This window comes from Hyla sarda, unplaced genomic scaffold (assembly GCF_029499605.1).
Source record: "Hyla sarda isolate aHylSar1 unplaced genomic scaffold, aHylSar1.hap1 scaffold_326, whole genome shotgun sequence".
NCBI lineage: Eukaryota > Metazoa > Chordata > Amphibia > Anura > Hylidae > Hyla > Hyla sarda.
This window is the reverse complement of record NW_026609999.1, coordinates 61,256-112,389: the sequence shown is the minus strand read 5'-3', so window position 1 is coordinate 112,389 and position 51,134 is coordinate 61,256. Positions and strand designations below refer to the sequence as shown.

Here is a 51,134-nt window from a genome sequence, read left to right as displayed (position 1 = left end):
GGGGCAGGAGATATATATGATGTGTGATATACAGTACATGTATCCGGGGGCAGGAGACATATGTGATGTGTGATATATAGTACATGTATCCGGGGGCAGGAGACATATATGATGTGTGATATACAGTACATGTATCCGGGGGCAGGAGATATATATGATGTGTGATATACAGTACATGTATCCGGGGGGCAGGAGACATATATGATGTGTGATATACAGTACATGTATCCGGGGCAGGAGATATATATGATGTGTGATATACAGTACATGTATCCGGGGGCAGGAGACATATATGATGTGTGATATACAGTACATGTATCCGGGGGCAGGAGACATATATGATGTGTGATATACAGTACATGTATCCGGGGGCAGGAGACATATATGACGTGTGATATACAGTACATGTATCCGGGGGCAGGAGACATATATGACGTGTGATATACAGTACATGTATCCGGGGGCAGGAGACATATATGACGTGTGATATACAGTACATGTATCCGGGGGCAGGAGACATATATGACGTGTGATATACAGTACATGTATCCGGGGGCAGGAGACATATATGATGTGTGATATACAGTACATGTATCCGGGGGCAGGAGACATATATGAGTGTGATATACAGTACATGTGTCCGGGGGCAGGAGACATATATGATGTGTGATATACAGTACATGTATCCGGGGGCAGGAGATATATATGATGTGTGATATACAGTACATGTATCCGGGGGCAGGAGACATATATGACGTGTGATATACAGTACATGTATCCGGGGGCAGGAGACATATATGATGTGTGATATACAGTACATGTATCCGGGGGCAGGAGATATATATGAATGTGTGATATACAGTACATGTATCCAGGGGGCAGGAGACATATATGATGTGTGATATACAGTACATGTATCCAGGGGCAGGAGACATATATGATGTGTGATATACAGTACATGTATCCGGGGGCAGGAGACATATATGATGTGTGATATACAGTACATGTATCCGGGGGCAGGAGACATATATGATGTGTGATATACAGTACATGTATCCGGGGGCAGGAGACATATATGATGTGTGATATACAGTACATGTATCCGGGGGCAGGAGACATATATGATGTGTGATATACAGTACATGTATCCGGGGGCAGGAGATATATATGATGTGTGATATACAGTACATGTATCCGGGGGCAGGAGACATATATGACGTGTGATATACAGTACATGTATCCGGGGGCAGGAGACATATATGACGTGTGATATACAGTACATGTATCCGGGGGCAGGAGACATATATGAGGTGTGATATACAGTACATGTATCCGGGGGCAGGAGACATATATGACGTGTGATATACAGTACATGTATCCGGGGGCAGGAGACATATATGACGTGTGATATACAGTACATGTATCCGGGGGCAGGAGACATATATGACGTGTGATATACAGTACATGTATCCGGGGGCAGGAGACATATATGACGTGTGATATACAGTACATGTATCCGGGGGCAGGAGACATATATGACGTGTGATATACAGTACATGTATCCGGGGGCAGGAGACATATATGACGTGTGATATACAGTACATGTATCCGGGGGCAGGAGACATATATGATGTGTGATATACAGTACATGTATCCGGCGGCAGGAGATATATATGATGTGTGATATACAGTACATGTATCCGGGGGCAGGAGACATATATGATGTGTGATATACAGTACATGTATCCGGGGGCAGGAGACATATATGACGTGTGATATACAGTACATGTATCCGGGGGGCAGGAGATATATATGATGTGTGATATACAATAGATGTATCCGGGGGCAGGAGACATATATGATGTGTGATATACAGTACATGTATCCGGGGGCAGGAGATATATATGATGTGTGATATACAGTACATGTATCCGGGGGCAGGAGACATATATGATGTGTGATATACAGTACATGTATCCGGGGGCAGGAGACATATATGATGTGTGATATACAGTACATGTATCCGGGGGCAGGAGATATATATGATGTGTGATATACAGTACATGTATCCGGGGGCAGGAGACATATATGACGTGTGATATACAGTACATGTATCCGGGGGCAGGAGACATATATGACGTGTGATATACAGTACATGTATCCGGGGGCAGGAGACATATATGAGGTGTGATATACAGTACATGTATCCGGGGGCAGGAGACATATATGACGTGTGATATACAGTACATGTATCCGGGGGCAGGAGACATATATGACGTGTGATATACAGTACATGTATCCGGGGGCAGGAGACATATATGACGTGTGATATACAGTACATGTATCCGGGGGCAGGAGACATATATGACGTGTGATATACAGTACATGTATCCGGGGGCAGGAGATATATATGATGTGTGATATACAGTACATGTATCCGGGGGCAGGAGACATATATGATGTGTGATATACAGTACATGTATCCGGGGGCAGGAGATATATATGATGTGTGATATACAGTACATGTATCCGGGGGCAGGAGACATATATGATGTGTGATATACAGTACATGTATCCGGGGGCAGGAGACATATATGACGTGTGATATACAGTACATGTATCCGGGGGGCAGGAGATATATATGATGTGTGATATACAATAGATGTATCCGGGGGCAGGAGACATATATGATGTGTGATATACAGTACATGTATCCGGGGGCAGGAGATATATATGATGTGTGATATACAGTACATGTATCCGGGGCAGGAGACATATATGACGTGTGATATACAGTACATGTATCCGGGGGCAGGAGACATATATGATGTGTGATATACAGTACGTGTATCCGGGGGCAGGAGATATATATGATGTGTGATATACAGTACATGTATCCGGGGGCAGGAGACATATATGATGTGTGATATACAGTACATGTATCCGGGGGCAGGAGACATATATGACGTGTGATATACAGTACATGTATCCGGGGGCAGGAGATATATATGACGTGTGATATACAGTACATGTATCCGGGGGCAGGAGACATATATGACGTGTGATATACAGTACATGTATCCGGGGGCAGGAGATATATATGATGTGTGATATACAGTACATGTATCCGGGGGCAGGAGACATATATGATGTGTGATATACAGTACATGTATCCGGGGGCAGGAGACACATATATGACGTGTGATATACAGTACATGTATCCGGGGGCAGGAGACATATATGACGTGTGATATACAGTACATGTATCCGGGGGCAGGAGATATATATGATGTGTGATATACAGTACATGTATCCGGGGGCAGGAGACATATATGATGTGTGATATACAGTACATGTATCCGGGGGCAGGAGACACATATGACGTGTGATATACAGTACATGTATCCGGGGGCAGGAGATATATATGACGTGTGATATACAGTACATGTATCCGGGGGCAGGAGACATATATGATGTGTGATATACAGTACATGTATCCGGGGGCAGGAGACATATATGATGTGTGATATACAGTACATGTATCCGGGGGCAGGAGACATATATGACGTGTGATATACAGTACATGTATCCGGGGGCAGGAGACATATATGACGTGTGATATACAGTACATGTATCCGGGGGCAGGAGACATATGTGAGGTGTGATATACAGTACATGTATCCGGGGGCAGGAGATATATATGACGTGTGATATACAGTACATGTATCCGGGGGCAGGAGATATATATGATGTGTGATATACAGTACATGTATCCGGGGGCAGGAGATATATATGATGTGTGATATACAGTACATGTATCCGGGGGCAGGAGACATATATGATGTGTGATATACAGTACATGTATCCGGGGGCAGGAGATATATATGATGTGTGATATACAGTACATGTATCCGGGGGCAGGAGACATATATGATGTGTGATATACAGTACATGTATCCGGGGGCAGGAGATATATATGATGTGTGATATACAGTACATGTATACGGGGGCAGGAGACATATATGAGGTGTGATATACAGTACATGTATCCGGGAGCAGGAGATATATATGATGTGTGATATACAGTACATGTATCCGGGGGCAGGAGACATATGTGATGTGTGATATATAGTACATGTATCCGGGGGCAGGAGACATATATGATGTGTGATATACAGTACATGTATCCGGGGGCAGGAGATATATATGATGTGTGATATACAGTACATGTATCCGGGGGCAGGAGACATATATGATGTGTGATATACAGTACATGTATCCGGGGGCAGGAGATATATATGATGTGTGATATACAGTACATGTATCCGGGGGCAGGAGACATATATGACGTGTGATATACAGTACATGTATCCGGGGGCAGGAGACATATATGATGTGTGATATACAGTACATGTATCCGGGGGCAGGAGACATATATGACGTGTGATATACAGTACATGTATCCGGGGGCAGGAGACACATATGATGTGTGATATACAGTACATGTATCCGGGGGCAGGAGACATATATGACGTGTGATATACAGTACATGTATCCGGGGGCAGGAGACATATATGACGTGTGATATACAGTACATGTATCCGGGGGCAGGAGACATATATGACGTGTGATATACAGTACATGTATCCGGGGGCAGGAGACATATATGATGTGTGATATACAGTACATGTATCCGGGGGCAGGAGACATATATGAGGTGTGATATACAGTACATGTGTCCGGGGGCAGGAGACATATATGATGTGTGATATACAGTACATGTATCCGGGGCAGGAGATATATATGATGTGTGATATACAGTACATGTATCCGGGGGCAGGAGACATATATGACGTGTGATATACAGTACATGTATCCGGGGGCAGGAGACATATATGATGTGTGATATACAGTACATGTATCCGGGGGCAGGAGATATATATAATGTGTGATATACAGTACATGTATCCAGGGGCAGGAGACATATATGATGTGTGATATACAGTACATGTATCCAGGGGCAGGAGACATATATGATGTGTGATATACAGTACATGTATCCGGGGGCAGGAGACATATATGATGTGTGATATACAGTACATGTATCCGGGGGCAGGAGACATATATGATGTGTGATATACAGTACATGTATCCGGGGGCAGGAGACATATATGATGTGTGATATACAGTACATGTATCCGGGGGCAGGAGACATATATGATGTGTGATATACAGTACATGTATCCGGGGGCAGGAGATATATATGATGTGTGATATACAGTACATGTATCCGGGGGCAGGAGACATATATGACGTGTGATATACAGTACATGTATCCGGGGGCAGGAGACATATATGACGTGTGATATACAGTACATGTATCCGGGGGCAGGAGACATATATGAGGTGTGATATACAGTACATGTATCCGGGGGCAGGAGACATATATGACGTGTGATATACAGTACATGTATCCGGGGGCAGGAGACATATATGACGTGTGATATACAGTACATGTATCCGGGGGCAGGAGACATATATGACGTGTGATATACAGTACATGTATCCGGGGCAGGAGACATATATGACGTGTGATATACAGTACATGTATCCGGGGGCAGGAGACATATATGACGTGTGATATACAGTACATGTATCCGGGGGCAGGAGACATATATGACGTGTGATATACAGTACATGTATCCGGGGGCAGGAGACATATATGATGTGTGATATACAGTACATGTATCCGGCGGCAGGAGATATATATGATGTGTGATATACAGTACATGTATCCGGGGGCAGGAGACATATATGATGTGTGATATACAGTACATGTATCCGGGGGCAGGAGACATATATGACGTGTGATATACAGTACATGTATCCGGGGGCAGGAGATATATATGATGTGTGATATACAATAGATGTATCCGGGGGCAGGAGACATATATGATGTGTGATATACAGTACATGTATCCGGGGGCAGGAGATATATATGATGTGTGATATACAGTACATGTATCCGGGGGCAGGAGACATATATGATGTGTGATATACAGTACATGTATCCGGGGGCAGGAGACATATATGACGTGTGATATACAGTACATGTATCCGGGGGCAGGAGATATATATGATGTGTGATATACAGTACATGTATCCGGGGGCAGGAGACATATATGATGTGTGATATACAGTACATGTATCCGGGGGCAGGAGACATATATGACGTGTGATATACAGTACATGTATCCGGGGGCAGGAGATATATATGATGTGTGATATACAGTACATGTATCCGGGGGCAGGAGACATATATGATGTGTGATATACAGTACATGTATCCGGGGGCAGGAGACACATATATGACGTGTGATATACAGTACATGTATCCGGGGGCAGGAGACATATATGACGTGTGATATACAGTACATGTATCCGGGGGCAGGAGATATATATGATGTGTGATATACAGTACATGTATCCGGGGGCAGGAGACATATATGATGTGTGATATACAGTACATGTATCCGGGGGCAGGAGACACATATGACGTGTGATATACAGTACATGTATCCGGGGGCAGGAGATATATATGACGTGTGATATACAGTACATGTATCCGGGGGCAGGAGACATATATGATGTGTGATATACAGTACATGTATCCGGGGGCAGGAGACATATATGATGTGTGATATACAGTACATGTATCCGGGGGCAGGAGACATATATGACGTGTGATATACAGTACATGTATCCGGGGGCAGGAGACATATATGACGTGTGATATACAGTACATGTATCCGGGGGCAGGAGACATATGTGAGGTGTGATATACAGTACATGTATCCGGGGGCAGGAGATATATATGACGTGTGATATACAGTACATGTATCCGGGGGCAGGAGATATATATGATGTGTGATATACAGTACATGTATCCGGGGGCAGGAGACATATATGATGTGTGATATACAGTACATGTATCCGGGGGCAGGAGACATATATGATGTGTGATATACAGTACATGTATCCGGGGGCAGGAGATATATATGATGTGTGATATACAGTACATGTATCCGGGGGCAGGAGACATATATGACGTGTGATATACAGTACATGTATCCGGGGGCAGGAGATATATATGATGTGTGATATACAGTACATGTGTCCGGGGGCAGGAGACATATATGATGTGTGATATACAGTACATGTATCCGGGGCAGGAGATATATATGATGTGTGATATACAGTACATGTATCCGGGGGCAGGAGACATATATGATGTGTGATATACAGTACATGTATCCGGGGGCAGGAGACATATATGATGTGTGATATACAGTACATGTATCCGGGGGCAGGAGACATATATGATGTGTGATATACAGTACATGTATCCGGGGGCAGGAGACATATATGATGTGTGACATACAGTACATGTATCCGGGGGCAGGAGATATATATGATGTGTGATATACAGTACATGTATCCGGGGGCAGGAGACATATATGATGTGTGATATACAGTACATGTATCCGGGGGCAGGAGATATATATAATGTGTGATATACAGTACATGTATCCAGGGGCAGGAGACATATATGATGTGTGATATACAGTACATGTATCCAGGGGCAGGAGACATATATGATGTGTGATATACAGTACATGTATCCGGGGGCAGGAGACATATATGATGTGTGATATACAGTACATGTATCCGGGGGCAGGAGACATATATGATGTGTGATATACAGTACATGTATCCGGGGGCAGGAGACATATATGATGTGTGATATACAGTACATGTATCCGGGGGCAGGAGACATATATGATGTGTGATATACAGTACATGTATCCGGGGGCAGGAGATATATATGATGTGTGATATACAGTACATGTATCCGGGGGGCAGGAGATATATATGATGTGTGATATACAGTACATGTATCCGGGGGCAGGAGACATATATGATGTGTGATATACAGTACATGTATCCGGGGGCAGGAGATATATATGACGTGTGATATACAGTACATGTATCCGGGGGCAGGAGACATATGTGATGTGTGATATACAGTACATGTATCCGGGGGCAGGAGACATATATGATGTGTGATATACAGTACATGTATCCGGGGGCAGGAGACATATATGACGTGTGATATACAGTACATGTATCCGGGGGCAGGAGACATATATGACGTGTGATATACAGTACATGTATCCGGGGGCAGGAGACATATATGAGGTGTGATATACAGTACATGTATCCGGGGGCAGGAGACATATATGACGTGTGATATACAGTACATGTATCCGGGGGCAGGAGACATATATGATGTGTGATATACAGTACATGTATCCGGGGGCAGGAGACATATATGACGTGTGATATACAGTACATGTATCCGGGGGGCAGGAGATATATATGATGTGTGATATACAGTACATGTATCCGGGGGGCAGGAGATATATATGATGTGTGATATACAATAGATGTATCCGGGGGCAGGAGACATATATGATGTGTGATATACAGTACATGTATCCGGGGGCAGGAGACATATATGAGGTGTGATATACAGTATATGTATCCGGGGGCAGGAGATATATATGATGTGTGATATACAGTACATGTATCCGGGGGCAGGAGACATATGTGATGTGTGATATATAGTACATGTATCCGGGGGCAGGAGACATATATAATGTGTGATATACGGTACATGTATCCGGGGGCAGGAGACATATATGATGTGTGATATACAGTACATATATCCGGGGGCAGGAGACACATATGAGGTGTGATATACAGTACATGTATCCGGGGGCAGGAGACATATATGATGTGTGATATACAGTACATGTATCCGGGGGCAGGAGACATATATGATGTGTGATATACAGTACATGTATCCGGGGGCAGGAGACACATATGACGTGTGATATACAGTACATATATCCGGGGGCAGGAGACACATATGAGGTGTGATATACAGTACATGTATCCGGGGGCAGGAGACATATATGATGTGTGATATACAGTACATGTATCTGGGGGCAGGAGACATATATGATGTGTGATATACAGTACATGTATCCGGGGGCAGGAGACACATATATGATGTGTGATATACAGTACATGTATCCGGGGGCAGGAGACACATATATGATGTGTGATATACAGTACATGTATCCGGGGGCAGGAGATATATATGACGTGTGATATACAGTACATGTATCCGGGGGCAGGAGACATATATGATGTGTGATATACAGTACATGTATCCGGGGGCAGGAGATATATATGATGTGTGATATACAGTACATGTATCCGGGGGCAGGAGACATATATGACGTGTGATATACAGTACATGTATCCGGGGGCAGGAGACATATATGATTTGTGATATACAGTACATGTATCCGGGGGCAGGAGACATATATGACGTGTGATATACAGTACATGTATCCGGGGGCAGGAGACATATATGATGTGTGATATACAGTACATGTATCCGGGGGCAGGAGACATATATGATGTGTGATATACAGTACATGTATCCGGGGGCAGGAGACATATATGATGTGTGATATACAGTACATGTATCCGGGGGCAGGAGATATATATGATGTGTGATATACAGTACATGTATCCGAGGGCAGGAGACATATATGACGTGTGATATACAGTACATGTATCCGGGGGCAGGAGATATATATGACGTGTGATATACAGTACATGTATCCGGGGCAGGAGACATATATGATGTGTGATATACAGTACATGTATCCGGGGGCAGGAGACATATATGATGTGTGATATACAGTACATGTATCCGGGGGCAGGAGACATATATGATGTGTGATATACAGTACATGTATCCGGGGGCAGGAGACATATATGATGTGTGATATACAGTACATGTATCCGGGGGCAGGAGACATATATGATGTGTGATATACAGTACATGTATCCGGGGGCAGGAGATATATATGACGTGTGATATACAGTACATGTATCCGGGGGCAGGAGACATATGTGATGTGTGATATACAGTACATGTATCCGGGGGCAGGAGATATATATATGACGTGTGATATACAGTACATGTATCCGGGGGCAGGAGACATATATGAGGTGTGATATACAGTACATGTATCCGGGGGCAGGAGACATGTGATGTGTGATATACAGTACATGTATCCGGGGCAGGAGATATATATGATGTGTGATATACAGTACATGTATCCGGGGGCAGGAGACATATATGATGTGTGATATACAGTACATGTATCCGGGGGCAGGAGACATATATGATGTGTGATATACAGTACATGTATCCGGGGGCAGGAGACATATATGATGTGTGATATACAGTACATGTATCCGGGGGCAGGAGACATATATGATGTGTGATATACAGTACATGTATCCGGGGGCAGTAGACATATATGATGTGTGATATACAGTACATGTATCCGGGGGCAGGAGACATATATGACGTGTGATATACAGTACATGTATCCGGGGGCAGGAGATATATATGACGTGTGATATACAGTACATGTATCCGGGGGCAGGAGATATATATGATGTGTGATATACAGTACATGTATCCGGGGGCAGGAGATATATATGACGTGTGATATACAGTACATGTATCCAGGGGCAGGAGACATATATGAGGTGTGATATACAGTACATGTATCCGGGGGCAGGAGATATATATGATGTGTGATATACAGTACATGTATCCGGGGGCAGGAGACATATATGATGTGTGATATACAGTACATGTATCCGGGGGCAGGAGACATATATGATTTGTGATATACAGTACATGTATCCGGGGGCAGGAGACATATATGATGTGTGATATACAGTACATGTATCCGGGGGCAGGAGACATATATGATTTGTGATATACAGTACATGTATCCGGGGGCAGGAGACATATATGATGTGTGATATACAGTACATGTATCCGGGGGCAGGAGACATATATGATTTGTGATATACAGTACATGTATCCGGGGGCAGGAGACATATATGATGTGTGATATACAGTACATGTATCCGGGGGCAGGAGACATATATGACGTGTGATATACAGTACATGTATCCGGGGGCAGGAGATATATATGACGTGTGATATACAGTACATGTATCCGAGGGCAGGAGACATATATGATGTGTGATATACAGTACATGTATCCGGGGGCAGGAGACATATATGATGTGTGATATACAGTACATGTATCCGGGGCAGGAGACATATATGATGTGTGATATACAGTACATGTATCCGGGGGCAGGAGACATATATGAGGTGTGATATACAGTACATGTATCCGGGGGCAGGAGACATATATGATGTGTGATATACAGTACATGTATCCGGGGGCAGGAGACATATATGACGTGTGATATACAGTACATGTATCCGGGGGCAGGAGACATGTGACGTGTGATATACAGTACATGTATCCGGGGGCAGGAGACACATATATGATGTGTGATATACAGTACATGTATCCGGGGGCAGGAGACATATATGACGTGTGATATACGGTACATGTATCCGGGGGCAGGAGATATATATGATGTGTGATATACAGTACATGTATCCGGGGGCAGGAGACATATATGATTTGTGATATACAGTACATGTATCCAGGGGCAGGAGATATATATGACGTGTGATATACAGTACATGTATCCGGGGGCAGGAGACATATATGACGTGTGATATACAGTACATGTATCCGGGGGCAGGAGACATATATGATGTGTGATATACAGTACATGTATCCAGGGGCAGGAGATATATATGACGTGTGATATACAGTACATGTATCCGGGGGCAGGAGACATATATGACGTGTGATATACAGTACATGTATCCAGGGGCAGGAGACATATATGATGTGTGATATACAGTACATGTATCCGGGGGCAGGAGATATATATGATGTGTGATATACAGTACATGTATCCGGGGGCAGGAGACATATATGATGTGTGATATACAGTACATGTATCCGGGGGCAGGAGACATATATGATGTGTGATATACAGTACATGTATCCGGGGTCAGGAGACATATATGATGTGTGATATACAGTACATGTATCCGGGGGCAGGAGACATATATGACGTGTGATATACAGTACATGTATCCGGGGTCAGGAGACATATATGACGTGTGATATACAGTACATGTATCCGGGGGCAGGAGATATATATGATGTGTGATATACAGTACATGTATCCGGGGGCAGGAGACATATATGATGTGTGATATACAGTACATGTATCCGGGGGCAGGAGACATATATGATTTGTGATATACAGTACATGTATCCGGGGCAGGAGATATATATGATGTGTGATATACAGTACATGTATCCGGGGGCAGGAGACATATATGACGTGTGATATACAGTACATGTATCCGGGGGCAGGAGACATATATGATGTGTGATATACAGTACATGTATCCGGGGGCAGGAGACATATATGATGTGTGATATACAGTACATGTATCCGGGGGCAGGAGACATATATGATGTGTGATATACAGTACATGTATCCGGGGTCAGGAGACATATATGACGTGTGATATACAGTACATGTATCCGGGGGCAGGAGATATATATGATGTGTGATATACAGTACATGTATCCGGGGGCAGGAGACATATATGACGTGTGATATACAGTACATGTATCCGGGGGCAGGAGACATATATGAGGTGTGATATACAGTACATGTATCCGGGGGCAGGAGATATATATGATGTGTGATATACAGTACATGTATCCGGGGGCAGGAGACATATATGATGTGTGATATACAGTACATGTATCCGGGGGCAGGAGACATATATGATTTGTGATATACAGTACATGTATCCGGGGCAGATATCAGATATGTGACTTATATCAGGAGGAATGTCTGGCAGGGGCGCACGGTGTCATGTGACAGGTGTCGGAGGATTTCTGAATGACAAGACCAGGACCCTCTGTCCCGTCCATCAGAGACGCGTCCGGCAGCTGCAGCCAGAGAGAGAGAGAGAGAGAGAGAGAGAGATCGCCGTGAGACCGCCCAGAGAGACCACAGTCATGGAGGAGACCTGGGGAGCGCTCACCCTTACACTGCTGTCTGCCATACTACAAGGTACGAGTGGACATTACACTACGACTCCCATCATCATCTAACTATAGAATAACACTACATAGAGGACTACAACCCCCAACATAACTATAATACAACTCTATTATACTGTATAGATGGAGAACTACAACCCCCAACATGACTATAATACATCTCTATTATACTGTATACATAGAGGACTACAACCCCCAGCATGGCCATAATACATCTCTATTATACTGTATAGATGGAGAACTACAACCCCCAGCATGGCCATAATACATCTCTATTATACTGTATACATAGAGGACTACAACCCCCAACATGACCATAATACATCTCTATTATACTATATACATGGACGACTACACCCCCCAACATGACCATAATACATCTCTATTATACTGTATACATGGAGAACTACAACCCCCAACATGGCCATAATACATCTCTATTATACTGTATACATGGAGAACTACAACCCCCAACATGACCATAATACATCTCTATTATACTGTATACATAGAGGAATACAACCCCCAACATGACCATAATACATCTCTATTATACTGTATACATGGGGAACTACAACCCACAACATGACCATAATACATCTCTATTATACTGTATACATGGAGAACTACAACCCCCAACATGGCCATAATACATCTCTATTATACTGTATAGATGGAGAACTACCCAACATGACCATAATACAACTCTATTATACTGTATACATGGAGGACTACAACCCCCAACATGACCATAATTCAACTTTGTTATACTGTATACATGGAGGACTACAACCCTCAACATGACCATAATACATCTCTATTATACTGTATAGATGGAGAACTACAACCCCCAACATGACCATAATACATCTCTATTATACTGTATACATGGAGAACTACAACCCCCAACATGACCATAATTCAACTTTGTTATACTGTATACATGGAGGAATACAACCCCCAACATGACTATAATACATCTCTATTATACTGTATACATGGAGGAATACAACCCCCAACATGACCATAATACATCTCTATTATACTGTATATATAGAGGACTACAACCCCCAACATGACCATAATACAACTCTATTATACTGCATACATGGAGAACTACAACCCCCAACATGACCATAATTCAACTTTGTTATACTGTATACATGGAGGACTACAACCCTCAACATGACCATAATACAACTCTATTATACTGTATATATAGAGGACTACAACCCCCAACATGACCATAATACATCTCTATTATACTGTATACATGGAGGACTACAACCCCCAAAATGACCATAATACATCTCTATTATACTGTATACATAGAGGACTACAACCCCCAACATGGCCATAATACATCTCTATTATACTGTATACATGGAGGACTACAACCCTCAACATGACCATAATACATCTCTATTATACTGTATACATGGAGAACTACAACCCACAACATGGCCATAATACATCTCTATTATACTGTATACATGGTGGACTACAACCCCCAACATGACTATAATACATCTCTATTATACTGTATACATGGAGGACTACAACCCCCAACATGACCATAATACATCTCTATTATACTGTATACAGGGAAGACTACAACCCCCAACATGACCATAATACAACTCTATTATACTATATACATGGAGGAATACAACCCCCAACATGACCATAATACAACTCTATTATACTGTATACATGGAGGACTACAACCCCCCAACATGACCATAATACAACTTTATTATACTGTATATATAGAGGACTACAACCCCCAACATGACTATAATACATCTCTATTATACTGTATACATAGAGGACTACAACCCCCAACATGACCATAATACATCTCTATTATACTGTATACATGGAGAACTACAACCCCCAACATGACTATAATACATCTCTATTATACTGTATACATAGAGGACTACAACCCCCAACATGGCCATAATAAATCTCTATTATACTGTATAGATGGAGAACTACAACCCCCAACATGACCATAATACATCTCTATTACACCGTATACATGGAGGACTACAACCCCCAACATGACTATAATACATCTCTATTATACTGTATACATGGAGGACTACAACCCCCAACATGACTATAATACATCTCTATTATACTGTATACATGGAGGAATACAACCCCCAACATGACTATAATACATCTCTAATATACTGTATACATGGAGGACTACAACCCCCAACATGACTATAATACATCTCTATTATACACTACACATACAATACTACAACCCCCAACATGACCATAATACATCTCTATTATACTGTATACATGGAGGACTACAACCCTCAACATGACCATAATACATCTCTATTATACTGTATACATGGAGGAATACAACCCCCAACATGACTATAATACATCTCTATTATACTGTATACATGGAGGACTACAACCCCCAACATGACTATAATACATCTCTATTATACTGTATACATGGAGCACTACAACCCCCAACATAACTATAATACAACTCTATTATACTGTATACATGGAGGAATACAACCCCCAACATGACTATAATACATCTCTAATATACTGTATACATGGAGGACTACAACCCCCAACATGACCATAATACATCTCTATTATACTGTATACATGGAGGAATACAACCCCCAACATGACCATAATACATCTCTATTATACTGTATACATAGAGGACTACAACCCCCAACATGACTATAATACATCTCTATTATACTGTATACATAGAGGACTACAACCCCCAACATGACCATAATACATCTCTATTATACTGTATACATAGAGGACTACAACCCCCAACATGACTATAATACATCTCTATTATACTGTATATATAGAGGACTACAACCCCCAACATGACTATAATACATCTCTATTATACTGTATATATAGAGGACTACAACCCCCAACATGACTATAATACACTTCTATTATACTGTATACATAGAGGACTACAACCCCCAACATGACTATAATACATCTCTATTATACTGTATACATGGAGGACTACAACCCCCAACATGACCATAATACATCTCTATTATACTGTATACATGGAGGACTACAACCCCCAACATGACCATAATACATCTCTATTATACTGTATACATAGAGGACTACAACCCCCAACATGACCATAATACATCTCTATTATACTGTATACATGGAGGACTACAACCCCCAACATGACCATAATACATCTCTATTATACTGTATACATGGAGGACTACAACCCCCAACATGACCATAATACATCTCTATTATACTGTATACATAGAGGACTACAACCCCCAACATGACCATAATACATCTCTATTATACTGTATACATAGAGGACTACAACCCCCAACATGACCATAATACATCTCTATTATACTGTATACATGGAGGACTACAACCCCCAACATGACTATAATACATCTCTATTATACTGTATACATGGAGGACTACAACCCCCAACATGACTATAATACATCTCTATTATACTGTATACATGGAGGACTACAACCCCCAACATGACTATAATACATCTCTATTATACTGTATACATGGAGCACTACAACCCCCAACATGACTATAATACAACTCTATTATACTGTATACATAGAGGACTACAACCCCCAACATGACTATAATACATCTCTATTATACATTACACATATAATACTACAACCCCCAACATGACTATAATACATCTCTACTATACTGTATATATAGAGGACTACAACCCCCAACATGACTATAATACATCTTTACTATACTGTATATATAGAGGACTACAACCCCCAACATGACCATAATACATCTCTACTATACTGTATATATAGAGGACTACAACCCCCAACATGACTATAATACACTTCTACTATACTGTATATATAGAGGACTACAACCCCCAACATGACCATAATACATCTCTATTATACTGTATATATGGAGGACTACAACCCCCAACATGACCATAATACATCTCTATTATACTGTATATATGGAGGACTACAACCCCCAACATGACCATAATACATCTCTATTATACTGTATATATGGAGGACTACAACCCCCAACATGACCATAATACATCTCTATTATACTGTATACATAGAGGACTACAACCCCCAACATGACCATAATACATCTCTATTATACTGTATACATAGAGGACTACAACCCCCAACATGACCATAATACATCTCTACTATACTGTATATATAGAGGACTACAACCCCCAACATGACCATAATACATCTCTATTATACTGTATATATGGAGGAATACAACCCCCAACATGACCATAATACATCTCTATTATACTGTATATGTAGAGGACTACAACCCCCAACATGACCATAATACATCTCTATTATACTGTATACATAGAGGACTACAACCCCCAACATGACCATAAAACATCTCTATTATACTGTATACATAGAGGACTACAACCCCCAACATGACCATAATACATCTCTATTATACTGTATACATAGAGGACTACAACCCCCAACATGACCATAATACATCTCTATTATACTGTATACATGGAGGACTACAACCACCAACATGACTATAATACATCTCTATTATACTGTATACATGGAGGACTACAACCACCAACATGACTATAATACATCTCTATTATACTGTATATATAGAGGACTACAACACCCAACATGACTATAATACATCTCTATTATACTGTATACATGGAGGACTACAACCCCCAACATGGCCATAATACATCTCTATTATACTGTATACATGGAGGAATACAACCCCCAACATGGCCATAATACATCTCTATTATACTGTATATATAGAGGACTACAACCCCCAACATGACCATAATACATCTCTATTATACTGTATACATGGAAGACTACAACCCCCAACATGGCCATAATACATCTCTATTATACTGTATACATGGAGGACTACAACCCCCAACATGACCATAATACATCTCTATTATACTGTATACATGGAGGACTACAACCCCCAACATGACCATAATACATCTCTATTATACTGTATACATAGAGGACTACAACCCCCAACATGGCCATAATACATCTCTATTATACTGTATATATAGAGGACTACAACCCCCAACATGACCATAATACATCTCTATTATACTGTATACATGGAGGAATACAACCCCCAACATGACCATAATACATCTCTATTATACTGTATACATGGAGCACTACAACCCCCAACATGACTATAATACATCTCTATTATACTGTATACATGGAGAACTACAACCCCCAACATGACCATAATACATCTCTATTATACACTACACATATAATACTACAACCCCCAACATGACTATAATACATCTCTATTATACTGTATACATAGAGGACTACAACCCCCAACATGACCATAATACATCTCTATTATACACTACACATATAATACTACAACCCCCAACATGGCCATAATACATCTCTATTATACTGTATACATGGAGGAATACAACCCCCAACATGACTATAATACATCTCTATTATACTGTATACATGGAGGAATACAACCCCCAACATGACTATAATACATCTCTATTATACTGTATACATGGAGCACTACAACCCCCAACATGACCATAATACATCTCTATTATACTGTATACATGGAGGACTACAACCCCCAACATGACCATAATACATCTCTATTATACTGTATACATGGAGGAATACAACCCCCAACATGACTATAATACATCTCTATTATACTTTATACATGGAGAACTACAACCCCCAACATGACCATAATACATCTCTATTATACTGTATACATGGAGCACTACAACCCCCAACATGACTATAATACATCTCTATTATACTGTATACATGGAGAACTACAACCCCCAACATGACTATAATACATCTCTATTATACTATATACATGGAGCACTACAACCCCCAACATGACTATAATACATCTCTATTATACTGTATACATGGAGAACTACAACCCCCAACATGACTATAATACATCTCTATTATACTATATACATGGAGCACTACAACCCCCAACATGACTATAATACATCTCTATTATACTGTATACATGGAGCACTACAACCTCCAACATGACTATAATACATCTCTATTATACTGTATACATGGAGGACTACAACCCCCAACATGACTATAATACACTTCTATTATACTGTATACATAGAGGACTACAACCCCCAACATGACCATAATACATCTCTATTATACTGTATACATAGAGGACTACAACCCCCAACATGTCCCGACCATAATACTGTTGAGTGTATAATGTTGTTGTCTCCTTCCCCCATATGGTGATCATGTGACCCATTTATTCCTGTCAGGGGTCGGCGCTGTTAACCCTGAGGGAACCCTGAGGGACAAGTTATTTGAAAACTACAACATCCATGTCCGGCCCACGAGGAGCCCCCAGGAGAAGGTGTCCGTCCAAGTGGGGATGGTTCTGTCCCAAATCATCAGCGTGGTAAATACCCGGCCACTAGAGGGCAGCGCCCTTTCCTATAGTACCGCCCCAGGCCTCGTGTGGTGCCATGATGTGACGACGTGGACCGTACGTGGCCCTGACACTAACATTTCCTTTCTTTCCTGTAGAATGAGAAGGATGAAGAGCTGACCACTAAGGGCTTCATGAACCTGGTACGTGGGGTCGCCACCTTACCGGCCATGCTAATTTACATAATTCATTATGCATGCGTGACATCACAGGGTACATGTGGAGGACATTTTATCCTATTCTGACGCCCGATCTGTAGTTCTTAACACGACCATTTTTGTTTAGATTTTTTGTGACTTTTTGATCGCTTTTTTTTAATCCCAGCATGCCCTGATACCCCAAGCTGCCCCAAACAAAAAACTACAACTCCCAGCATGCCCTGATACCCCAAGCTGCCCCAAACAAAAAACTACAACTCCCAGCATGCCCTGATACCCCAAGCTGCCCCAAACAAAAAACTACAACTCCCAGCATGCCCTGATACCCCAAGCTGCCCCAAACAAAAAACTACAACTCCCAGCATGCCCTGATACCCCAAGCTGCCCCAAACAAAAAACTACAACTCCCAGCATGCCCTGATACCCCAAGCTGCCCCAAACAAAAAACTACAACTCCCAGCATGCCCTGATACCCCAAGCTGCCCCAAACAAAAAACTACAACTCCCAGCATGCCCTGATACCCCAAGCTGCCCCAAACAAAAAGCTACAACTCCCAGCATGCCCTGATACCCCAAGCTGCCCCAAACAAAAAACTACAACTCCCAGCATGCCCTGATACCCCAAGCTGCCCCAAACAAAAAACTACAACTCCCAGCATGCCCTGATACCCCAAGCTGCCCCAAACAAAAAGCTACAACTCCCAGCATGCCCTGATACCCCAAGCTGCCCCAAACAAAAACTACAACTCCCAGCATGCCCTGATACCCCAAGCTGCCCCAAACAAAAAACTACAACTCCCAGCATGCCCTGATACCCCCAAGCTGCCCCAAACAAAAAACTACAACTCCCAGCATGCCCTGATACCCCAAGCTGCCCCAAACAAAAAACTACAACTCCCAGCATGCCCTGATACCCCAAGCTGCCCCAAACAAAAAACTACAACTCCCAGCATGCCCTGATACCCCAAGCTGCCCCAAACAAAAAACTACAACTCCCAGCATGCCCTGATACCCCAAGCTGCCCCAAACAAAAAACTACAACTCCCAGCATGCCCTGATACAGCCTGCGGCTCAGCAGCTGCCCCGAATGAAAAACTACAACTCCCAGCATGCCCTGAGAGCCCGTGGTTCAGCAGCTGCCCCCAAAAGAAAACTACAACTCCCAGCATGTTGGAGTATATAGTAGTATATAGTATAGGTCAATGTTTCCCAACCAGGGGTGTCTCCAGCTGTTGCAAAACTACAACTCCCAGCATGCCCAGACAGCCAACGGCATGCTGGGAGTTGTAGCTTTGCAACAGCTGGAGGCGCTCTGGTTGGGAAACCCTGGTATAGTATATGATGCAACATTTCGGGAGTTTGAGGATTGGTTGGATAAATAGCGGCCATTGCCTATACTAAACCTGCGCAGAGGAAAAGTTGCCCAGTTGCCCATAGCAACCAATCAGATTACTACTTTCATTTTGCAGAGGCCTTGTTTAAAATGAAAGCAGCGATCTGATTGGTTGCTATGGGCAACTGGGCAACTTTTCCTCTGGACAGAATTTGGTAAATCTCCCCGTGTCCTTAGAAAGTTGGGTCCATGGACATACCCCATACGTTCTGTGTCCTTAGGAAGTTGGGTCCATGGACATACCCCATACGTTCTGTGTCCTTAGGAAGTTGGGTCCATGGACATACCCCATATGTTCTGTGTCCTTAGGAAGTTGGGTCCATGGACATACCCCATACATTCTGTGTCCTTAGGAAGTTGGGTCCATGGACATACCCCATACGTTCTGTGTCCTTAGGAAGTTGGGTCCATGGACATACCCCATACGTTCTGTGTCCTTAGGAAGTTGGGTCCATGGACATACCCCATACATTCTGTGTCCTTAGGAAGTTGGGTCCATGGACATACCCCATACGTTCTGTGTCCTTAGGAAGTTGGGTCCATGGACATACCCCATACGTTCTGTGTCCTTAGGAAGTTGGGTCCATGGACATACCCCATACGTTCTGTGTCCTTAGGAAGTTGGGTCCATGGACATACCCCATACGTTCTGTGTCCTTAGAAAGTTGGGTCCATGGACATACCCCATACGTTCTGTGTCCTTAGAAAGTTGGGTCCATGGACATACCCCATACATTCTGTGTCCTTAGGAAGTTGGGTCCATGGACATACCCCATACGTTCTGTGTCCTTAGGAAGCTGGGTCCATGGACATACCCCATACGTTCTGTGTCCTTAGGAAGTTGGGTCCATGGACATACCCCATACGTTCTGTGTCCTTAGAAAGTTGGGTCCATGGACATACCCCATACATTCTGTGTCCTTAGGAAGTTGGGTCCATGGACATACCCCATACATTCTGTGTCCTTAGGAAGTTGGGTCCATGGACATACCCCATATGTTCTGTGTCCTTAGGAAGTTGGGTCCATGGACATACCCCATACGTTCTGTGTCCTTAGGAAGTTGGGTCCATGGACATACCCCATACATTCTGTGTCATTAGGAAGTTGGGTCCATGGACATACCCCATACGTTCTGTGTCCTTAGGAAATTGGGTCCATGGACATACCCCATACGTTCTGTGTCCTTAGGAAGTTGGGTCCATGGACATACCCCATACGTTCTGTGTCCTTAGAAAGTTGGGTCCATGGACATACCCCATACGTTCTGTGTCCTTAGAAAGTTGGGTCCATGGACATACCCCATACGTTCTGTGTCCTTAGGAAGTTGGGTCCATGGACATACCCCATACGTTCTGTGTCCTTAGGAAGTTGGGTCCATGGACATACCCCATACGTTCTGTGTCCTTAGGAAGTTGGGTCCATGGACATACCCCATACATTCTGTGTCCTTAGGAAGTTGGGTCCATGGACATACCCCATACGTTCTGTGTCCTTAGGAAGTTGGGTCCATGGACATACCCCATACATTCTGTGTCCTTAGGAAGTTGGGTCCATGGACATACCCCATACGTTCTGTGTCCTTAGGAAGTTGGGTCCATGGACATACCCCATACATTCTGTGTCCTTAGGAAGTTGGGTCCATGGACATACCCCATACGTTCTGTGTCCTTAGGAAGTTGGGTCCATGGACATACCCCATACGTTCTGTGTCCTTAGGAAGTTGGGTCCATGGACATACCCCATATGTTCTGTGTCCTTAGGAAGTTGGGTCCATGGACATACCCCATACGTTCTGTGTCCTTAGGAAGTTGGGTCCATGGACATACCCCATACGTTCTGTGTCCTTAGGAAGTTGGGTCCATGGACATACCCCATACATTCTGTGTCCTTAGGAAGTTGGGTCCATGGACATACCCCATACGTTCTGTGTCCTTAGGAAGTTGGGTCCATGGACATACCCCATACGTTCTGTGTCCTTAGAAAGTTGGGTCCATGGACATACCCCATACGTTCTGTGTCCTTAGGAAGTTGGGTCCATGGACATACCCCATACGTTCTGTGTCCTTAGGAAGTTGGGTCCATGGACATACCCCATACGTTCTGTGTCATTAGAAAGTTGGGTCCATGGACATACCCCATACATTCTGTGTCCTTAGGAAGTTGGGTCCATGGACATACCCCATACATTCTGTGTCCTTAGGAAGTTGGGTCCATGGACATACCCCATACGTTCTGTGTCCTTAGGAAGTTGGGTCCATGGACATACCCCATATGTTCTGTGTCCTTAGGAAGTTGGGTCCATGGACATACCCCATACGTTCTGTGTCCTTAGGAAGTTGGGTCCATGGACATACCCCATACGTTCTGTGTCCTTAGGAAGTTGGGTCCATGGACATACCCCATACGTTCTGTGTCCTTAGGAAGTTGGGTCCATGGACATACCCCATATGTTCTGTGTCCTTAGGAAGTTGGGTCCATGGACATACCCCATACATTCTGTGTCCTTAGGAAGTTGGGTCCATGGACATACCCCATACGTTCTGTGTCCTTAGAAAGTTGGGTCCATGGACATACCCCATACGTTCTGTGTCCTTAGGAAGTTGGGTCCATGGACATACCCCATATGTTCTGTGTCCTTAGGAAGTTGGGTCCATGGACATACCCCATACGTTCTGTGTCCTTAGAAAGTTGGGTCCATGGACATACCCCATACATTCTGTGTCCTTAGAAAGTTGGGTCCATGGACATACCCCATACATTCTGTGTCCTTAGAAAGTTGGGTCCATGGACATACCCCATACGTTCTGTGTCCTTAGGAAGTTGGGTCCATGGACATACCCCATACGTTCTGTGTCATTAGAAAGTTGGGTCCATGGACATACCCCATACGTTCTGTGTCCTTAGGAAGTTGGGTCCATGGACATACCCCATACGTTCTGTGTCCTTAGAAAGTTGGGTCCATGGACATACCCCATACGTTCTGTGTCCTTAGGAAGTTGGGTCCATGGACATACCCCATACGTTCTGTGTCCTTAGGAAGTTGGGTCCATGGACATACCCCATACGTTCTGTGTCCTTAGAAAGTTGGGTCCATGGACATACCCCATACGTTCTGTGTCCTTAGGAAGTTGGGTCCATGGACATACCCCATACGTTCTGTGTCCTTAGGAAGTTGGGTCCATGGACATACCCCATACGTTCTGTGTCATTAGAAAGTTGGGTCCATGGACATACCCCATACGTTCTGTGTCATTAGAAAGTTGGGTCCATAGACATACCCCATACGTTCTGTGTCCTTAGGAAGTTGGGTCCATAGACATACCCCATACGTTCTGTGTCCTTAGGAAGTTGGGTCCATGGACATACCCCATACGTTCTGTGTCCTTAGGAAGTTGGGTCCATGGACATACCCCATACGTTCTGTGTCCTTAGAAAGTTGGGTCTGATCTGATCTCTTGCTTTGTCCAGGCTTGGAATGATCTCCGACTGACCTGGGACCCCAAACAATACAACGGCATCGAGACCCTGAGGTTCCCCTCCGAGGATGTGTGGAAGCCGGATATTGTCCTAATAAACAAGTGAGTATGTGGGGGGTGTAAAGATGGAGGCACTCTGACCCCCGCACCCTCTTATTGCCTTTTCCTTCTGTTTCGGCAGCAATGACGGAGTATTTGAGGTTGCGTTACAGGTGGAAGTCCTAGTGAACTGGCAAGGCAATGTGACGTGGCACCCGCCGGCCCTATACCACAGCAGCTGCAGCATCGTGGTGAGGACCCACAGGACCCCCACAGGACCCCCGACACCCACAGAACCCCCGGCACCCACAGAACCCTCACAGGACCCCCGACACCCACAGAACCCCCGGCACCCACAGAACCCTCACAGGACCCCCAACACCCACAGAACCCCCGGCACCCACAGGACCCCCACAGGACCCCCGACACCCACAGAACCCCCGGCACCCACAGAACCCTCACAGGACCCCCAATACCCACAGGACCTCCAGCACCCACAGAACCCCCGGCACCCTAGAACCCCCAGCACCCACAGGACCCCCGGCCCCCACAGGAACCCCAACACCCACAGGACCTCCAGCACCCACAGAATCCCCGGCACCCTAGAACCCCCGGCACCCACAGGACCCCCGTCCCCCACAGGAACCCCGACACCCACAGGACCTCCGGCACCCACAGGACCTCCGGCACCCACAGGACCCCTGACACCCACAGGATCTCCAGCACCCACAGAACCCCCGACACCCACAGGACCCCCAGCCCCCACAGGACCCCCGACACCCACAGGACCCCCAGCCCCCACAGGACCCCTGGTACCCACAGAACCCCCGACACCCACAGGACCCCCGGCACCCACACGACCCCTGGCACCCACAGGACCCCTCGCACCAACAGGACCCCCAGCCCCCACAGGAACCCCAGTACCCACAGGAACCCCGGTACCCACAGAACCACCGGCAGCCACAGGACCCCCGGCACCCACAGAAACCCCGGTACCCACAGGGACCCCCAGCCCCCACAGGACCCTCAGCCCCCACAGGACCCCCCCTCCCCCACAGGACCCCCCCGGCCCCCACAGGACCCCCCCCCCGACCCCCACAGGATCCCCGGCACCCCACAGGATGCCCAGGCACCCACAGGACGCCCAGGCACCCACAGGACCCCCGGCACCCACAGAAACCCCAGTACCCACAGGACCCCCCTCCCCCACAGGACCCCCCGACACCTACAGGATCCCCTGGCACCAACAGGATCCCCCGGCCCCCACAGGACCCCCCGACCCCCACAGGACCCCCCGACCCCCACAGGATGCCCCGGCCCCCACAGGACCCCCGGCACCCACAGAAACCCCGGTACCCACAGGACCCCCCTCCCCCACAGGACCCCCCGACACCTACAGGATCCCCTGGCACCAACAGGATCCCCCGGCCCCCACAGGACCCCCCGACCCCCACAGGACCCCCCGACCCCCACAGGATGCCCCGGCCCCCACAGGACCCCTGGCACCCGCCGATAACCATCTATCACATCACTTAGGGTGTGTCCCACATTGAAGTTAGGGGTCGCCACCTTTCTTGCAACAAAAAAAAAAATCCCTGCCATGCTTATTTGCATAATTAATTATATATGCGTCAGATCACAGGTTACACATATGCGGGGGGAGGAATTTTGTCCTATTCTGACCCCTATAACTTTTTTTTTTCTCCGTACACGGGCCTGTGTGAGGGTCATTTTTTGCCCCCCGATCTGTAGTTTTTAACAGGAGCGTTTATGTTTCGATGACTTTTTCATCGCTTTTTTTTTTTATTAAATTAGGGAGCTGCAGTTAGTTACTAACTACAACTCCCAGCATGCCCTGATACAGCCTGTGGCTCAGCAGCTGCCCCCAAATGAAAACTACAACTCCCAGCATGTTGGACTATATAGTAGTATATATTATAGGTCAGTGTTTCCCAACCAGGGGTGCCTCCAGCTGTTGCAAAACTACAACTCCCAGCATGTTGGACTATATAGTAGTATATAGTATAGGTCAGTGTTTCCCAACCAGGGGTGCCTCCAGCTGTTGCAAAACTACAACTCCCAGCATGTTGGACTATATAGTAGTATATAGTATATGTCAATGTTTCCCAACTAGGGGTGCCTTCAGCTGTTGCAAAACATTCAACTCCCAGCATATTGGACTATATAGTAGTATATAGTAAAGGTCGGTGTTTCCCAACCAGGGGTGCCTCCAGCTGTTGCAAAACTACAACTCCTAGCATGTTGGACTATATAGTAGTATATAGTATAGGTCAATGTTTTCCAACTAGGGGTGCCTCCAGCTGTGGCAAAACTACAACTCCCAGCATGTTGGACTATATAGTAGTATATAGTATAGGTCTGTGTTTCCCAACCAGGGGTGCCTCCAGCTGTTGCAAAACTTCAACTCCCAGCATGTTGGACTATATAGTAATATATAGTAAAGGTCAGTGTTTCCCAACCAGGGGTGCCTCCAGCTGTTGCAAAACTACAACTCCCAGCATGCCCGGACAGTCAATGGCTGTCCGTGCATGCTGGGAGTTGTAGTTTTGCAACAGCTGTAGGCGCTCTGGTTGGGAAACACTAGTATAGTATATGGTGCAACATTCCTGGAGTTGGAGGATTGGTTGGATAAATACCATTGCATGGCTGGTACCATCAGGGTGGCCAAAATACCGCCTGTGCCGGTAAAATACCAGCGAGGTGGCAACCCTAATTAAAGTTTTTAGATGGAGTAATTGAGGCCAACGTCAAAGATGGAGGACCGTAACCAAACACTCGAGTGTCTCTTTTTAGTCCAGTCTTTGTATTTAAACATCTAAAAACCTGAATGTGTGAACACGTACGTAGGTCACTTATTACAAGGATAAGTGACCAGACATCAATACAGTCCCATATATGTTAGTCAATGGTCACCGATCATGGTCAATGGTCACCGATCATGGTCAATGGTCACCGATCACGGTCAATGGTCACCAATCATGGTCAATGGTCAACGATCATGGTCAATGGTCAACAATCACGGTCAATGGTCACCGATCACGGTCAATGGTCAACGATCATGGTCAATGGTCACCGATCACGGTCAATGGTCACCGATCACGGTCAATGGTCACCGATCACGGTCAATGGTCACCGGTCAATGGTCACCGATCATCCTGATGTCGCCGTTTAGGTCGAGTACTTTCCTTTCGACTGGCAGAACTGCAGCATGGTGTTCCGCTCTCAGACCTACGACGCCGAGGAGATCACGCTGGAGCATCCCCGAGACCCCAAAGGAAAGGAAATAACTCAAGTGGTCATCTACCCAAACACCTTCACAGGTGAGAAGGTCTTCATTGTGAGCCGAAGTCCGGCGGATCCATAGTCCAAGTCTCACCACACTCTTTTACCTGCAGAGAACGGCCAGTGGGAGATCCGACACCGCTCTTCTCGGAAGAACACTCTACCCACAGACCCGACCTACGAGGACATCACCTTTTATTTGGTGATCCGCCGGAAACCCTTGTTCTATATCGTCAACATCATCGTCCCATGTATCCTCATTACCATCCTGGCCATCTTTGTTTTCTATCTGCCACCGGATGCAGGTAATAATGGTTGATATTTTTGGTTGATTTTTGAGAGGCGTGAACAAGTTGTGTCAATGAGAAGGTGGATCCCCCACATTAAGATCCTCCACATTATGATCACCCACATCCCCCACATTATGATCACCCACATTGCCCACATCCCCCACATTATGATCCCCCACATTACCCACATCCCCCACATTATGATCACCCACATTGCCCACATCCCCCACATTATGATCACCCACATCCCCCACATTATGATAACCCACATTACTCACATCTCTCACATTATGATCCCCCACATCCCCCACATTATGATCACCCACATCCCCCACATTATGATCACCCACATTACCCACATCTCTCACATTATGATCCCCCACATTACCCACATCCCCCACATTATGATCCCCCACATCCCCCACATTATGATAACCCACATTACTCACATCTCTCACATTATGATCCCCCACATCCCCCACATTATGATCACCCACATCCCCCACATTATGATCACCCACATTACCCACATCTCTCACATTATGATCCCCCACATTACCCACATCCCCCACATTATGATCCCCCACATTACTCACATCTCTCACATTATGATCCCCCACATTACCCACATCCCCCACATTATGATCCCCCACATTACTCACATCCCCCACATTATGATCCCCCACATTACTCACATCTCTCACATTATGATCACCCACATTACCCATATCCCCCACATTATGATCACCCACATTACCCACATCCCCCACATTATAATCACCCTCATTACTCACATGCCCCACATTATGATCACCCACATCCCTCACATTATGATCACCCACATTACCCACATCCCCCATATTATGATCACTCACATTACCCACATCCCCCACATTATGATTACCCACATTATGATCACCCACATTACCCACATCCCCCACATTATGATCCCCCACATCCCCCACATTATGATCACCCACTTTATGATCACTCACATTACCCACATACCCCACATTATGATCACCCACATTATGATCCCCCACATTACCCACATCCCCCACATTATGATCACCAAGATTCCCCACATTCCCCTACATTATGATCACCCACATCCCCCACATTATGATCACCCACATTATCCACATCCCCCACATTATGATCACCCACATTACCCACATTATGATCACCCACATCCCCCACATTATGATCACCCACATTATGATCACCCACTTTATGATCACTCACATTACCCACATCCCCCACATTATGATCACCCACATTACCCACATCCCCCACATTATGATCACCCACATTACCCACATCCCCCACATTATGATCACCCACATTACCCACATTATGATCACCCACATTACCCACATCCCCCACATTATGATCACCCACATCCCCCACATTATGATCACCCACATTACCCACATTATGATCACCCACATTACCCACATCCCCCACATTATGATCACCCACATTATGATCACCAAGATTTCCCAAATTCCCCCACATTATGATCACCCACATTATGATCCCCCACATTTTGATCACCACATTACCCCCATTATGATCACCCACATCCCCCACATTATGATCACCAAGATTACCCACATCCCCCACATTATGATCCCCCACATTATGATCCCCCACAATATGATCCCCCACATTTTGATCACCCACATTACCCCAAACACCCATTATGATCACCCACATTACCCACATCCCCCACATTATGATCACCAATATTATGATTACCCACATCATGATCATGATGAGGCCTCCAGGTTATTTTCAAGTCAATGTCTTGGAAATGGAGTCAATGATCTTCTCAGACTGTACATGGTGAATCATGGTGACACTTCAATGATCTTCCCATTGATTGACTATTTGGGGTATCTTCACTTTTCTCCCCCCCCAGGTGAGAAGATGACCCTCTCCATCTTTGCCCTCCTTACCCTCACTGTCTTCTTGCTGCTTCTGGCTGATAAAGTCCCGGAGACGTCTTTGGCCGTTCCCATCATTGTCAACTATCTGATGTTCACCATGATCCTGGTCACCTTCTCTGTCATCCTGAGTGTTGTGGTCCTGAACCTGCACCACCGCTCTCCGAACACCCACCATATGCCCCAGTGGGTGCGGCAGGTATACATTATAGATATACACCGTATATACATGCCATTTACCTGCAGGATGTTCTCCGATGGTGTTGGGGGAGCCGATTATATATATATATATATATACATATATGTGTGATATACCTGTAGTATGTACTCCGATGGTGTTGGGGGAGCCCATTATATATATATATATGTACCATATACCTGTAGTATGTACTCCGATGGTGTTGGGGGAGCCCATTATATACAGTATATACCATATACCTGTAGTATGTTCTCTGATAGTGTTGGGGGAGCCCATTATATATATATATATATATATATATATATATATGTAATATACCTGTAGTATGTACTCAGATGGTGTTGGAGGAGCCCATTATATAAATGTGCCATGTACCTGCAGGATGTTCTCCAATGGTGTTGGGGGAGCCCATTATCTATATGAGCCATATACCTGCAGTTTGTACTACGATGGTGTTGGGGGAGCCCATTTTATATATACCTGCAGTATGTGCTCCGATGGTGTTGGAGGAGCCCATTATATATATATATATATATATATATAAATAAGCCATATACCTGTAGTATGTACTTTGATGGTGTTGGGGGAGCCCATTTTATATATATATATATATATATATATATATATATATCTATCTAAATAAGCCATATACCTGTAGTATGTACTTTGATGGTGTTGGGGGAGCCCATTATATATATATATATATATATATATATATATATATATACAGCATATACCTGTAGTATGTTCTTCGATGGTGTTGGGGGAGCCCATGATATATATTCGCCATATACCTGTAGTATGTACTCCGATGGAATTGGGGGAGCCCATTATATGGTGTTGGGGAGCCCATTAAATAGTGTTGGAGGAGATCATTATATGGTGTTGGGGAGCCCATTAAATAGCGTTGGAGGAGATCATTATATGGTGTTGGGGAGCCCATTAAATAGCGTTGGAGGAGATCATTATATGGTGTTGGGGAGCCCATTAAATAGTGTTGGAGGAGATCATTATATGGTGTTGGGGGAGCCATCATTCTCCATTTGTGTTGTATTGATCTCAATCTTGTACCCTTAGATCTTTATTCTTCTTCTGCCCCGTTATCTTGGGATCAGTCGCCCTAAACCTGAACCCCCTCTAGTCAGCCCTTCACCATTATTACGTACAGTCGCTGCTCCACGACATGCGGACGAGTACTTTATACGCCGGCCTGAAAATGACTTTATCTTCCCCAAACAAGAGCGGTAAGTAATGAACATCAATGGTCCCATGTGCTGGAGACAACCAAGGTATCTTCTCCATATTGTGTGATGGTGCAGATGATCTCTTAGGGGTCCTCTGTCTTCTCTCCGTACAGGTACCAGGCGGACCTGTTCTCCAGAGACATGAAATGGTTCCTGGATGGTCCCAGTCTGGGACTCACTCTCCCCCCTGATCTACAGTCTGCGATCAGCGCCATCCGGTACCTCGCCCAGCAGCTGCAGGAACAGGAAGACTATGATGCTGTGGGTACCAGTACTATTATAGTACTGTAGAGCTCTGAGGTTTTGTTTATATATGGTTATATGGTCGTATAGAGCTCTGTGGTTATATAGTCGTATAGAGCTCTGTGGTTATGGTTGTATATGGTCCCATAGAGCTCTGTGGTTATGGTTATATAGTCATATAGAGCAATGTGGTTATGGTTGTATGGTCGTATAGAGCTCTGTGGTTATGGTTATATAGTCGTATAAAGCTCTGTGGTTATGGTTGTATGGCGTATAGAGCTCTGTGGTTATGGTTATATGGTCGTAGAGAGCTCTGTGGTTATGGTTATATATGGTCCTATAGAGCTCTGTGGTTATGGTTATATATGGTCCCATAGAGCTCTGTGGTTATGGTTATATATGGTCCTATAGAGCTCTGTGGTTATGGTTATATAGTCATATAGAGCTCTGTGGTTATGGTTGTATAGTCGTATAGAGCTCTGTGGTTATGGTTGTATGGTCGTATAGAGCTCTGTGGTTATGGTTATATATGGTCGTATAGAGCTCTGTGGTTATGGTTATATAGTCGTATAGAGCTCTGTGGTTATGGTTATATATGGTCCTATAGAGCTCTGTGGTTATGGTTATATAGTCTAATAGAGCTCTGTGGTTATGGTTGTATGGTCGTATAGAGCTCTGTGGTTATGGTTATATAGTCGTATAAAGCTCTGTGGTTATGGTTGTATGGTTGTATAGAGCTCTGTGGTTATGGTTATATATGGTCGTATAGAGCTCTGTAGTTATGGTTATATATGGTCGTATAGAGCTCTGTGGTTATGGTTATATGGTCGTATAGAGCTCTGTGGTTATGGTTATATAGTCATATAGAGCTCTGTGGTTATGGTTATATAGTCATATAGAGCTCTGTGGTTATGGTTGTATAGTCGTATAAAGCTCTATGGTTATGGTTATATAGTCGTATAGAGCTCTGTGGTTATGGTTATATATGGTCCTATAGAGCTCTGTGGTTATGGTTATATAGTCTAATAGAGCTCTGTGGTTATGGTTGTATGGTCGTATAGAGCTCTGTGGTTATGGTTATATAGTCGTATAAAGCTCTGTGGTTATGGTTGTATGGTTGTATAGAGCTCTGTGGTTATGGTTATATATGGTCGTATAGAGCTCTGTGGTTATGGTTGTATGGTCGTATAGAGCTCTGTGGTTATGGTTATATATGGTCGTATAGAGCTCTGTGGTTATGGTTATATGGTCGTATAGAGCTCTGTGGTTATGGTTATATAGACCTATAGAGCTCTGTGGTTATGGTTATATGGTCGTATAGAGCTCTGTGGTTATGGTTATATAGTCATATAGAGCTCTGTGGTTATGGTTATATAGTCATATAGAGCTCTGTGGTTATGGTTGTATAGTCGTATAAAGCTCTGTGGTTATGGTTATATATGTCCCCATAGAGCTCTGTGGTTATGGTTATATAGACCTATAGAGCTCTGTGGTTATGGTTGTAGAGTCGTAAAGAGCTCTGTGGTTATGGTAGTATAGTCGTATAGAGCTCTGTGGTTATGGTTATATAGACCTATAAAGCTCTGTGGTTATGGTAGTATAGTCGTATAGAGCTCTGTGGTTATGGTTATATAGACTTATAGAGCTCTGTGGTTATGGTTATATATGGTCCCATAGAGCTCTGTGGTTATGGTTATATAGTCGTATAGAGCTCTGTGGTTATGGTTATATAGACTTATAGAGCTCTGTGGTTATGGTTATATATGGTCCCATAGAGCTCTGTGGTTATGGTTATATAGACCTATAGAGCTCTGTGGTCATGGTTATGTAGTCGTATAGAGCTCTGTGGTTATGGTTATATAGACCTATCGAGCTCTGTGGTTATGGTTATATATGGTCCTATAGAGCTCTGTGGTTATTGTTATATAGTCGTATAGAGCTCTGTGGTTATGGTTATATAGTCGTATAGAGCTCTGTGGTTATGGTTATATATGGTCCTATAGAGCTCTGTGGTTATGGTTATATAGTCGTATAGAGCTCTGTGGTTATAGTTATATAGTCGTATAGAGCTCTGTGGTTATAGTTATATATGGTCGTATAGAGCTCTGTGGTTATGGTTATATGGTCGTATAGAGCTCTGTGGTTATGGTCATATATGGTCGTATAGAGCTCTGTGGTTATGGTTATATAGTCGTATAGAGCTCTGTGGTTATGGTTATAAAGTCATATAGAGCTCTGTGGTTATGGTTATATATGGTCCTATAGAGCTCTGTGGTTATGGTTATATAGTCGTATAGAGCTCTGTGGTTATGGTTATATAGTCATATAGAGCTCTGTGGTTATGGTTATATAGTCCTATAGAGCTCTGTGGTTATGGTTTTATAGTCATATAGAGCTCTGTCGTTATGGTTATATAGTGGCATAGAGCTCTGGGGTTATGGTTATATATGGTCCTATAGAGCTCTGTGGTTATGGTTATATAGACCTATAGAGCTCTGTGGTTATGGTTATATATGGTCCTATAGAGCTCTGTGGTTATGGTTATATAGACCTATAGAGCTCTATGGTTATGGTTATATAGACCTATAGAGCTCTGTGGTTATGGTTATATATGGTCCTATAGAGCTCTGTGGTTATGGTTATATATGGTCCTATAGAGCTCTGTGGTTATGGTTATATAGACCTATAGAGCTCTATGGTTATGGTTATATAGACCTATAGAGCTCTGTGGTTATGGTTATATATGGTCCTATAGAGCTCTGTGGTTATGGTTATATAGACCTATAGAGCTCTATGGTTATGGTTATATAGACCTATAGAGCTCTGTGGTTATGGTTATATAGTCGTATAGAGCTCTGTGGTTATGGTTATATATGGTCCTATAGAGCTCTGTGGTTATGGTTATATAGACCTATAGAGCTCTGTGGTTATGGTTATATAGACCTATCGAGCTCTGTGGTTATGGTTATATATGGTCCTATAGAGCTCTGTGGTTATGGTTATATAGACCTATCGAGCTCTGTGGTTATGGTTTTATAGACCTATAGAGCTCTGTGGTTATGGTTATATAGTCGTATAGAGCTCTGTGGTTATGGTTATATATGGTCCCATAGAGCTCTGTGGTTATGGTTATATAGTCGTATAGAGCTCTGTGGTTATGGTTATATAGACTTATAGAGCTCTGTGGTTATATAGACCTATAGAGCTCTGTGGTTATGGTTATATATGGTCCCATAGAGCTCTGTGGTTATGGTTATATATGGTCCCATAGAGCTCTGTGGTTATGGTTATATATGGTCCTATAGAGCTCTGTGGTTATGGTTATATAGTCGTATAGAGCTCTGTGGTTATGGTTATATAGACTTATAGAGCTCTGTGGTTATGGTTATATAGACTTATAGAGCTCTGTGGTTATGGTAATATAGTCGTATAGAGCTCTGTGGTTATGGTTATATATGGTCCTATAGAGCTCTGTGGTTATGGTTATATAGTCTTATAGAGCTCTGTGGTTATGGTTATATATGGTCCTATAGAGCTCTGTGGTTATGGTTATATAGTCGTATAGAGCTCTGTGGTTATGGTTATAAAGTCGTATAGAGCTCTGTGGTTATGGTTATAAAGTCATATAGAGCTCTGTGGTTATGGTTATATAGTCCTATAGAGCTCTGTTGTTATGGTTATATAGTCGTATAGAGCTCTGTGGTTATGGTTATATATGGTCCCATAGAGCTCTGTGGTTATGGTTATATAGTCGTATAGAGCTCTGTGGTTATGGTTATATAGACCTATAGAGCTCTGTGGTTATGGTTATATATGGTCCTATAGAGCTCTGTGGTTATGGTTATATAGACCTATAGATCTCTATGGTTATGGTTATATAGACCTATAGAGCTCTGTGGTTATGGTTATATATGTCCTATAGAGCTCTGTGGTTATGGTTATATATGTCCTATAGAGCTCTGTGGTTATGGTTATATAGACCTATAGAGCTCTGTGGTTATGGTTATATATGTCCTATAGAGCTCTGTGGTTATGGTTATATATGGTCCTATAGAGCTCTGTGGTTACGGTTATATAGTCGTATAGAGCTCTGTGGTTATGGTTATATAGACCTATAGAGCTCTGTGGTTATGGTTATATAGACCTATAGAGCTCTGTGGTTATGGTTGTATAGTCTTATAGAGCTCTGTGGTTATGGTTATATATGGTCCTATAGAGATCTGTGGTTATGGTTATATAGACCTATCGAGCTCTGTGGTTATGGTTATATATGGTCCTATAGAGCTCTGTGGTTATGGTTATATAGTCGTATAGAGCTCTGTGGTTATGGTTATATATGGTCCCATAGAGCTCTGTGGTTATGGTTATATAGTCGTATAGAACTCTGTGGTTATGGTTATATAGACCTATAGAGCTCTGTGGTTATATATGGTCCTATAGAGCTCTGTGGTTATGGTTATATATGGTCCTATAGAGATCTGTGGTTATGGTTATATAGACCTATCGAGCTCTGTGGTTATGGTTATATATGGTCCTATAGAGCTCTGTGGTTATGGTTATATAGTCGTATAGAGCTCTGTGGTTATGGTTATATATGGTCCCATAGAGCTCTGTGGTTTTGGTTATATAGTCGTATAGAGCTCTGTGGTTATGGTTATATATGGTCCCATAGAGCTCTGTGGTTATGGTTATATAGTCGTATAGAGCTCTGTGGTTATGGTTATATGGCTATTAAGAGCTCTTAGAGGACATTAGAATCCATGGCTGATCCCCCTTTCTTTGTTCTGGCAGCTGAAGGAGGACTGGCAGTACGTGGCCATGGTGGTCGACCGCCTCTTTCTCTGGACTTTCATCGTTTTCACCTCTCTGGGGACCCTGACCATCTTCCTGGATGCCAGCTTCAACCGGCCACCAGACACCCCGTTTCCCTGATTCTGTAATACCCTGTGACCCCTCAATAAAGGGGGGCAGATATCACTCCCATGTTGCTCTCATATTGTTCATTACTCATATGTTGGACATTCGCCCACAGGATCCTCCACATAAATGATGACCCGATCCTGGTCTGGCGGCTTTCGTTGAGTTAATAAATAATTTTTATGCTTTATACATTCTTGTCCAGTTATATTACTATTGACTATACCACCAAATAAATTCAGAAAAGACAACACCTGTGAATGGACGCAGAGCACAGACATCCTCATAGTCCTGCTTTGGCTCTATATCGGTCTACCACATCACATCCCACCAGGCTGTTCAGTAGGGATGGCACCAGCCTCTTGTATGTCATTGTCCTGGCTTCAAGCCTCTTTGCAATCAGTGGTTCATTGTCTTTCTCATAAATTTCCCCCTTTCCCCCCTGGAAGGAAACTAGATTCCTATGGGCCCCAGCAATGCCCTGCCTTCTCCACCAGTCCAGTAACTACATCCAGTGATTATTGGTGACATCTTCTCTGATTTTAGTTATATCCGGTGATTACAGGTGACGTCTTCTCTGATTGCAGTTACATCCGGTGATTACAGGTGACGTCTTCTCTGATTGTAGTTACATCCGGAGATTACAGGTGACATCTTCTCTGATTGTAGTTACATCTGGTGATTACAGGTGACATCTTCTCTGATTGTAGTTACATCCGGTGATTGCAGGTGACGTCTTCTCTTACTTTATTTACATCCGGTGATTACAGGTGACGTCTTCTCTGACTGTAGTTACATCCGGTGATTACAGGTGACGTCTTCTCTCATTGTAGTTATATTCGGTGATTACAGGTGACGTCTTCTCTGATTGTAGTTATATTCGGTGATTACAGGTGACGTCTTCTCTAATTGTAGTTACATCCGGTGATTACAGGTGACGTCTTCTCTGATTGTAGTTACATCCGGTGATTACAGGTGACGTCTTTTCTGATTGTAGTTATATCCGGTGATTACAGGTGACGTCTTCTCTGACTGTAGTTATATCCGGTGATTACAGGTGACGTCTTCTCTTACTTTATTTACATCCGGTGATTACAGGTGACGTTTTCTCTTATTTTAGTTACATCTAGTAATTACAGGTGACGTCTTCTCAGATTGTAGTGACATCCGGTGATTACAGGTGAGGTCTTCTCTGATTGTAGTTACATCCGGTGATTACAGGTGACGTCTTCTCTGATTGTAGTTACATCCGGTGATTACAGGTGACGTCTTCTCTGATTGTAGTTACATCCGGTGATTACAGGTGACGTCTTCTCTTACTTTATTTATATCCGGTGATTACAGGTGACGTCTTCTCTGATTGTAGTTACATCCGGTGATTATAGGTGACGTATTCTCTTACTTTATTTACATCCGGTGATTACAGGTGACGTCTTCTCTGATTGTAGTTATATTCGGTGATTACAGGTGACGTCTTCTCTGATTGTAGTTACATCCGGTGATTACAGGTGACGTCTTCTCTGATTGTAGTTACATCCCGTGATTACCGGTGACGTCTTCTCTTGCTTTATTTACATCCGGTGATTACAGGCGACGTCTTCTCTGATTGTAGTTACATCCGGTGATTACAGGTGACGTCGTCTCTGATTGTAGTTACATCCGGTGATTACAGGTGACGTCTTTTCTGATTGTAGTTATATCCGGTGATTACAGGTGACGTCTTCTCTGACTGTAGTTATATCCGGTGATTACAGATGACGTCTTCTCTTACTTTATTTACATCCGGTGATTACAGGTGACGTCTTCTCTTACTTTATTTACATCCGGTGATTACAGGTGACGTCTTCTCTGACTGTAGTTACATCCGGTGATTACAGGTGACGTCTTCTCTTACTTTATTTACATCCGGTGATTACAGGTGACGTCTTCTCTGATTGTAGTTATATTCGGTGATTACAGGTGACGTCTTCTCTGATTGTAGTTATATTCGGTGATTACAGGTGACGTCTTCTCTAATTGTTGTTACATCCGGTGATTACAGGTGACGTCTTCTCTGATTGTAGTTACATCCGGTGATTACAGGTGACGTCTTTTCTGATTGTAGTTATATCCGGTGATTACAGGTGACGTCTTCTCTGACTGTAGTTATATCCGGTGATTACAGGTGACGTCTTCTCTTACTTTATTTACATCCGGTGATTACAGGTGACGTTTTCTCTTATTTTAGTTACATCTAGTAATTACAGGTGACGTCTTCTCTGATTGTAGTGACATCCGGTGATTACAGGTGAAGTCTTCTCTGATTGTAGTTACATCCGGTGATTACAGGTGACGTCTTCTCTGATTGTAGTTACATCCGGTGATTACAGGTGACGTCTTCTCTGATTGTAGTTACATCCGGTGATTACAGGTGACGTCTTCTCTTACTTTATTTACATCCGGTGATTACAGGTGAAGTCTTCTCTGATTGTAGTTACATCCGGTGATTACAGGTGACGTCTTCTCTTACTTTATTTACATCCGGTGATTACAGGTGATGTCTTCTCTGATTGTAGTTACATCCGGAGATTATAGGTGACGTCTTCTCTGATTGTAGTTAATTCTGGTGATTACAGGTGGCATCTTCTCTGATTGTAGTTACATCCGGTGATTACAGGTGACGTCTTCTCTTACTTTATTTACATCCGGTGATTGCAGGTGACGTCTTCTCTGATTGTAGTTACATCCGGTGATTACAGGTGACGTCTTCTCTGATTGTAGTTACATCCGGTGATTACAGGTGACGTCTTCTCTGATTGTAGTTACATCCGGTGATTACAGGTGACGTCTTCTCTTACTTTATTTACATCCGGTGATTACAGATGACGTCTTCTCTGATTGTAGTTACATCCGGTGATTACAGGTGACGTCTTCTCTTACTTTATTTACATCCGGTGATTACAGGTGACGTCTTCTCTGACTGTAGTTATATCCGGTGATTACAGGTGACGTCTTCTCTTACTTTATTTACATCCGGTGATTACAGGTGATGTCTTCTCTGATTGTAGTTACATCCGGAGATTATAGGTGACGTCTTCTCTGATTGTAGTTAATTCTGGTGATTACAGGTGACATCTTCTCTGATTGTAGTTACATCCGGTGATTACAGGTGACATCTTCTCTTACTTTATTTACATCCGGTGATTACAGGTGACGTCTTCTCTGATTGTAGTTACATCCGGTGATTACAGGTGACGTCTTTTCTGATTGTAGTTACATCCGGTGATTACAGGTGACGTCTTTTCTGATTGTAGTTATATCCGGTGATTACAGGTGACGTCTTCTCTGACTGTAGTTATATCCGGTGATTACAGGTGACGTCTTCTCTTACTTTATTTACATCCGGTGATTACAGGTGACGTCTTCTCTGATTGTAGTTATATTTGGTGATTACAGGTGAAGTCTTCTCTGATTGTAGTTACATCTGGAAATTATAGGTGACGTCTTCTCTGATTGTAGTTACATCCGGTGATTACAGGTGACATCTTCTTGGACTGTAGTTACATCCGGTGATTACAGGTGACGTCTTTTCTGATTGTAGTTATATCCGGTGATTACAGGTGACCTCTTCTCTGACTGTAGTTATATCCGGTGATTACAGGTGACGTCTTCTCTTACTTTATTTACATCCGGTGATTACAGGTGACGTCTTCTCTGATTGTAGTTATATTTGGTGATTACAGGTGAAGTCTTCTCTGATTGTAGTTACATCTGGAAATTATAGGTGACGTCTTCTCTGATTGTAGTTACATCCGGTGATTACAGGTGACATCTTCTTGGACTGTAGTTACATCTAGTGATTACAGGTGAAGTCTTCTCTGATTGTAGTTACATCCGGTGATTACAGGTGACGTCTTCTGTGACTGTAGTTACATCCGGTGATTACAAGTGACGTCTTCTCTGATTGTAGTTGCATCCAGTGATTACAGGTGATGTCTCCTCTGATTTTAGTTACATCTGGTGATTACAGGTGACGTCTTCTCTGATTGTAGTTACATCTGGTGATTATAGGTGATGTCTTCTCTGATTGTAGTTATATCCGGTGATTACAGGTGACGTATTCTCTGATTGTAGTTACATCTGGTGATTACAGGTGACGTTTTCTCTGATTGTAGTTACATCCGGTGATTACGGGTGACGTCTTCTCTGATTGTAGTTATATCCGGTGATTACAGGTGACATGTTCTCTGATTGTAGTTACATCCGGTGATTACAGGCGACGTCTTCTCTTACTTTATTTGCATCCGGTGATTACAGGTGACGTGTTCTCTGATTGTAGTTATATCCTGTGATTACAGGTGATGTCTCCTCTGATTGTAGTTACATCCGGTGATTACAGGTGACGTCTTCTCTGATTGTAGTGACATCCGGTGATTACAGGTGATGTCTTCTCTGATTGTAGTTATATTCGGTGATTACAGGTGAAGTCTTCTCGGATTGTAATTACATCCGGAGATTATAGGCGATGTCTCCTCTGATTGTAGTTATATCCGGTGATTACAGGTGACGTCTTCTCTGATTGTAGTTATATCCGGTGATTACAGGTGATGTCTCCTCTGACTGTAGTTACATCCGGTGATTACAGGTGACGTCATCTCTGATTGTAGTTACATCCGGTGATTACAGGTAAAGTCTTCTCTGATTGTAGTTATATCCTCTTCTGGAGAGTTTCCAGAAGGCGGTTTTGAACGATGTATGTGAACAATGGAATAAATGTAAAAATAAAAAAGGTAATAATCTTAGTTTTGGTGAGAAATGTGCATTAACTGAATTAGTGAGGGAAGATAGAGTGGTCGTTAAGAAGGTGGATAAAGGGGGAGCAACGGTTTTATGGGGAAAAGAGTTATATTCACAGGAGGCAGAAAAACAATTAAGTGATGAAAATGTGTATAAGAAATTAAAAGGCGATCCTACAGAGATCTTTAAAAAGGATATTCATATCTTACTAGAAGAGGCAGTGAATAATGGAGTTATTGATACTCTAACTCAGAAAGCCTTAATTAACGACCACCCTAGATTCCCCATTTTATACCTACTTCCAAAGGTTCATAAGGATGGAGAGAGACCCCAGGGACGTCCCATAGCCTCGGGGGTTGACTCCATCCTACATCCTTTGGCAGTATACGTGGACAATTATTTACAGAAGATTGTTAAAAAATGGAAAAATTGGCTAAGGGATACTAACGATTTTTAGGTCAAATTGAAAATTTTGAAATTACGGAAAAAACATTGCTGTGTACATTAGACATTAAAAGTCTTTATACAAATATCCCCACACATGAAGGAATAGCCGCAGTTAGGGAAGAATTAATTAAAGATCCCACACTCTGTAACTCTAAAATTGTCTTCATAGTGAATCTGCTGGAGATTATTTTACAAATATTTTTTTTAGATTTGGGGAAGAATTTTATTTACAGATACAGGGGACCTCGATGGGGTCCCCTGTCGCACCAATATAGCAAATATTTTTATGTCTAAGTTTGAGGAGGCATTTGTTCATTCTTTTGCTTTAAGTGAATATGTTCTCAAGTGGACTCGATACGTGAATGACGTGTTTTTGTTATGGGCAGGTTCGGTTGAACAGCTGGGAGAGGATGTACAGTTATTGAACAGTTGTCATCTGCTTATCGAGTTTACTATGGAAGTACATCACCAGCAGATTCACTATTTGGACGTAGAAATATTTAAAAATGGTACAAAATTGGAGTCTACACTGTTTAAAAAACAAGCAGATAGAAATAATGTTCTTCTTAGACAAAGTCAACATGCACCACAAACATTTAATGGAATACCGAGAGGTCAATTTATAAGAGTGAGACGAATATGCAGTAACGATGAAGAATATGTAAAAAATAAAGAAATGTTGATACAGAAATTTGTCAAACGAGGATATGAGGAAAAAGTGATAAGAAAAGTAGGAGAGGAGGTTCAAAAAATACCAAGAGTTAATTTAAGACAGAGGATGGATAAAAATAAAAAGGGAAATGAAGACAAGAATTTTTCTTTCATGTCTACATATGACTGCCATGCACAACTAATCAAAAAGACAGTGAACAAATATTGGGGACTGTTACGTGCGGACTCCAAATATGGAAACATTTTTGAAAAATTACCTAGGTTTATATATAAAAAAGGTAAATCGTTGGCAAATAATTTAGTTCGTGCAGATATGAAGGAAAAACGAAAAACAAAACAATCTTTTTTATGTACAAAAAAGAAAGGTACCTTTCCGAGCATTATTAAAACTGATGCTATCTGTCATTCTCTTAAAGGCACTAAAATTCCAATAAAAGGCTGCTATAGTTGCAACTCTAAACACGTCATTTATATGTTGAAATGCCTCTGTGGGCATGTCTATGTGGGACAGACTATGAGAAATGTCAAATACCGGATTAATGAACATCGTTCGGCAATCCGGAATGTGAAGAGCAAAGAAGATCAGAGTCAGGTTGAAATCGGAAGTAAACTTGGTGAAACCGGAGTGGCAAAGCATTTCCATGAATATGGACATAAAGTTAGTGAGTTGCGCTGGTTAGTGATTGAAGAAGTTGAAGGAGAGTCAGAAGAAAAGATTAAAAGGAAATTACTCCAACAAGAAGTATATTGGATAGAAGCCCCTAATTCATTGAGCCCGGACGGGCTTAATGAATTATGCAATTTTTCAGTTTTTCTGTAAGTGTTGCTAACATCTGATGAAATGTTACTGTAACGAATTGAACATATATATGTTTTTTAAATTTAAAATTTCTCATTCCAGAAATGAGTTCTCGCGAGAGATGATTACTATGTAATAGGTGATGGGTGCACGATAGGGTCACTTGAGAAAGGGGGCGTGTCCTCCGAAACTTCGGAAGTGTCCGGCCTACACACTCACCTGTTTTTCCCCTTTGTGAGAGGAAGGAGGATCCACTCCGCTATGCCCGTGCTAGGGCGAAGATAGATCGGCAGCTGGATCAGAAGATGTTGGACGTTCTTTAGTGAGCACTTGGGGTGAAGTACTATTTGTAACAAATACATTTGAAAAAAGTGTAGCATAAGAATTTACTAAAATCTGATTGTAGTTATATCCGATGATTACAGGTGACGTATTCTCTGATTGTAGTTACATCTGGTGATTACAGGTGACGTTTTCTCTGATTGTACATACCTACATACATACATGATTTAAAACGTACATACCTGTTCAGTGTGAATTTTCTTCTATATTGGATACTGCTTTGAATGGGTTGAGCCCCCGTATATTCACACGTATACCCCAATGCATCCTAGGTTTACTATCTAATCATTATATGTCTTCTCTGATTGTAGTTACATGCGGTGATTACAGGTGACATCTTCTCTTATTGTAATTACATGTGACGTCTTCTCTGACTGTAGTTACATGCGGTGATTACAGGTGACGTCTTCTCTAATTGTAGTTACATCCGGTGATTACAGGTGACGTCTTCTCTAATTGTAGTTACATCCGGTGATTACAGGTGAAGTCTTCTCTGATTGTAGTTACATCCGGTGATTACAGGTGACGTCTTCTCTAATTGTAGTTACATCCGGTGATTACAGGTGACGTCTTCTCTAATTGTAGTTACATCCGGTGATAACAGGTGAAGTCTTCTCTGATTGTAGTTACATCCAGTGATTACAGGTGACGTCTTCTCTGATTGTAGTTACATCCGATGATTACAGGGGACATCTTCTCTGATTGTAGTTACATCCGATGATTACAGGGGACATCTTCTCTGATTGTAGTTACATCTGGTTGTCACGCACCTGAATGCAGGCTGTCACGGAACTGGATGCGGGCTGTCACGGAACTCTACCTGTGTGGCTGATGACTCGGACCATATGGAGGAGCGGAGTCTAAGGTGCTTCTGGTCTTCACCAGAGCCCGCCACAAGGCAGGATGCATTTGCTGCGGCAGGCGACACCCAGGTCGCTACCCCCAATACGGCTTGACCACACAGGTAACTGGGCAAAGTGAAGTACCGGAGGATGAGGCAGAGGCGTAGACAACGTAGCAGAAGGTCTAGGCAGGCAGCAAAGGTTCGGAGTCAAAAAACATAGCAGGAAGGTCTGGAAACACAGGTAGGCAAAACAGGCAATGGGAACGCTTTCTCTTAGGCAATGAGCACTGAAGATCCGGCAGGGGGGCGTGGGAGGTGCGAAAGCTTATAACATGGTGACAGGTGCATTAACTAATTATGGGTGCACTGGCCCTTAAAATTTCAAAGCTCTGACGCACGTTGCGGGGCTGAGAAGAAGCAGCAGGAGTGGAGCGAGGTAAGGGATGGGCTGGCATTTGCATGCGGGCGCTTCCCGCTATGCGAATCCCGTCCCCGCTGGGAGTCGGGGACGCTGCGCTCACGGCCGGAGTCAGCGGCCGGAGCGCAGCATGTTACACTACCCCCCCCCCCCCCCTCAGGTCTCCCCCTCCTTTAACGGCTCAAATTTTTTTTGAGAAGATCCTGATCCAGAATGTGATCCTGTTTCGCCCAAGTCTTCTCTTCAGGACCGAAACCCTCCCAATCTACTGAGCTTGGAGTCCAGAATTTCCTTGACAGAATATACATCAGAGGTGCCAGAGATGGGAGTGGGAGAAATGTCCTTTTTAGTGAAGCAGTTATAGATGATGGGTTCAGGAGGGAGACGTGGAAAGAATTTGGGATCCGGAGGGAGCATGGCAGTTGTAGCGAATAGGCCACTGTATTAAGATGTTTCTTGACCTTGAAAGGCCCCAAAAAGCGTGGTCCCAGTTTATAACAAGGTTCTCTGAAGCAGATGTACTTAGATGAAAGCCAAACCTTGTCCCCGGGTGAAAATTCAGGAGGAGGACGCCTTTTCCTGTCCGCTTGGGATTTCATATGGGTCGAGGCACGAAAAAGGGAAAGACAAGTCTTTTTCCAAATGGCGGTGAAGTTCCGTACTAGTTCATCAGCCATAGGGACTCTGGAGAATGAAGGTAAGGGTAGAGGTGGACGAGGATGAAGACCATAGACTACATAGAAGGGTGAAGTTCCTGTGGACTCGGTATCCCTATGGTTGTACAAGAACTCAGCCCAGGGTAGAAGATCAGACCAGTTGTCATGGCGGGCGGATACAAAATGGCAAAGATAATCCCCCAAAATTTGATTCACCCTCTCAACTTGACCATTAGACTGGAGGTGATAGGCAGTGGGGAAATCCAAATTAACTTGAGGTCGTGAACAGAGTGCCCTCCAGAATTTGGAGACGAACTGGACTCCTCGGTCAGAGACAATATGTGTCGGCAATCCACGGAGACGGAAGATATGGTAAAGGAACAGTTAGTTAGTGGTGCAGATGGTAAGCCAGGCAAAGGCACAAAATGAGCCATCTTAGAAAATCGGTCCCCCACTACCCAGATGACTGTATTGCTGCTAGAAGAAGGAAGATCTGTAATAAAGTCCATAGCAATGTTAGACCAGGGAAGATCAGGAACAGGCAAAGGATGCAGTAGACCGGCAGGCTTGGTGCGAACAAAGTCCATGACATCCCGTTTCAGAGTAGGCCAACAATACTGACGAGAAATTAGTTGCAAGGATTTACGGATTCCAGCATGACCAGCCAACAGAGAAGAATGTCCCCATTTCAAGATCCGAAGTCTCAAACGAGGAGAAACATAAGTCTTCCCAGGGGGGCAGATGCAGAAGACTTGCTGTTGCTGCAGAAATAAGATGATCCGGAGGGACAATATGTTGCAGATGGGGTTCAAGGTCATGTACCTCGGAAGTTCTAGATAGAGCATCAGCCCGAAAATTCTTCTCTGCAGAGCGAAAAGGAATAAAAAAGTTAGATCTGGAGAAGAACAGGGACCAGCGAGCCAGACGAGGATTGAGACGATGGGCAGTCTGAAGATAAAGCAAGTTCTTGTGATCCGTATAGAATGTTATTGGATGCACTGAGCCCTCTACGAGATTATGCCATTCTTCCAAGGCCAACTTAATAGCCAGAAGCTCTCGATCTCCTACAGTATCATTTCTCTCCGCTGGAGAGAAGGTCTTCGAGAAGAATCTGCAATTCACAGTCCTGCCCTTTGAAGGATTTTTGTGTCAAGACTGCTCCTGCACCAACTGAAGATGCATCCACCTCTAAAGTAAAATCTTCTCTGATTGTAGTTACATCCGGTGATTACAGGTGACGTCTTCTCTGATTGTAGTTATATCCGGTGATTACAGGTGACGTCTTCTCTGATTGTAGTTACATCCAGTGATTACAGGTGACGTCTTCTCTGATTGTAGTTATATCCGGTGATTACAGGTGACATCTTCTCTGATTTTAGTTATATCCGGTGATTACAGGTGACGTCTTCTCTGATTGTAGTTATATCAGGTGATTACAGGTGACGTCTTCTCTGATTGTAGTTATATCAGGTGATTACAGGTGTCATCTTCTCCTTATTTAGTTACATCTAGTGACTACAGGCACAGAGGCAAGTTGAAGGAGAATGGAGTATTGGTGTAAGGCTTTGGGTTTGCGGTTTGGGTAGAATGGTGGCGATGGAAACCAGATTAAAGGTAGTGGAAGAGAGTTAGGAGGCCAGATGAAGGTCTACATGTTGCTCAAGAAGTTTTCAGCCAAAGGGTAGAAGTGAGATGAGGCGATAGCTGGACACAGATGATTGGTCGATGGGTTTTTGGGGATGGGTGCGATGGTTTAATGATGAGGGAGTTTAGATGATGAGGGAGATGTGCCGGTGTAAGGTTGGATAGATGGGTTAGTGGTGAACACTGCAGATGAGATGGGATCAGGTCCAGACACAGGTGGTGAGGAGCCATGTGGAGACCTTGTCCTCAGTAATGGAGGAAATGTTGGTTACGGGAGAAGGGCACTGGGTGGGTGTGAAGATGGGTGTCACGATCACACCCTATCGGTCCAGCCAAGACGCTAGAGAGAGTGTGATGGTGCAAGGGTTAAAGCTGCCAGACCGCTGGGTATCCACTACTAGTCCCAGCAAGTCACCAAATTAACCCTTAGATAAACGTGTTTTACCAGAGCTGCCTTCAGAAAGGTGAGCTCATATATTTAGAGATCAAAGACCAGAGCTGATTAATTAAACCTTTAATCTGATAAAAGGTATCACAGTGCTAAATATATAAAAATAGAGGAACAAATGACATACAGGTATAACAATATATAAAAGAGTTTAGCAAGACAAGTTCAGAAAACAAAAGATGAAGTTCTTACAGCATGATGATATAGTAGTCCATGAGAGTGAGTTCCAGCTGTTCTTAGGATGGTCTTGTCAGCTTGTTGCACAACATTCAACACCCTGAGTCTAGCATTGTTAAATATTATATATCTGCCTCTTTGGAAGGGAGACTCCATTCCCCCCTCCTCTCTGATCCCACCAGGGGGTCTTCTCTCTTCCTGGCCCCTTATCTGTTTGATTATATGATGGGACCAGAGTGCATGAGTTCAAAAAAGCCTTTGACTTCAAAGGAGATGTAAACAAACAGCCAGACCCCCAATAAAATGCAATACACAAGCCCATAGTCTGAATGACCCCTCACCCATGTCTTGGATAATACATCACACAGTTATAGTTATAATACACATATAGGATTTTAATAATCAGGCCTTGGGCCTCACACCTCCCCCTTAAGATGGGGACAGAGAGATCTTGCCTCTCCAGGCTGATAGATCTGTCTCCCTTAACCATCTATTTCTTTTCTTGACACCACAGGCCCTGCATTCCCAGGCAAAGATGGCACTGAAGGGGCCTAGTACCTGATTAAGCCGCCTCCTCCTGTGGATTGATCTCCACATCCTGAAGGGATCCCTGGCTCTTAGCTTCCTCCACTAGGTCCAGTAGGGGATCACTACCCAGCCCTTCCTCTGGTGCACTACATACACTGAGTACCACCTCCTCAGGGTCATAGTATGCCATATTAATGTGGTACTGTCTCTGCCTCTGACCTTTCTCATCAAGGGCAACTACATATGTGGTGGGTTCTAGGCGCTGCAGAATGAGGAAGGGACCCTCTCAGGCAGCCTGAAACTTATTCTGCCTGATGGGGTTCAGAACCATTCCCTTCTGTCCCACTTCATAGACCCGGTCCCTTGCATTGTGATCGTACCAGTACTTCTGCCTGGACTGTGCTGCTGTGAGGTTGTCATGTACCAGCCCAGTCAGTGTCTGCATCCTGTCCCTGAATCTCAGAAAATACTCCACCACAGAAGTCTCAGGGGCAGGTAGCCCCCCCTTCCCATTCTTCCCTAACTAAATCTCGGGGTCCCCGCACTTTGTGACCATATATTAACTCAAAGGGCAAGAAACCTGTAGACTCTTGGGGTACCTCCCTGTAAGCAAATAACAGATGGGGTAAATACTTTCCCCAGTCTCCGCCCTCCGATTCTACAAATGTTTTTAGCATTTGTTTCAAGGGGCCATTGTTACCGGACACTCTGTCCAACCAATGTAGAAGGTTGTGATCAGTTATGACAGTAAAATCCCTGCCGTACAGGTATGGCTGTAATGTTTCCAAAGCCCAGACCACAGCTAGACATTCCTTCTCTATGACCGCATAGGCCACTCCAAAATGTCCTGCCAGGGGGGTCTCATGGGCCGACCTCAGCAGCTCTTTCCTGTACTGCCTAGGAACCACTAACGGCCTTTCTCTCTCCTGGGCCCCTAGCATGCCTTTGGAAAGGGACTCCCAGTACAAGATATTTTCCCAATATACCCGATGCCCCTCTGTGTCAACACCTGTATGTTCAGCATGTTGTCTCAGCCCTTCAAGGGAAGGGTCACTGCGCAGAGCTTCACAGAAATGCTCATTTCCCTCCCCCCATCTTGTGGTATCAGGGAGCACATTTTCCCCAGGTGAACTAGCATCTCCACCTTCCTCTGCTGTGGCTTGCATGTCACACAGCTTGCCCCTTGCATCACCATCCTCCCTTCCTGTTAAAGCTGCAGCCCTGGCACATGCTGCTGACGCGTTACCACTGCCACCATTGGTATGCCTCCCTGGGGTTTACCTTCCTCCCCCTCAGTTCCAGACATAACAATACAGGCATCATACACAGGGCTATCACTCCTTCCCTCCTCCTCCTTAGGCTCACAGGATTGGGACATATCACTCACTGCTGGTCCCTCATCCTTACATGTCACCAGGGGCACACCAACCCCTCCCCCTAGCCCATCTCCACTAGGTTTTGGCATTGGCAATGCATTGTCACCACATTTTACAATACACCCCATTCCACTTTTGGAAAACATTACTGGTTCAGTCACAGGTAAACAATTATCAATCCCCTGCACTCCCTCCCAGTTACCACATTTCGCAGTGTCTCCCAAAGTCTCGCACAGTACCTCAGAATGAACAGGGCTCTCTCCTAGCCCATCCGGTGTGCAGGTAGTGTCCTCTGGAGCATAATGACAGAGCATCCGACCCAAACCATTCCCCTGCAGAACATTAACAGGGATGTCCTCAGAGACCCCCACCTCCCGCAAACCTTGGCCTGTACCCCAATCCAGGTACACACGGGCCATGGGCACAGCAGGCCGCACACCTCCAATTCCTTTTAAAGCCATGGTTCTTCCAGGGATGATGTCCTCTGTATCCACCACTTCAGGCCGCACCAAGGTAAAGGAGGCTCCAGAATCCCGGTCACCCACAGTTACACTCTGCAGGTTATCCCCTCTTTTCTCCACCGCTCCGGACACCAGAAGAACGGCTGTGTGTCCTCCAGCTGCCGGTGGAGAATTCTTTTTGTTGGGGCAAGTGGCACTCAGGTGCCCAATATTGTTGCATCTGTAACATCGGTGGGTGTCCCCCTGACCCAATGTGGCTCCTGTTGCTTTTGGGAATGATGGCAAGAATTTTCCGGCGGACCTGGTGGTGCTTTGTGGTTGTGTGGCTCCCCTCCAGGTACTTGCTCCAGCTTGTGCAGATCCACGCTTTGCTGCTGGTGCCCGGTTATTGGCGAAGTCATCTCCTAGTTCTGCTGCTTCCATGGCTGGCTTGGGCTTGTGGTCCAAAATCCACTCTCTGGCTTCAAAGCTCTGTGTTTGGAGAAACTAATCCAGGACCATCAAGTCCTCCAGGGCCTCATAGGTAGTGACTTGTAGGCCCCCAGTCCATTGCCTGAATGCAGTCCTTAGCTGACCTGCATGTTCAGTGCAG

General features: G+C 43.8%; 2 protein-coding genes across 3 annotated transcripts; both read left to right on the top strand.

Annotated features, from left to right (window-relative positions):
- The first annotated feature begins 13,050 nt into the window (after positions 1-13,050).
- On the top strand, positions 13,051-37,275 carry CHRNB1 (cholinergic receptor nicotinic beta 1 subunit). Of its 2 annotated transcripts, XM_056553533.1 has the most exons (11): positions 13,053-13,194; positions 19,573-19,712; positions 19,841-19,885; positions 24,763-24,872; positions 24,952-25,060; positions 28,003-28,150; positions 28,226-28,417; positions 30,327-30,550; positions 31,628-31,794; positions 31,908-32,055; positions 36,829-37,270. In XM_056553533.1, exons 1-11 carry the CDS (start codon positions 13,140-13,142, stop codon positions 36,967-36,969), a joined length of 1,479 nt encoding a protein of 492 aa, XP_056409508.1. In that variant the 5' UTR covers positions 13,053-13,139; the 3' UTR covers positions 36,970-37,270. The 2 variants fall into 2 exon arrangements, with proteins under 2 accessions (XP_056409509.1, XP_056409508.1); XM_056553534.1 differs by lacking the exons at positions 24,763-24,872; positions 24,952-25,060 and having other exon boundaries at positions 13,051-13,194; positions 36,829-37,275.
- A 3,344-nt stretch (positions 37,276-40,619) lies between these two features.
- Positions 40,620-45,295, top strand: LOC130329910 (uncharacterized). Its single transcript, XM_056553535.1, has 2 exons — positions 40,620-43,665; positions 43,751-45,295. The coding sequence occupies exons 1-2, from the start codon at positions 42,464-42,466 to the stop codon at positions 43,782-43,784; spliced, it is 1,236 nt and encodes a 411-aa protein (XP_056409510.1). The 5' UTR covers positions 40,620-42,463; the 3' UTR covers positions 43,785-45,295.
- The last annotated feature ends 5,839 nt before the right edge of the window (positions 45,296-51,134 follow it).

What these genes read in the sequence shown, in the direction of transcription:
- LOC130329910 (XM_056553535.1), top strand. Translation starts at nt 42,464, where the DNA reads ATGTCTAAGTTTGAGGAGGCATTTGTTCATTCTTTTGCTTTAAGTGAA. An exon ending in TGCAATTTTTCAGTTTTTCT is followed by an intron (nt 43,666 to 43,750) that starts GTAAGTGTTGCT and finishes TTCTCATTCCAG; the next exon opens with AAATGAGTTCTCGCGAGAGA.
- CHRNB1 (XM_056553533.1), top strand. Translation starts at nt 13,140, where the DNA reads ATGGAGGAGACCTGGGGAGCGCTCACCCTTACACTGCTGTCTGCCATA. An exon ending in CTAAGGGCTTCATGAACCTG is followed by an intron (nt 19,886 to 24,762) that starts GTACGTGGGGTC and finishes TGCTTTGTCCAG; the next exon opens with GCTTGGAATGATCTCCGACT. An exon ending in CTATCTGCCACCGGATGCAG is followed by an intron (nt 28,418 to 30,326) that starts GTAATAATGGTT and finishes CTCCCCCCCCAG; the next exon opens with GTGAGAAGATGACCCTCTCC.